We start from the raw sequence: 52,281 nt of genomic DNA on the forward strand, positions 1-52,281 counted from the left end.
AATAACACATTTGTATGGTAATTTCCAAAACACACTGGAAACCTGTTTCTCATGAAGGCTACAGGTAGAGTGACAGGCTGGCAGTTTGCAGAAGTCTGACAGGTGGAATAAATGGGAAATCAGTAAAATACAATCAAGATTCAAGATATTATTTGTCCCAAGGGAAATTTGTCTTGGACATACAGGCTGCTAAATAACCATGGTACAATCAATATGACATATCACTTGATTTTAGTAAAACGTTGGATTGTATCTCAATAACAAATTATAAGTAATGAAATCGCCACATAAAACGCATACTATAGTAAAAAAAGTCAAAAAAAGAAAGAAATACAAGCAGTATGAGTAACAATAGTGTGAATTTGCATGCCGTAGATGCAGTGCAATAATTGAAAAACGTACTACACAAAATGACCAGTAATATACAGAATAGCAACATCTTACCCTACCAAAACATACGTGCCACAGTTGTTAGACGAACCTTGCTTTGTAGGCCCTGTTGTATGAGCAGTAAACAATTATTAATGAAAGATTGATGAACAAGTGGTCAGTTTCCTAAGAATTATTTAAAGAAATACCTGTCATCTGCGCCGAAAGTCCTCCAAGGTCCAGGGACAAGGTTGAGCAACACTTCTGAGAAGACGGTGATTGGAATAGTAAATGTAATGCCGGGCTGCAACTCTCACGCATCGGCCGTGAGACACACGCATTTGACCGGTTCACACGCTCACACCCACCCCCCCCCCCTCGATTTCTCACGCTGAAGTGCCACCCGGTGGGATTTTTTCCTCCTGAAGTGTCAACCCGGTCGGTCAAATTTCTGAAAGATGAGTTTATCTATGTTTTTACCTGTGTTGAGCATCGTGATCGACTAGTTGTGCTTTCAGAGACTGTGAGTGGGTTCAAGAGCGCTCCCTGTCTGTGGAATTTCAAATGGTCGCAAACTGAAAACATTTTTTTTACAAGCCATCCCAGGTGCATTTCCCGGCTTCAGTATGAGCTCTGAGTATCACAGACCCTCCGTCGCTTGGTGTCCACTCTCTCTGTAAACATAGAGGTGAGCAGCGCGGCTAGGGTGTAAGCAACTTCAGTTCATTGTAGTGGACGCGCTCTGCTGTGGGCAGTGGACGCGTTGCATCTGTGCGGAACCTCCGATGAAGAGCAGCGTACGGCCACCTCTAAACTCTGTCAAGACCAGAGACCCAAATGGGCCTCTGTGTCTGTCAGACGGTCTGAATGAGATCCACCATATCAGCGGAGCAAGCAATGACATGCACAGTGACTGTATTATACAACTCTCCAATCTCGGACAACAGAGATGGGAGTTGTTATGGTTTGAATGTGCACAAAGTTGTAGACATGAGCAGAAATCTGATGAAACACATCAGACTATACTTTATTATATATAAATATATGTATATATATGTATATACTATACTATATATACGATACTGCAACGTTGGGCCTATGGTGCTTCTCTAACCTCTGTGCATCTCTAAATGTATCTGTAAATAATTCATTCAATGTTTATAAAATGAACAAATAGTCTTTATTTTCCCAAAAAAGTAAATCCAGTAAGTGTGGGGGGGGGGGGGGGGGGGGGTGGGGGGGGGGGGAGGGGGGAGGATAGGATGAGGGCCAAACGACTGAACCTGGGCACAAAGGATTAGAATTTATGTAACTCAGTGGTTCTCATTCTTTAGAATTTCAGTGGTCTGAGTGATCCCTCAACATTATTTAACTTTGGGTCCCTCCCGGTCCCTACACCAGGGACCCCTGGACCTGTTCACCACAGACCCAGATCTTCTCAGCTGTTGCTGAACTGCTACTGTCTCTTCATGTGGTTCATTATGTTTTGCACATTGTGTGGGTCAGTTTTATATCATAAGAAGTTAATAATGGAAATGCTGAATGCCCTAAAACCTGTTGATGCAACAAACACACAAAGGTTCTTAAACCCAACAGTTTTGCACATATCATGCAAGACTTGATTTCTCCATTTCTTTTGCACAAAACTCTAGAAAGTGCCATTTAATGGTTTATTTTTCAAAACTTTTTCCTGGGGGGGGGGGGGGGGCATACCCCAGACCCCCCTAGGGAGCCCCATCCCCCCACATATAACAAATCCCAATTAAACAGTGGAGTATAATAATCCTGAAAGAGCCAAAGAAATTGCTTTTTACGCGGCAAAATATGGCCCCCCCCAAATCTCACTCAAGGTTTTGGGAAAAGTTGGCAGCTCTGGTAATGTAAAGTTTAAAAACCAACATATACCAATGCTTTGAACATTTAGGAACTGTCCAGAGGTTGGAACTTCGCAATTTCATGTACCCACTTAGTCCTTGTGACAGAGAACTTTTAGCATGGGGGCTAAAATGGGCCAAGTCTGGTGCAGATGGGTAAAATTTGAAATCTATGGCTATGTACTCCAAATTACATTTTAAGATAATGGAAAGCACTTGCTTAAGTTGCAAAAAAAAAAAACAAAAGGACCCCCAACACCCCCCCCCCCCCCCCCCCCCCCCCCCCCCACCCACAGGGCAAAATGGCAGAAAATGTGCCGAGGAAACTCTTAATGGGACTCTTGTCATAAAGGACTCAAACAGAACTGCCCTGCTGTGAAATGTGGGCAATGTTTTGTTTTCGTTGCTTTTAAGCACCAAATAGGAATTGTGTGTCATACACTAATATGCCAAAAATCTAAGTTTATATAAAACAGAACCATAGATTTAAAAAAAAGAAAAAAAGGACAACAAGTGGGGAAAAAAGAACTACCACCATCCAGAAGGCAAAAAAAAACTTATTGCCCTAAAAAAATTGAATGGTACGGTCCAGTCATCTCTCCAGCCAATGCCATAAAGTGGATCTAGGAAGTAAATCTTCCTTTTCTGTGGTTTATTATCAGTTAAAGGGTTAGAATATAAACAGATACACAGTAACGCATTTTGACTTTAAAAGTTGACCTTGTACAGAACACAACAGAAAACTACAGGGAATGCTTAAAGATTTATCTGTGATGCACTGCAATTTTTGCAATGATTAAGATTGCAACGGGAAACTTTGTTTTATAGTAAGTTTAAACAGAAAAAGCCTAAAAAACTACATTTACGTACACGCATAGTCCAGTGTCCAGGTATCCAAACTGGGAGCAGAATGCACTGCAGAGTTGCTGCATTCACCTACACAGGAAAATATGTTAATATAAAATGTGAGTAGTTAAAAAAATAACTTCATTATTTAACTAAAAAGCTAACTTATTGAAGAATCAACACAAAATTACCGGCAGGTGATCCATAGGATTCAAGGACACTGGTGGAAACCAAGTTGCTATAACATGGCTGTTTGCTGCAAACATCCCGCCACTCTCTGTAACAGATATAGTTGATCTCTTAATGTTGAACTGTTGATAAATCCATTCCAATTTGTTTGAATATTTTTTCAAAAATGACCTTTTCTATCATTTCGAGACAGCTGTTCAGGATCTGCCAGAGTATAGACACATCGGTAAAAAAAAAAAAATTTAACAATTGAATTACATCAGCTTGCACAATCAATATGCATCATCTCATTAGCGTACGTTCTCAATTCTTACTGTTCCACTGATGTCCTCAATCAGTCCCAGACTACAAAAGTCCGCTCGAGTGAGGACCACATTGTCCACAAATGCTGGATGTTTATTAGGATCTTTGGTCCTATCCAAAACCTCCATTGACTAAGGGAAAGAAGAAAAAAAGTCAAGACCTGTACCTTGTAATAGTAAGCACAATTCATAGTAGCCTACAGTTGATTTGCATCACCTTTTTTTTTTTTTTTTTTGCATGTTTTGAAACTCTGACCCAGCAGGCCTTATTTGGCTTGACTTTCTGAAGACTGGTGAAGTCTATTGCTCTTTGTCATAGTACACTAATCGAAAGAACACAAAAAAAATCATTCTATTTAAAAGTTGCTTCATTAAAGCAGCTGACTCACACTTCTGTTGTTCCTCACTTCCTCCACTAAAGCAAAAGGACGTGGCGGACATCCCAGGTTGAAGGGAAGGAGCTGTTCAATGAAATTAGGTTACATTTTCCTTTTATACCAGCATAAAAGAAAAAAAACATTCATCTTTGTGCACTAACAAAAGTAGAAATATACCCATTCTAAATAGGAGGCCATGTGCTAAATTGGTACAATTTAAATCTATAATTGTAACTTACAATTAATTAACACAGCAAAAATATACAGGTCCTCGTATTTTTATTGTTTTGAGCTTTGCACAAGTCTTAAAGGAGAAAAAAGCACAAAGGAATAACCCACCCAACATGAGTCTCCCATAGCTGTCCAACTGCATCTCCCCATTTTCTGGAACAATCTTTTGTATTGCTCTTCTGCAATGTTCAAGAAGTAATTGTTCTTCTTCATGCCTGACAACAGCTGCTCCACACACTGGCTGTTGATGTAACCAGCAAGCTCAGGCACGGGTCCTCTCATCCCTGCTGTTCCCCTGGTGGAATACATCACTAAGAACAAAATGCTCTGAAGACCCAGTGAGAGGATGGCCATTATCGTTCGCTGGTACCTTGGGGTGCTTCAACCAGGACATATTCGCTGTTAGTTTCCCCTCTGAAGCCTGCTTAATGTTGTCCACATTAGGCTCCACCGACAGTCCTTGAAAAGGATGGAAAGTCCCTGGTTGTCGGCGGTTGCCATGTAACGCCAGTCCCCTGGCATAGTTGTAGACTTTGATGTTGGGAAAGTGTGTCCATGACAGTAACATGTCCATATAATCACGTGGACTGTCCGCTCGTAGATTAAATTTGACAGAGCACACAATGCCACATGGACAAGTGATTACAGCATTGCCACCTACACAACACGAGTGTTTATTCATACTCATGTACTTGCAGATTTTCAGGGATTAAATTACTTAAAAATGATTGAAATGTCATATTTTATTTCACTCACCAGAGGCACCCAGACCTTCTCAAAAACTCTGTTGTAGGTGACCCTATTAGACATCTTTTCATGCCGTCTTAGGACAAGATCCATCATTGGAGCCTTTGCTGTCCAAACCCCACTGCTCGCACAGCGCTCTCACCTCCTCTACCTGTTGTACAAAAACATTTCTAAGTCAATGTTTATCTTAAGCATATTTTGACAGTGCCAAAACATTTTATTTCAGAAATCTTATTTCACTTTCACAACTAACCTTCCAGTTAAGGAGTTCATCAGCTAGGCGTTCTTTTGTTACCTGCATGTCATCACCTTCAGTAGTCATTTAGATGCTTGTAATTTGTCATGTTCTGTGTCCAGGACTACAGTGGATTGCCTAGTATGTGTTCCAATCCATGGAGCCCAGTTGTGGTTTTTTGGTGGCACAATAAAAGGATTGTTTCAACCACCTTAAGAAACAAAAAGAGGTAATATTAGGGACCACTTTCAGTGAATTCACACACTTATGTACATACCATTTTGTTCTCAAAAACACGTTTCTGCATGACTTTTCATGTCATGAAACCCCGACTGATGATTTCTGTGGCAATAGCATCCCAGAATTTGTTGATGTCCACCTGTCAATCATAGTCTTGAGGGGGCCCCTCGATGTCACTGACTGTTAAAGGAAAAGTTTGTGTTTAGTTGTCTACATGTGGAAACCCTGTGACTGTTCAGCATAATAATTCAGAGAGAGGAGTTATGATAAAACATTTAATTCTATAAATTATGACAACAACAAAAATTGTCTAACTTGCATGGCGTATTGAAAACACCCTTCTTATGTAGGTCCATCACAGCAACAGCTGGGCTGTATCCACATGATACACAAGCAAAGTTGTAGTCATGTTCAGTAAGGGCCTCAAAATGGAGATACCCCTGAAGAACCCTTTCCTTGTTTGGGAAGGACACTCCCTCAGTTGCCTCAATTGTTTCAACAACTCTGCTGACAGCAGTATGTCTCTGTGAAAATGAGCGGAAATGCAACAATAATCTGATTGAAATATACATTATCTTTTGGGAGATTGACATTCTGAAATCTATTTTGAGATTTATTTTTTCAAATTTTTAAGTTCTCACCTGTAATGCATTCCTTATTGTGAGGCATAAGTGCAGAGGCAGGATTATGTGGTCATCAAAGTTGTGGAGACCTTCATCCCACTCCTGATGTCTGTAGAACATGCCACACTTCACGCATGACTTGCTGTAGGTTGAAATCCCTATTAAGAAAATTGAACAAAAAGGTGTTAAAATGCCAAGAATGCCTTTTACATTGTTTCCTTTTCTTTTTTGGGGGGTGAAACCTCACTGTATGATAACAATGTAAAAATGTAGAACCATTTAAACCACTCACCTTCAACTATGCCTGTGGTCATTAGAATCCTCCCTTTTGACGTGATGAGTATAGGGTCAGTGAGTATGTCATCACACTCCTTGCATCTGTACTCCTTTAGTGTCAAGTGCTTCGGCAAGGTACCCAACTGCTTTCCATCTCTTGACTGTTCGATGACAGCCTCGGGGAGTTCAGCAGGTTACGTTTTATGTGAATTAAGGTCATTCAGCAATTTTGCTACCCCTTGGTCATTTGGTGAATAAGACCCTTCCTTCATTTCACTTGTGGCTGTTTGATCTGTGGTGGGATGTGGTGAAATGCTTTCCTGTTCAGCGGATTTAACCCTTTTAAACAGCTCCCTTTGTGTTGCAAAAAGGTGCCATTTCCAACTGATTTGTGGAGACATGAATGCCTAGCTTTTGAACATGGGCAATGCCAGCTGTTCTGCTTCCTGTTGTATGCTACCACAACCCTTCCAAGCCTAGAATAGTAGGACACCTTTGGTCGTAAACAGAAATGTGAAATTTTGTGGCTGGGCCACCAACAGAAAGTTTAAGAGACAGGGGCACACCCGCAGCATCTGCCTCCTGTTGACGCTGAAGGAGAATGGATTTGCGATCTCCAAACCAATTGTTTCCCACCATTTCCACCAAGGCCTCCTGTGGCAAATACACTGCTGGTTTGTCCGCACGTGGGCAGAACATTAAGGACATTATATGCTGACATTCAAAAGGGAGCATGCTTGACCGTACAGTAAAGTAAGCATTGCGACAGCAATGTTCCACCTCGCACATCAATTTTGGTGTGGGGCCTCAAGTATTTTTCACAACGTCGATTGGTATTGCTGGCATACAAAATTACTTCTCAACAGCAAACACTCCATTTTTAGGATCCACAGACTTGCATGCCAATAATCGGTCCCTAGTAACAGTTTCAAAGGCAATTGTATGCTTCCTTGAGACATGTTTTTTAAAAATTTTCACGTTTAATTTTAGTTGACAATGTGGACAACTTACAGTTCTCCGCTTGCCAGTGGAGATTATAGGTTGCTGTTGAGGGTCTTCAGGGGCCAGGGTTGTCTGTTTGGGGGCCTGTGGAGGAGCTGGAGGGGCAAAAGTGGCCTGTGGAGGGTCTGAAGGGTGAGAGTGGCCTGTGAAAGGTCTGGAGGGGCGACAGTGGCCTGTGGAGGATCTGGGGGGCGACAGTGGCCTGTGGAGGATCTGGAGGGGCAACAGTGGCCTGTGGAGGATCTGGAGGGGCGACAGTGGCCTGTGGAGGGTCTGGAGCGGCCATGGTGGGCTGATTAGGAGCCTTCTGCCTGCATTTCCACCAACATTCCAGAACTTAAACCTAACATTCTAGAATGGCAGTTTAACATTCTAGAACTTAAACCTAATATTCTAGAATGGCAGTTTAACATTCTAGAACTTAAACCTAATATTCTAGAATGGCAGTTTAACATTCTAGAACTTAAACTTAACATTCTAGACCTAAAGCATAACATTCTAGAACTGTTTGTAACATTTGTGACAGTAATCTTTAAAATTCTAAATCTTGAACTATTGTTCTAGACCTGTAGCATGCAAATGTAGCAAATGCAATTTAACATTCTAGAACTTAAACCTAGCATTCTAGAACTGCAGCTTACCAATCAAGAACAACATGTAACATTTAGAACCTTAAGTAACATTTTATGTTGTGGTTTGGGGTTTTGTTGGGTTGTTTTCCTGTTTTTGCCTCCCTGTGAATGTCTCAGCGTTTTCCCGGTCCCGTGTGTCTGATCTGTCTCCTGTTCCCGGTAAGCGTCTGTATGTTCTGTTTCCTGTTTTATTTGGTAGTCAGCTTCCTGTCTGGTCTGGTCTTGTCTTGTCTGGCTTTACTTTGTTTGTCTGATTGTCCTGCCCCGCCCTAATGTTGTTCACCTGATGTCTCACCTGTTCCCTGTTACTTTATTACCTCCTGTATTTTACCCCAGTGTTCCTTTGCCTCTTGTTGGATCATTCCAGTTTGTTTGCTTGTATGCCGTCGCCCTGTGTGTCTTCCAGCCTACTTGTTTCCCTGTCGTCCCTGGCCTACCTGTCGGAGCTCCAGCCACCCCCTGTGAGTTTTTCCTTGTGACCTGTTTTTCTGTTTGGATTTTGCCTGTTCCCTGAGCCCTCGTTTGGATTGTTTTTGGACTCCTTCTGTTGCTCCTGTGTTTTGTTGACTTGTGGCACTTATTAAACATCTGTACCTTTTGCCTGCTGCTCTGCGTCTGGGTCCTTCTTCATGCTGTCCCGTAACATTTTTGTACCGCATCTTAAAACTCAAGAAATGCCTGGGTAGCTCAGTCTGTAGAGCACGAGACTCTAGAGCTAAAAGTAACATTTTAATACTAATGGCGGTTTTCCACTGCGTGGTATCGACTCGCCTCGCCTTTTTTGGTTTTCTATTACGCAAAAAAGTCCCTGGGACCTGCTACCAGGTACTTTTTTTAGTACTACCTCAGTCGAGGTTCCAAGCGAGCCGAGGCGATACCAAAAGGTGACGTGAAAACCTGGAGACTGCTGATTGGTCTGAGAGAATCGTCACTTCTGACTGCGTCATCAGCAAACAAGAGCGCGGAGTGTGTGTACAACAAACGCGCCATTTAAAAAACATTCTAGCCAGCCACCAAGTATCTAGCTACTCTCTGCACTATTCGTACTTTTCAAAGTTCAACATGGACAGCCGCAAAACCACGCCGTGGTCAACAGAGGAAGTGAAGACGTTTTTGTTTCTGGTTGCGGATGAGCGGATCCAGCGAGAGCTAGATGGGGCGACGCGTAATGAGAAAGTATACAAACAGGTCGCTGAACTCATGTCCTCATCGCTACAGTCGCACTTTCCAGCAGTGCAGGGAGAAGCTGAAAAAGCTAAAAAGCGACTATCGCGCCATTAAGGATCACAACGGCCGGAGTGGTTCCAATAGAAAAAATTGAAAGTGGTTTGCGCAAATGGATGCGATAAACGGACAAAGACCGTCGAGCAATGGGAGGGAGTGCGGGCTTGACTCGGCCACCACTCTGTTGGAGTCCATGATAGAGGATGGTAAGTGTTTCTAAACTTTAACGTCTGCAGGCACACTGCTTGAAAGTTTGTTTAAGTTAGTTATTGTCAACCATGATAGTTAAGGCTACTCGTAAACTTGTGTAAAACATATAGCAGATAACAATAATGCTATCACTGCTAGCTCTAGCTCGCTGCTAGTGCTAACGTTATTTCCCAATGAGCTTGAGATGAAAACGTTTGTAATAATACAGCCTGCAGTTACACATATGCAACATGAGGGTTAACCGGCAACTGATCTTTCTATTCAAGATTCCTTTTCAACGATCTTGGAGCATTCAGAGACTCCTGTCGATGACTATTGGGCACCGGCAACTCCAGCACAGGCAGGAGAAGCGTCGACCCCGGCGACTCCAGCACGGGCAGCACCATCGTCACCTGCAAGTCCGGCTACCGGTTAGTATATAATGATTTAAAACCTGAGAGGAATGTGACTTTTCGTACACGCTAAATGTAATGTGCAGTCAAATGGACATGGCACATAAAGCACCCAAAGAACGCAATGACCTCACATGTAAAACTGAATGTCGTGAAGATATCCCAGACATGCTGTGAAGATATCCCAGACATGCTGATTTAACTTTCTGTGGGAAAAGGCAACGGTTTAGCAGCATGACAGAAAAAGTCAACTCTTCTAGTCCGTAGTCTGGGAATCTATACACTGTGCTTAAATTAATACACTTAAACATATTTGAGTTGTTGCAAGCTCCATTATGAAAACAAATGTTTTTGTTTTTAATTCAGGCCGGAGGAGGAAACATCCTAGGGAGCAGGAGCATCTGGCTCTCCTGAGGGAGATGCATGAGTCCGATCAGGAGCAATGGGAGCGCCATTTCCAGATGGTGTTTGATGATGCTGCCCAGGCAAGAGTGCAGGAAGCAGCCTTGAGGAGGGAAGAAATGGCAGCAACTGCAGCCTTTAATCAGGCCTTCCTGGGGACACTGAGCCAGCTTGTGCAGGCCCTGCACAGCCAGCGGGACTAGCTGGACTAGACAGTATTCCGTTATTAGGGGTGATCCGAGTATCCGGCTGAAACGAGTATCCGGTACGGATAAAGCACTTTTGCCGAGTACAAGTATTATCCGAGTAATATGAGTCAATATCCGTGCTCGGATTGAATAAAACTCCTCAACTGGCCGCGCAGCGTTCTGTGATAATCACAGCGCCCCCCCCCCCCGCCTACAAACCCGCTCAGATCAATCACACACACACAGAACATGGAGAAATGCGCTCTCTCTCTCTCTCTCTATCTCTCGCTCGCTCGCTCTCGCGCTCCCGCTCCGTCAGGCAGGCAGTCGGTCTGCGGATCTGTTCCGTTAACGTTTAGGGTTTCTTCAGCTTCAGGTTTGTTTTTAACTTTGGTTTGTAGTCCTTACATAGTAACCAGTAGATTTCTGGTGAACGTGGGGTTTGTAGTCCTTACATAGTAACCAGTAGATTTCTGGTGAACGTGGGGTTTGCAGTCCTTACATAGTAACCAGTAGATTTCTGGTGAACGTGGGGTTTGTAGTCCTTACGTAGTAACGAGTAGATTTCTGGTGAACGTGGGGTTTGTAGTCCTTACATAGTAACCAGTGGATTTCTGGTGAACGTGGGTTTCAGACATGCTGCTTGGTTTAAATGCAACTCCAGTTGCGTCTCTTTTTTTTTTACTGTCAGCTGCCCCCCCCCCGCCCCCTCTCTCTCTGTCGCTCTCTTACACACACACACACACACACACACACACACACACACACACACACACACACACACACACACACACACACACACATATACCTGGTGTGGAATTAAAAAAAAAAAAATACACACTGATCATAAAAAAATAAAAAAGTTAAAAAAATAAAGTTATATTGAGTATGAAAACTCATTTCTCTGAAAACTCTGTTCATTACATTTTACTTCATAATTGCAACAGCATGTGTTGTATTCATTGTTGCAAAACGTTCTGTATATAGTTTGTTTGTTACCATGACAACACCATTGATCTGAAGCTCGATGCTGTCATGTAAATAGTTTTCAAATCAGCAATAACTATAACAATTTTTGATCAACTCATATCAATTGCATGCTTAAATAACATACCGGTTAAAGCCCCGCCCATTTCAAGAGAACCCGACCCACTTCGGGTTAAATCTGACCATTTCCGGTTTAGGCCCCGCCCAGTCAGAGTACGGATCCGGATACAGATAATTCATGTGGTAAACAGATACAGATACTGATAATGCTGTACTCACTCATCCCTAGCGGGTGATCAGGCTTTTGCAGTTGCTGCCCCGAGACTCTGGAACAATTTACCCCCTGATATACGTACTATTACAGATGTCACTCTTTTCCGGTCCAAACTCAAAACATATCTGTTCAGTCTGGCTTTTAATACGTAGCAGTGGTGTGATAATTTCATTCTTTTGTTTCTTTGTAACCTTTTCTGATTTTATTGTTTTCTATGTTTACTCTTTCTGTTGTTGTGATTTTACTCATTTTGTTAAAGCACTTTGGATACCTGCTGGTAGTTGTAAAGTGCTATATAAATACATTTTGATTGATTGATTGAATGTTAAGCTACAGTTCTGGAATGTTGAGTTGCATTTCAAGAACAAAGTTTTAGAATTTTAAGAGTTGCAGTCATAAAATATTACTTACAGTTTTATAATGTTAAGTTGAAGTTCTAGAATGTTAGTCTGCAGTTCTAGAATGTTAGGTTTAAGTTCAAGAATGTTAAGCTGCAGTTCTAGAATGTTAAGCTGCCATTCTAAGCTCTGAAGTTCAAAAACAATAGGTTGAAGTTTTAGAATTTTTATAAGTTGTGGCCCTAAAATGTCACTTACAGTTCTAAAATGCTATGTTGTAGTTCTAGAATGTTAAGTTTAATTTCTAGAATGTTAGGCTGTCGATCTAGAATGTTAGGTCAAAGTTCCAGATTGTTAAGCTGCAGGTCTGGAACAATAGAATTTAGAATTTGAACATGCATTGTCACCAGACATGATCTGAGGAACAGGAGGTCAGCACTGGTCGTAAAATACAGGCACATTTACTCTGGAATGGAAGTGCCAATCTTTTGGCTTTGACAGCCGTTCCGCACCAACCACCTATTACTGTGTAGAACTCAGGGATTCCCACTCTCTAATGGCGGTTTTCCACTGCATGGTATATACTCTGCTTTTGTGGTTTTCCATTACGAAAAAAAGTCCCTGGGACCTGCTACCAGGTTCTTTTTTTAGTACTACCTCAGTCGAGGTTCCAAGCGAGCCGAGGCGATACCAAAAGGTGACGTGGAAACCTGCAGACTGCTGGTTGGTCGGATCACCGCGTTCTTAGCAAACAAGAGTGCTGAGTGTGTGTCCAGAACAAACCGGACATTTAAAAAAAAAATCTAGCCAGACACCAGATTATCTACTCTCTGCACTATTCTCACTTTTCAACTGTTTAATATTAAGGGCCATTAGGGGCTTTATGTCGTTTCCAATATTGCACACTGTTATTTAAAAAAAGGGAAAAAAAAGACAATTTATCAAAGAAAAGTTTTTATTTAGCTATTCAAGTAGCGCATCAAACCCTCCCGTACACCCCGGTCTTCTTCCTCTACACCCTGTGACAGTGTCAACACCAGCTCTGCTGTCCCACATGCATCCCAGTTGTCATAAAACTATCCGTGACTCTCATAAAGATTATACGAAGCCCAGTAGGTCAGAGCCAGAGATCTCACCGGTCGGACGTCGGCCACCAGATGGTCTGCGGCGGCAATTTTGCAAAGCGTGAATGCTCTGAAACACAAACAGTAAACAGCATTCATGTTGGTGTGTAATCATGGTTGCTAAAGTTCATGTACTTTATATAACGCTAGCGTATAGTAAATACTGACCAGGGCCCCTAACACATGCAAATGTTAGCTGACGTTACCAGGAAACTTAACTTACCCTTTTGTGTCGGCGAACAACCGTCATGTCGACGTCTGAACTCCGTCGGAATTCCCAAACTCTTGTTTTTTTATAGCGGTGATTTTGTTGCTTCCTTCAGCTTCTTTTGAAACAAAACATTTCTTCTGGCTGTGGCGAGTAGCCGACGTGCTGTTGTGAGTCGCGTTGAAAATTACATCATCAGGCGTAGCTATGGTGACCAGCCACGCTGAGGCGTTACTCATTTTGCAATGGAAAACGGACGCAGAATGAGTTGAGTCGTGTAGAGGCGAGTCAAGTCGAGTCGAGCTGTTACCAGCAGTGGAAAAACGCCATAAAACACCACCGCCCAACATGGAGCTTGAACACATGACCCTAAGATGCCCTAAAATGATATTTACAGTTCTAGAATGCTATGTTGTAATTCCAGAATGTTAGGATTAATTACTAGAATGTTAGGCTGTCGATCTAGAATGTTAGGTCAAAAATCCAGATTGTTAAACTGCAGGTCTGGAATGTTAAATTGCAGTTCTGGAATGCTATGTTGTAGTTCTAGAATGTTAGGTTTAATTTCTAGAATGTTAGCCTGTCGATCTAGAATGTTAGGTCAAAGTTCCAGGTTGTTGAGCTGCAGTTCTGGAATGTTAAGTGTCAGTTCTAACACAATAAAATTTAGAATTTGAACATCACCAGACATGATCTGAGGAACAGGAGGTCAGCACTGGCAGTAAAGTGCAGGCACATTTACTCTTGAATGGAAGTGCCAATCTTGGGGCTTTGACAGCCGTTCTGCACCAATACAACCACCTATTACTGTGTAGAACTCAAGGATTCCCACTCTCTAAAACACCACCGCCCAACATGGGGCTCGAACTCACGACCCTGAGATGGCCTAAAATGATACTTACAGTTATAGAATGCCATGTTGTAGCTCTAGAATCTAGGATCTCAGGTCTGGAATGTTAAATTGCAGTTCTGGAATGCTATGTTGTAGTTCTAGAATGTTAGGTTTAATTTCTAGAATGTTAGGCTGTCGATCTACAATGTTAGGTCAAAATTCCAGATTGTTAAGCTGCAGGTCTGGAATGTTAAATTGCAATTTTGGAAAAATAGAATTTAGAATTTGAACATGCATGGTCCTATAGTGCCATGTATGCATTGATGACTGAAAGACATCTTCTGCCTCCATTTATCTGTTTACTACAGTGTGTTGAATTCATGTTAATGTGTATATAAAGACATTTCAATTAGTGGAAAAAATTGCAGGGGGGGGGGGGGGATATAAAAAAAAGTCTAATCAACCAAAACTTTCGCGACCCCCATGCAGTACCTCCGCGGACCCCCTGTTGAAGACCCCTGCTGTATATTATTGCTGAAGGCATCAGAACTACGATTGACCACAATTGGAATTATGTACTTAACAAAAAAGTGTGAAATAACTGAAAACATGTCTTATATTCTAGTTTCTTCAACGTAGCCACAATAGTTAACATTAACATAGGTTAATTAGTGCTAACTAACATGCTAGTTATGACAACTAGGACAGTGGTTCATACATAATATTGCATGGATCACTTGAGTGTTGTTGGAGCTAAATCCCGCTCCATTCTCAGGATTCAGGCAATTAGTAGTCAAAATTTCAGATGTTGATGTGTGAATCCATTTTATTACATAGGATATCCTAAGACAAAGTTGGATCAAGCTATCACAGATCTCCCCTTCCTTTGTCTGGCTCTTCGGCTCTTGGACTCCTAGTCTTATCCACAAAGGGTGGGGTGGGGGGGGGGGGGTCTCCAGGTCACAGTGATATGTGATGTGTTTGTGTGCTTATTCGTTATCTTTCAGTCGGAATGTGACAGAAAGTTTATGACCCTCAGTTCAGGACTTGCAGAGCAAAAAAGCAGTGGACGTAACAGTGGGACTGGAACCAGATCCAGGAAGGTCCCTAACAATCAATTCTACTTCTGACACATTTAGGAGAGGCTGGATTCTAACGGAATGTATTGCAAAACAACTTAATGCCACAAACAACCAACTATATACTTATAACAACAAACTTAATGCATGACCAACATGTCTTCATTTATATTGAAATAATGCTTTTACCTTTTGGCTTGAATGTATAATGCAAATCACAAACAATGTTTATGCACATAAAACATTTTAAATTCCAACAGTGTATATAGCAGCCAAGTATGTTTTTTATATGCACAGATCACCAAGAAGCTGGCGGGCAGAGCTCGTGGTGCACAAACATCGGCAATGAGCACGGGCAGGTCCTGATGTCCGTGCTGACCGTGGAGGAGGGCCAGAGACTGGAGAGGATGGCTGCTGGGTTGATGCGGCGCTACAGGGACGCTGGAGTGGCCCCGCCAGAGCTGCTCTATGTGGACCGTGGCTGCTGCACAACCCAGGAGAGGACCGCCGTGCAGAGCCTGTTCAGAGAGTGGGACCGCCTCCCGGTTTTGCCTGGACATCTGGCATTTTACGCGGCGGTTCTCTCCGGGCGTCACCACTGAGAGACATCCTCTCTATCCAAGTTTTATGAGGCATCTCTCCCATGCCATATTCAAGTAGAGCCAGGAGGATGTCTCGCAGTTGTAGGATGCCAAGGAGGCAGCGGAGCCTGGGTCCTGGAGCAGGGTCTTCATCAAGGAGCTGGCCCGGCACTGCCGCCGCCACACACGCGGGGCACGGGAGACTGAGGCGGCCATTGAGGAGACCCTGACCAGGTACAGGAATGCCAAAAGAGGCCATAGGCCTTCCTCTTTTGGACCAGGCAAAGATGCAGACAGTGTGGGAGACGAAGCGGAAGCACACTGCCTGCTTTCAGGACGTGCCGGGGTTGGACTTCTATATGAAGAAGGGCCAGATCACCAAGGGAGGGGTGGTCTTGCACATTTATCGACGTGCTTGTGGCACCGCATCCATAGAGTCCTTCCACCTCCATCTGAACCGGTTCATCCCCGGTAAGTGTGTGAGTGTGCTCATTTAGTTACATCTTTCTAAATGTAGTTACTATTCTCACATTGCTGTGTGGGACCTGGTCTTGTTTTAGGGACCAGTGCATGTGGAGCGTACTTCAACTTGTACTTGCTGGAGGGGAGGAGCCGGTGGAATGAGGACAGAGGACGGGAGGCCGTCACTACACTACACCTCCGCTGCTACAGCCAGCAGCAGCAGCAGGTTCTCAACCGACTGACCCAGGAGTTTTATGGGCTCATGCTGGTTGAAACCTACATGGAAGCAAGGGAGTCCACCGGTAAGCACTCAGCATACACGGCGACTACACACTCGTTTTTTCTGTGGGTCTCTCTCATTTATTTTAACTCTGGTTTGTTTGTCTGTTTAAGGCGAGCTGACAGGTATGGATTACCTGTTGGCTCAGTCGGATCACAGGGCTGATCAGGATTTGTGGGGAGATCCTGATGTCCCTGATGACCTCCGGCTGGAGGAGGAGGAAGAAGAGCAGGAGGAAGTTGAGGAGAGCCTCGCAGTCGATGAGGGCTTTGGGGAGGAGCTGCTCTTCAGCATTGAGGCTCTCCTCTGAAACAGAGACACAACCAGGCCAGACCCTGATTATGGAGCGCCAGCGTCTGCTGACAGGGTGGGTGCAAACATACACACACACACACACACACACCCTCTCTTACTTTAATGTTTTAATCCACTGTTCTCTCCCATTCTCTCTGAATGTCACTTAAGATCCTGCCCGCTGACACAGAGGTCCCCCCTCCAGCTGTCTCCCAGGCCGAGGGAGAGCAGCAGGACCATGGCCACAGACAGCCAGCCACTCCTGACAGCGTCTACGTAAGCACTATGGAGGCACAAATTGAATGCCTTTATTTGTGTTATCTGTCACATGACAATACCAAGTGTATTATATATGAGAACTTATTACACTTAACTTACATGACTCTTACTTTACTGATGTCAGTCCTCCCCCTTTAGAGCTGCCCTGGTCCTGAAGAAGCTGGGTAATAAATGTGTGTGTTAAGCTGATTCACAGGAATGATGCTCTATCATAGAACTGCACTTCCCAGAGTGCACCAGCAGCAGCAAACTGGCTGCTTTGCACCTGATCAGTCATTATCACTGATTTGGAGCACCTGTTAAGACACGGAGGTGCTCAGTCATTCAGGCAAACAAACTGCAGAGGGAAGACGCTCCAAGTTAACTCACAAGTTCAGTCCAAAGACGCCAATGGTTGGTGGAGTGTTTGATTTACTTTCATGATGTTTTGAAATACGGCTTCTTATGTTTATTTGTGTAGCTTGGTTAAAGACACACATTGCAGCATTGACCTAATTAATGGATTTGAGTTGAATGGATTTATGCTAAAATAATGATCATTTTGAGTTTGAAAGAAATTAAGAGTAAGATACAAAATAGTAAAATGTTAAGTTCTGTCAAATGCTTTAACTTTATCAACCTTGTAAGATTCATGAAATTGTCTTAATTTATTCAAAGTGTAATGTCTAAGTGGTGGAGGCATTTAAAATGTATTTAAAAATGTCTGAAATGTTAACTTTGGTTCTGTCTTTAAAGGTTTACAACCTAATCTACTACTAATTGACCACTAATCTATTGACAGACCAATAATCTGACAAAGCCAAGATTAAGTTGGAAATTTGAGTTGTACTTGTGTCCTTTTGGAAATTGAACAAGAGGAGAACTTGACAGTTGTAAACCAACGTGGAGCAGCCTGGCCCTGAGGATAAACCGCTTCAGATCCAGAACTTGACACTCACTGGTGAGGCATTAACACTTTGGTTTCCTCCTGAGATTTACACTGAAGCCTGTCTGTCTGCTATCGGTCTGACGTCGTGAAAGAGGGAAGGCCATGGAGCGGAGGATGCTGCAGCAGGCCATTCCCTCCACCTTTGTGCCCATGGTGGCCACGACCCCGTTGCCCCAGGCCATGCAGCTGCTGGAGGCTCCACAGGAGCCTGCCGACCACCTGGTCTACAAGGACCCTGAGGACACAGCTGGCCAGGGGGTCTACAGGAGGAAAGAGGTGCCTCCAGCCTTTCCTCTGTCTGCCCCCGCGTCCAGCAGCAGTCAGCCATCATTCAACCACACCCACCATTTGTGTCTGCTCTATAACCTCTTCCCTCGTGTGTTTCATACGGCCACCGCCGCCTCAACCCCAGCCTGTTTCTGTCCGGCCCAACACAATGGAGGAGCAAGGTGTTAAAATGGGGTGGGGTTAGGGTACAAAGGGAGAATTCTGATTGGTTTGGGGGGGGGGGGGGGGTGACTGGTCCACAATAAAGGTGAAAGCCTCAGAGCTGTCTTTCAATTCACTCTGGAAAACTTTCTTCATTTGAACTTCCAACTGAATCATGTCCTCTGAGAAGACCAGGACGCTATAGCGGGACAAAGTCCAAATTGGCAGCTAGAGAGAGAAAAGGTAAGATTTCAGTCTGGAACAGAGCATCTCTTTCTTTCCTGATTTAATGTTAACTCACACACTCAACCGTAATCCACTCTGGTATCCATTTAATGACACTCACCTCATTCTTTCATCTGTGTCCATGCAGGCTCCCAATCCCACACCCACCCAGGTGGAGCGCTGGACCGCGGAGGCTCTGCAGGACGCCGAGGAGACCAAGGCTGCTCGGGCTTCTCTCCTCCTGTGTCCACGCAGGCCCCTAGTCCTGCTTATTCTCCTGTGAGGACAGTTGTGTCCCCCTCATCAGATTCTGACTCCGATCAGGCTGGTACCACTTTGACAATTAAGAAAGAGGTAAGTTTCATATGCTGATGCTCTCTGGACAGTTGGACCTTCAAACACATAGCAAAGAAACCAAAGTAACTCCCCCTCTTTTTTACATTTGTGTGTGCGCGTGTGTCCAAGCAGAATCCTAGTCCCACACCCAGCCAGATGGACCGCTGAGGCTCTGCAGGATGCCGTGAAGACCAAGGCTGCTCGGGCTTCGCGCCTCCTGGCGCTAATGTCAAAAGAAAGAAAGGTAGAGTTGTAGTATTTCTCAGCAGGACGGCTTCTACAGACAAGTACTTTAATATTCTGTAACCTAAAGTCAATCAAATGTATTTAGATTTGTGTTGTGTCCACGCACGCCCCAAGTCCTGGTGATTCACCTGTGAGGAGGACTAAGAGGATTCTGACTCGGACCAGGCTGGTACCACTATCAGGAAAGAAGAGGTACGTTTCATATGCTGATGCTCTCTGCACAGCTGGACCTTCAAACACATAGCAAAGGGTTCCCATCAATAGAATCCTGGCTAACTTATTCTTTTTTTTTTTTACTCATATGTGTTTCCATGCAGACTCCCGTGCCCAACACAGCCATCGTGATCTCCTCTGGTTTGGAGAGTGAAGATGACTCTGTGGTGGTCATCTCTTCAGACTCTGACCAGCCTGGTCCGAGTCAGACTGGGAAGAATAAAGTTAGGATTGATATGCTGAGATGGTTAATAAAATACATCCATAGTGTCGATGTTAAACGTTCACATGCATTGCAAAGTAACCCCCCCTCTTCTTCGTTGTATGTGTGAACATGCAGAATCTGTGTACCACATCCAGCCAGGAGAAGCACTGGGTCGCTGAAGATCAGGTCAAGAAGTGGAAGAAAACTAAACGTGAGTAGAGAGGAATGTGGGTTAGGGTTCTTCTTCACATTACTCTGCTGTCCGCTCAGTGGCACCTGCTCATCTGATGCACAAACGCTCCTTTTCGTACATTGTCTCGTACAGCTAGGAAACAGAGGCCCAGCACCATGATGCGGGTGAGGGACTACCCTCCTGTCCCTGAGGGAGAGGAGCTCCCCAGGTCCATAGAGTACAGGAGTAAGAAGAGGGTTGAGGCAGTGGCCGTAGCCAAGAGGAAGGGTAAGGACATCCAGAAAATGAGGAAACTTCCAAAGTTTTACCCTGCTCCAAATGCGGAACGCCCAAGCGCCGGTCGTACGGGCATACCAAGGATAATGGTGTAGACCTTTGCGCCACTGCCTCGGGTCGTTCTGTGGAGGACTTCCTCAGGGACATGAAGGAGGAGGCTCAGCCCAGGGTTTCCCGCACAAGAAGAGGTCCCTGGAGGAGGCAAAGGCCAGGAGGAAGGGCTGGCCTTTCCACAAAAAGAAGGCATACACCTGCCAGCTGTGTGGCATGTCCGAAACAAGTGAATATGGGCATGCCAGAAACTGAAAGCACTTCTGCTCAACAGCGGGAAGTACCCAGAGCAGTGGCTATCTGAGCAGAGGGCCACGGCCGACGACTGATTATCTGTTGTAGGTGTCCGTTAGGATGCCCGCTGGGTTTTGTTTTGTAAGGTTTGTTTTTAAATAACATTTCTGTTTTGTTCTTTTTCCAGCCAGCAGCGTGAAGGAGGAAGAGCCACAGACAGCAGCAGCAAAACTTCCCCTCTGGTGGTCCGGCGGGGCACAAGGGACACTTTAGCTACAGAGGAAACTACTTTTGCGAGACGGCGGCCGCAGGACGGATGACTTTGAGGCAGTGGGTGAAGTCCTGTATACCCCGGACCACCATCTGGAAACATCATAAAAAGTGGAAAGTCACACGGGAAGGTCTTGGGCTCCCTCCAAAATGGAGGATGTGTTCCCTGTGTGGCCGACACATGGTCAGAGGCACTGGCCACAGGTTCCACAGGAAGACCAGGGAGATGTGCTCCAGAGCCGACCTGAAGAAAAGGACTATGGAGCAGTGGCTGACGGAGAAGAGAGGGGGTATACTGTTCTCCCTGTGTGTGTGCACTTCCAGTCGTTGACACAGATCAACAGCAAGCCAAACTCGAATTCACGAGCCAGGACGACGAGCGCCTGCTCTTTTTTGTCTTCAGGCGGTGACATTAACGAGTGAAAACTAAACAGACAGAAAAAGACAGAAGCTTAGTCTCCTGTACAACAATAGCTATAGCCTATTAAGCTATATCTGAATATACTACACATGAACAATGTGCTAACTACCCATTCACACACATGGCGCTAGCATCACATCAAAGTAAGCTAATAGCGTTACGTTCACACACACATAGCGCTAGCATAAACATCGAGAGAGCATCGCTAGCAGAGAAGCGCGACAAACATAATGCATTGAATGATGAATGAATGAAACGTTTACTAGCTTACAGCCACAGGAATAATGTAAGTAGTAATAACAGAAATAAATACTAAACTTACAGCCAATGCTTTCGTGGGAAAAATCAATACAGTGTCCAACTCGAGTACCATGTTTTCTCCGGCATAACTCTTCTTCTACTGTTTAAAACACGTAGCGTATCATGTTTTCCAAAATAAAGGTCAATGAAAACTATTCCTGCGTGTACTTTACTACATATAACAGAACACCTAATTAACTTACATAAAACACTTTGAATAAGAATATTCTTAACTCTGAGGCAGAACAGGGGCATTAGCAGTGCTGCAAAAACACTATGATGGAAGAGGGTAGAGAGGCAGTAAAATAATTAAGATTCTACTTTGTATGTAAATGTCTGCTATTTGTTTGTATCTTGTGTTTGCAGAGTCTGTGTTTTTATAAATGTCTGACTGGTTATACCTTTTAGCTGTGTAAACATTGTGTTAGTAAGACTTCATGTTTACAGCTCACATTTCAATCACAAACTTAACTGGGTTAATATCGGCTAAAATTAAGACTTCATAAATATACAAAACCTGCTGCAATGGCAAATGCTTAAAGTCAGTAGTACAGTATTGGTCAGACACTGGGGGGGCTGGGGACCCACTTTTCTGCAGGATTTAGTCATTTCTGCTCTTTTTCACAGTCTGTCAATCTTTTATTTCTATTTTTTTTCAGTTGACCAAGAATAAGCTTTAAGTATATGGCAAAAAGTAGGAGATTACATATTTTTCCTGATTTGAACACAAAAAGAAAAAACCTGAGTCATGTTTGAGCGGAGATTTATTTTTGAAAAAGTGAAACAGAAGTACAAAAGTACATTTTGACTTTTTGTTAATGCATGAGCACTACAGAGAAGAGACTTAGAGTTAAAAGCATGGTCGCACTCATCATGCCACACTAAAGGAACCACAAGACTACACAACCCGGTCAGAGGAGTTGCTACCAAGAAGTTCTTGCAGAAACCGCGATAGTAACCTGCCATGCCTGAAAAAAACTCCTAAGTTCTACTCTAGTGCTGGGCACTGGTAGAGAGACAACCGCAGCCACCCTAGCGTCCAGGACAGACCTGCCCCTGCCCAACCTGCTTGCTGAGGTAAATGACAGTGGCCTCACCAAACTCACTTGGCCAGGTAAAGGGTAAGGGAGGGGTCTGCCATCCGTTGGAATACGGTTTTTAGACTGGACACGCGACTCCTCCACTCACTATCACCGCACCTTCAACCCGGATTCCAGCTTAGAACCCAGAGACGGATCTACTGACATTGGTTCAAACTGCGGTTAAGTGACCGGCAGTGATAGTAACTGGCTGATCTGCAGGGCTGCCAACTCTCACGCATTGGCCGTGAGACACACGCATTTGACTGGTTTCACACGCTCACACGCCACACCCCCGATTTCTCACGCTGAAGTGTCAACCCGGTCGGTCAAATTTCTGATAGATGAGTTTATCTATAGATTTATCTGTTTAGCCACTAGTTGTGCTTTCAGAGACTGTGAGGGGGTTCAAGAGCGCTCCCTGTCTGTGAAAGTTTCGAATTGTCGCAAACTGAGAACATTTTTTTACGATCCATCCCATTTCCCCGGCTTTAGGTATGAGCTCTGAGTATCACAGACCCGTCCGTCGCTTCGTGTCCACTCTCTCTGTAACAATAGAGGTGAGCAGCGCGGCTGGTAGCGTAGCAACTTCAGTTCATGTTAGTGGACCTGCTCTGCTGTGGACAGTGACGCGTTGCATCCGTGTAGTCCTCCGATAATGCGCAGCGTACAGCCTCCTCTAAACTTTGTCAGAGACCAGAGACCCGAATGGGCGTCTGTGTCTGTCAGACGGTCTGAATGAGATCCACCATATCAGCGGAGCAATGACATGCACAGCAGACTATATTACAACTCTCCAAATCTCGGACAACAGAGATGGGAGGAGTTATATTTTGAATGTGCACAAAGTTGTAAACATGGGCAGAAATCTGGTGAAACACATCTGAGCTATACTATATATACTATACTATATATACTATACTATATATACTACATATATACACTATACTATATATACTATACTGCAACATTGGGCCACTATTGTGCTTCTCTAACCTCGGTGCATCTCTAAATGTAACTGTAAATAATTAATTTGATGTTTTATGAAATGAACAAATAGTCTTTTTTCCTCCAAAAAGTAAATCCAGTAAGTGGGGCCCAGAGGATGAGGGCCAAACATTACTGAACCTTGGCACAAAGGTTAAAGGATAAGAATTTATGTAGATCAGTGGTTCTTATTCTTTAGAATTTCAGTGGTCTTAGTTGATCCCTCAACATTAATTTAACTTTGGGTCCCTTGTCCCAACACCAGGGACCCCTGGACCTGTTCCCCACAGACCCAAATCTTCTCAGCTGTTGCTGACATATGCTCCTGTCTCTTCATGTTGTTCATTATGTTTTTGCACGTTGTCTGGGTCAGTTCTTATATCATAAGAAGTTAATAATGTATATAATGTAAATGCTGAATGCCGTAAAACCTGTTGATACTACAACAATGCAAAGGTTCTTAACCCTACAGTTTTGCACATATCATGTAAGACTTGATTTCTCCATTTTTTTGCAAAAAAACTCTCCAGAAAGTGCCCTTTAATGGTTTATTTTTCAATTTTTTTTCCTGGGGGGGCATACCCCCAGACCCCCCTAGGGAGAACCCCACCCCCCCACATATCACAAATCACAATTTAAACCCTGAAGGATAAAGACCCCAAAAAATTGCTTTGTACGTGGCAAAATATGGGTTGCCCCCCCAAATCTCACTCCAAGGTTTGGGGAAAAGTTGGCAGCCCTGTAAGCGCTGTGACTAACATTACTCTTCTGAAGTGATTTTGGAGAGGGACATCAGGTAGAAATACTCTGGTTGACTAGCATGACACCATTGGATTCATATAATAATCAATCCAGGCTAACGTGAATGACAGTGACTGCATGTTGCTTCTTCTAAATTTCAGGTTGTGGTCGACTAGCGAGGCCAGCTCGTCAGTTTGATAAACTGACCAGACCTGCATGCCTCTTGTTACTTTGGGCTAGTTGTATTAGCTTTAGCCTGGCTGGTAGCAGCTTTCTGCTTGTTTCTTTAAGCTAACTATATAAGCTTTAGCCTGGCTGGTAGCAGCTTTCTGCTTGTTTCTTTAAGCTAACTATTTTAGCTTTAGCCTGGCTGGTAGCGCCTTTCTGCTCGTTTCTTTAAGCTAACTATTTTAGCTTTAGCCTGGCTGGTAGCGCCTTTCTGCTCGTTTCTTTAAGCTAACTATATTAGCTTTAGCCTGACTGGTTGCAGCTTTCTGCGGTGGGAAATGGCTGGGAGATGTTGTGATTATGTTGCATTAATCAGGGGGTTTAGTTTGTATTTGAGGAGAACATAAAACCCCAACTACTGTAGCGTCACTCACTACCCATCAAATACTATGACATCACTGTGTCTGAGGCAGCTGTTGCCAACGGTAGGCTACTTTTCTACACACGGAGAGCCTCACTTCCCATACCAAACCCCGTCGGACTAACGTCACATCCACACGTTGCCCACATGGCTACCTGTCTTAAAGGGGAACGGTCGGATGGTAGTAATCATGTAAAGGAGAAACGGTGAAAGGTTACTTTTCTATCAAGCAGCAAAAAAGTATTAACGTCAACATCGTAACGTCCTGCAATGTGACTTTCGCGCATGCGCACATCGCGATGTCAATGCTAAAACACAATATTGTTCAGCCCTAACTGACGGTATACTTCAGTAAGATAGTTTGCCACTTTTATTTTGGGTAATGCCACATGTAAGTATATCTTAGTTTATTTAGATACCCAACATAGGTTATACTACGTACACTGTATAACAATACATTACATGTTTCTTTATTTCATCTTACATTTTTGCTAGCCTGTTGTGTAGTTATATTGTTTACAATTATCTTTGTTTAATATCTGTGACTCATACTATCTAAGTAACTGGTCATTGTGTTTTCTCCCAGTTTCACCCTTTGTTTCTCAAATAAACGTGTTACAAGGATCCCGGTCGCGAGTGCTTGATGGTGGAAGGTGTTTAGCTGCTGGTCAGATTGCACAGCGTTACGTGCGTGAAGGACAAGACATATTTCATGGTAAGTATTTCCAGGTAATCTCTGCACCTCTAATCTCTGCACCTCTGTTATTCTAATATTACCATGTATAAATAGAAACAGGCAGTTTTGCATTTTCCACCACTGATTCATGTTGTTTGACAGTAACTACCAGAAGCATTTCCAGGTAATCACTACACCTCTGTCTTACTACGTAATAAAATAGAAACAGGTAGTTTTGCATTTTCCACCACTGATTCATTGTTTTTATTTCAGAAACTACCAGAAGCATTTCCAAGTAATCACTACACCTCTGTTTTTGTATTATTACCATGTAATTAAATCAAAACAGGCAGTTTTGCATTTTGCACCACTGCCTTCTAAATCTCTAGCCATGCGTCATTTCTTGCCTAAAACAATATAACCAACAATATGTTAAATTAAATTTGATAGATGTAACTCTCTGATGGTCTAATGGCTAGGATTTGGCGCCCTCGCGGCCGGGGTTCAATTCCCGGTCAGGGAATGGTCAGGACTTGACAGATACAGATTTAAAAGAGCAAGTTTTTGGTTGATTTGTCAAATTCTCCCTCATTAGTTTAACGTTTTAAAGAGGACCATTTCCTTTAAAGCAGACCCTCGACAGAGGATGTGTCCTTTTGTCATCATTGATGGGTCATAAACACTTCATCTGCCTCCATCTCAATAACAATTCAAGCAGTAACTAAACCCCTAACCAACATTTTTAACTGAAAACCAATGTATGTGAGTGTCAAGTAATGTTATTGTTGGATTCAGGTCCAAATTTGGACATTTTAGCGCAATGCAAAGGTGCATAACAGATTTTTTTTCTACATACCTGGAGCGACGCAAAGCAGGGGGGGCCAACTAGTCAAGGAACAGCAAGAGACTTGGTATTTAAGAATACAAACTGACTATGTGACAGATGTGTAATCTGTCATGGCCTTCCTTCTGAAGCTCTAGCCAGGCGCCATTCCTCGCCTAAAACAATATGAGTAATTCCAGTAAGTGAAAAGAAAACTCACATCTACAAAGATAAATTTGATAGATGTGACTCCCTGATGGTCTAGTGGCTAGGATTTGGCGCTCTCACCGCCACGGCCTGGGTTCGATTCCCAGTCAGGGAATGGTCATGACTTGAGAGACTCAGGTGTGATGTTTGAAAGAATAAGTTCCTGGACTTGATTTTGATTTGTCAAATTATTCCTCATTAGTTTAAATGAACTGACAACATCAGTTATATGACTTACAGTTCTCAAAGACGCACACAATCTCAACTGGTTATCCTTTAGACAGCTAGTCTCTTTTTCTTTTCTCTCACTTTTTGTCTCTGTCTGGCCTTATGTATTTGCTTGTAAGGCAAGGCAAGGCAAGGCAGCTTTATTTGTATAGCACATTTCAGCAACAGGGCAATTCAAAGTGCTTTACACAAAATCATTAAAACAGATAAAACACAAGTACAAACAGTTAAAAGTCATAAGCATTAAAAATCAATAAGACACATGAATAGACAGTTAAAAACAAAATAGAAACATTAGGACACATAAAACACAAGAATAAAAGTTACAGTGCAGCATAAGAAAGAAATGAGCATTAATTTAAAGAAAGGCAGCATCAAAAAGAAAGGTCTTCAGCCTTGATTTAAAAGAACTGAGAGTAGCAGCGGATCTACAGGTTTCTGGGAGTTTATTCCAGATTGAGGAGCATTGAAACTGAAAGCTGCTTCACCTGTTTAGTTCTGACTCTGGGGACAGAAAGTAGACCTGTCCCAGATGACCTGAGAGGTCTGGGGGGGTCATAGTGTAGTAGCAGATCAGAAATGTATTTTGGACCTAAACCGTTAAGGGATTATAAACTAGCAAGAGTACTTTGAAATCATTCTTTGAGACACAGGAAGCCAGTGTAAAGACTTCAGAACTGGAGTGATGTGATCCAGTCTCTTGGTCTTAGTGAGGACTCGAGCAGCAGCGTTCTGAATCAGCTGCAGCTGTCTGATTGATTTTTTAGGGAGACCTGTAAAGACCCCGTTACAGTAGTCAAGTCTACTGAAGATGAAAGCATGGACCAGTTTTTCAAGTCCTGTTGACACATAAGTCCTTTAACCCTTGATATGTTCTTTAGGTGATAGTAGGCTGACTTTGTAATTGTCTTAATGTGGCTGTTAAAGTTTAGGTCTGAGTCCATGACTACACCCAGATTTCTGGCTTTGTCTGTTTTTTAACATTGTTGTTTGAAGCTGAGCGCAGACTTTTAATCGTTCCTCTTTTTTTCCAAAAACAACTACCTCAGTTTTTCCTTCATTTAATTCAGAAAGTTCTGGCACATCCAGTCGTTAATTTGTTTGATGCAGTTAGTCAGTTTTTGTATTTGACTATAGTCCCCTGGCGATAAGGTTATGTAAATTTGTGTGTCATCCGCATAACTATGGTAACTTATTTTGTTTTTCTCCATAATCTGAGCCAGTGGAAGCATGTAGATGTTAAACAGAAGAGGCCCCAGAATGGAGCCTTGCGGAACTCCGCATGTCATATTTGTACGCTCAGATGTATAATTACCTATTGACACAAAGTAATCCCTATTCTTTAGGTAGGACTCAAACCAGTTTAGTACTAAGCCAGAAAGTCCTACCCAGTTTTCCAATCGGTCTAGTAATATGTCATGGTCGACCGTGTCAAATGCAGCACTGAGATCAAGTAATACTAAGATTGAAATTTTGCCACTATCTGTGTTAAGGTGGATGTCATTAAAGACTTTGACAAGAGCCGTTTCAGTGCTGTGGTGTGGTCGGAAACCCGACTGAAAGGTATCAAAACTGTTGCTTAGTGACAAGAAATGGTTGAGTTGTTGAAAGACTACTTTTTCAATGATTTTACTTAAAAACGGAAGGTTTGATATTGGCCTATAGTTGCTCATTAGTGACTTGTCTTACATCAAGTGACCTGCATACCAATGACCGTAAAGATTAATATGTACAGTACATGGTTTTCAGAACTGTACCTTCAGATAAAGGTAAGGCCACTTGGGTTATCTTTGGGCTGCTCTATATTCACCTGCAGAATGATAAACCCTAGAGTTGGCTTACTCCAGGTTATTTAAGCAACAAACGTCCCTGGGTGGACTTGAACCACCATCCTTTCAGTTAACAGCCAACTGCGGTGACCCATTGCGAACCAAGTGAGGGCCATGTGGGGCCTCTGAGCATCATTTATAGACTAATTAATTATTCTCGAGTCAAATTTTGATTGGAAAACACATACTAACGTGAACATAGAAGGGCCATGTCGGAACTCTGAGCATCACTTATAGACCAAGTAATTATTCTCAAGTCAATCTTTTTATTGGAAAACACAAACTTACATGACCATAGAATATTTTTAGTTTTCTCCTTTTAAGTAATGCATATTAGTATCTCCAAACTTCCAGCCAACAATCTCCTATATTACTGACACATTTCATCTCTCCTCCATCTGTACAGGCTTAGCAATATACTTAAAATATAAAAGTAAAAGTAGCCTTATGAATGACAAAGCTCCCTGGACCAGACACATGTTACTAGAGAGCACACTGAGAAACTACAGTGGACATGGAGACAAGACTCTTTATTCTTTATTCTTTATATGCCATTGCCTACATTTTAAATGGCCGTCTGCCAATAGGCCTAAAACATATATAAACATATAGCCTATTTATATTGACAGAGACTGGGACTCCAGGTTAATAAGATTCTGACCGAGTAGCAAGATATGAATTCAAGTGTGATTTTGTGAGAAGTCTGTGTATGTTCCAATTTAATTAGATTCAATTTTGTAATGGTAACTCCAGGGAAATTATTTGAAATTTAGTGAGGACTAGATTAGAACTGGATTTAAAGCTGATTCTGGTTTCCAACTTCAGCCCAGGTGTGTCTGTTAAAACACAGATGGAGACAACTTCTCTCTGTTGATTTATTACAATCAATCATCAGTATAAACAGGGGGGGGGGGCAGCTCTGCTATGAATGTGTGTGTGGTAATAAAAGAAATAAACAACATTGTAAAGGCTACCATACACAATGTATAGGAATCATATATGCTAGTAAATACTAACAATAAACCAACTACTAATTACATTATCTTAATGAGCAAGGACGTTCAACATTCGCCATTATATCGAATCAACAGCCAGGTGTAACCTAGCCAACAGTAGAAGAACGTAAACAAGCTAACTTTTAAATGTACCAGAACTACAGACCAATACAACAACAGGCTTACATGAACTGACAACATCAGGTATATGACTTACAGTTCTCAAAGACGCACACGATCTCAACTGGTTATCTTTATCTCTTTTTCTTTTCTCTCACTTTTGTCTCCGTGTGCCATGCGCGCTGCTCGTGGTGTGAGGTGCGTGTCCGCGCTATTCTCCGACATGGACTCCAAATCACACCTGATAGAAAACCTTTAGCACAAAACTAAAGTAACAAGCCAATTTTGTAAAATGTAGGGAGTAGAAAGTACCGATATTGTGGTAAAATGTAAGGAGTAAAAGTAAAAAGTCGCCAAAAAAAATAAAGAGGAAAGTAAAAATATCCGCAAAATCTACTTGAGTACAGTAATGAAGTGTTTGTACTTCGTTATTTTGTTAACAAAGTATTTGTACTTCGTTAATTCCCATCTCTGATGACTGTAAAGATTAATATGTACATGGTTTCCAGAACTGTATCTTCTGATAGACATAAGGCCACTTGGGTTATCTTCAGGCTGCTCTATGGTCTCCTGAAGAAGGATAAATCCCAGAGTTGGCTCACTCCAGGTTATTTAAGCAACAAACGTCCCTGGGTGGACTTGAACCACCATCCTTTAGGTTAACAGCCGACTGCGCTGACCTATTGCGCCAAAGAGATTGCATATGTTTGATGTTTTTTTTATTTCTGATTCTGATGTAGCGATGGACAAACGACTCAAAAGCATAATACTTCTTGCCGTGACATAACAAGAAACAGTAAAAAAAAGAGGTCGGCGAGATAGAGTTCAAGACCCTTTTTTCAGGACACCCAAACTTTGTCGCTCAATATGGCAGGAATTCTATGCATCCAGGGCCAAATGTTTTACCATTTCATCCACTACGGGCCCCTAAGGAACTTAACATGTGTTGACATAAGATGCTCACAAAACGCTGCACTTGGAATTGCGTTTCTCATGCACATTCATGTCCTCTTAAATACAAAGAACTGCTAAGTTCTTTATTCCCAATATCAACTCTTAGACATTAGTTCCAAATGAAAATACTAGTTGTCAGAAGTGGGATTTGAACCCACACCTCCAGTAGAGACTGCAACCTGAACGCAGCGCCTTGACCGCTCGGCCATCCTGACTGATCCAACAGATCTTCAGTAGGACCTGTCTCAAAAATTATTATATAGTAAATTAAACGTCATGATATCGTGACATGTCTGACGGGGCGCTACTATACCATCCAAAGACCGAGACTGCAGCAATATGTTTAATGCCCGTATATGTTTATGTATTCATATTTCGTTATTTTCACAATGTTTGTTCTTCTCATCGGGTAGGATTGCATTTTTCTTAGGCGGCATATTCCCCTGGGCCTGGTGGTATCTGGCTGCACCAGAGCACCTGGGATGTCAGGCTTTAAATCCCCACCTCTGAAAAGTGCCGCTTCTTAGCCGGATTATGTCTGGCCATGTCATAAATAATAGAGGCGAGGCCTCAAAACTGAGAATATATTGGGAGTTATTGAGAGTTAGCAGAGGATGGTTTCAATCCATCAACCTCTGGGTCAGAGGCCTCATGACACTTCCATTGTGCCAAACTGCTGAAATTCATCTCAGATGGGACTTGAACCCACAATCCCTTTACACAACCTTTGCACACAGTCTTTTGTCTCCCCTTTTCATGGGGTCATTAAAAAGCATCTAGTGTTGATCTTAGCCTTTGTGTGAGAACATAGGTCTCCACATACATTGTTTTTATTAAGATTGACGACCAAATTGTTAGTTTTTCTGAAATTTGCAAACCATTGCAATACTTTCATAGCCTCGTTGGCGCAGTAGACAGCGCGTCAGTCTCATATCTGAAGGTTGTGAGTTCAACCCTCACATGGGGCAAAAAACACTACTGCTGCTAAGAATACAGTGACAGGTGGTTGAACACAAGCACATGAATGAAATTTGTCATTCTTTGGTTATTTCTGAGATTGATACAATGAAAAGAATTATTTAAGAGTGGTAACAAACCAATGAAAAGGGTTATAGACCATAAATGGTATGTCCTTGGACATGCTATCCAAGCAGGGAGATGAGTACAGAGATTTGGGTGCTAGCAAGATGGATGTAGGTGGCCCATTGTTCATTTAGACTTACCAGCAACATTGTTATGATACAAACCTGCTTGAAAAACAGCCACAATTCTTTTTAAAGACTTCCGCATGGAACACACATGATATGATAGTGTCTGAATTTGTCCATGTCCGTACAAGCATGTCAAATGGACAACTCATCTAGCAGAATATGCAACTCTACACCTGAACAGGGACTTGAACCCTGGACCCTCAGATTAAAAGTCTGATCTAGTTGCTCTACCAACTGAGCTACCCAGGCTTCAAAAGCAAGTGACTGTGGAAAAAACCATCTGCTGAACTACAGATTAAAGTGCAAGTAAATGAAGACCATCGAGCTGTTGCCATGATCACAGTCTTCTGGACAGCAGGAGGGTTGACCATAATTTGCACAATGCAACACCAAATGTTATTGCACAAACTGGTTGAAAATTGGCCAAAAAGGTTAATTAAAAAGCTCAAAGTCACAACTCATCATGGCGACTATCAGACTGTGAACATCCTGCAAACCTGCATGACAGATGATGATAGCGAGCACTTCATACATATCACACAATCAAGCTGTCGCCTTACCAGGGACTTGAGCTGTGGTTTTCTTTTCTCGCTGAAAACGTTGATAACCTAATGCAATTTTATGGCTCCAGACAAATAAACTTTACTGCTAGTGGTACAATAAAACAACTTTCCCTCTTGATCCGCTTCCTCTTGACGGAAAAATCCACCAGATGACTTGCCATCCAAGCAGGGAGATCAGCACAGAGATTTGGGTGCCATCAAGATGGATGTAGGTTGCCCATTGTTCATTTAGAGATAGCACCCGCATTGTTATGATGCAAACCTGCATAAAAAACAGTCACATTTCTTTTTAAAGACTTGTGCATGTTACTTACATGATACAACGTGTCTGAAAGTGTTAAGGATTGCCAAAGTGTACAATTTATCATGGCATCAAGCAAAATGTGCAACTGCACGCCTGAACAGGGACTTGAACCCTGGACCCTCAGATTAAAAGTCTGATGCTCTACCGACTGAGCTACCCACACTTCTGAAAAAGAGGGCTGTGGGAAAAAGAAGTGCAGTTATTGCTTCCTAAACCCAACCGTCCCATTGTTGTCCCGCGTGTCATGGTTAACACAAATATGCCCGTTTCGTGCAAGGGCTAATCCCGAATATTAGTAAAGGAAATTGAATTAACCGGGTATCGGACCCGGTCTCCCGCGTGGCAGGCGAGAATCTACCACTGAACCACCAATGCTTTACTTGCTTTAAATTGCACCACTGGAAAAAATCAGTCTGCATGGCCACATTATGATTCACAAGTGTCAACAAAAGGTAATTTTATCCATTTTCTATCAAACACGGATCACAGTGTCTTGTGCTGCCTAGTGCACCAACAACCAAAATGGAGCTAACATGCATGACTGAAATCTGAAGGTTAACATCACCAGAAATTAGCTGTTTGCCTTCACACAAACATGCCCTTTTTGTGCAAGGACTAATTCCGAATAGTAGTAAAGCAAAGCTGTATTGGTCAGGAATCAGAGCAGGGTCTCAATCTTAGCACTGAATCACCAATGCTTGATTGGGTCTAAATTGTACCACTGAAAACGATCAGTCAGCATGGCCACATTATGTTTTCACAAGTCTCAGCAAAAAGAAATAATTCCGAAAAGTAGAGATTTATCTACCAGCTGCTAATATTTACCAAGGCTACATCGACACTACTACATCTGCCAAAGTAGTTTGGATATGAGGCCTAACCATAGCAAATATATGCATTTTTTAGAAAGTAATAGTGGGGATCAGGTCTGCCTCCTGAACCCAAACTGGAACCTGGATCCACAGGAGAGGAGTTTAATAGCTCAACGTTCTGGCTCCCATTCTACTTTTGAAGACTTTAGGAACCACAAATAACCCTGCATTCTGGGAGCGCAGTTCTCTGGTGGAGTAATAAGGTACTCTGAGCTCTTTAAGATAAGATGGTGCCTGAACATGAAGAGCTTTGTAGGTGAGAAGAAGGATTTTAAATTCTATTCTGGATTTTACAGGAAGCCAGTGCAGAGAAGCTAAAACAGGAGAGATGTGATCTCTTTTCCTGGTTCCTGTCAGAACACGTGTTGCAGCATTCTGGATCAGCTGAAGAGTCTTTATGGACTTTTTCGAGCAGCCTGACAATAAAGAATTGCAGTAATCCAGCTTAAAGTAACAAATGCATGGACTAGTTTTCTGCATCAATTTTAGACAGGATATTCCTGAATTCCTGAATGTGATGACTACTGCACTATGGAAACTTTGGTAGGCCTGGCCATGATTTCACGTTGGGAATATTTTTCCGTGTAGGTTATTTAGAGTTCAACTCAGCAGAGTTTAAATGTGCGAAGTCAACATGAATAAAGAAATGTTTTTCCACCCTGTTTCAAACAGGGACCTTTCGCGTGTGAGGCGAACCACTACACTACAGTAACTGATGAAAAATGATTTTTTGGGCATGTTCTTGGGGAAATGCACCATTCATATTTTATTGTAAACTTGTAAAATGCTGTTAGACATGTTCATTTTTGACACATAGAGATTTTAAACTGAATTCAGTCACAGATGCTTTGTCATGGATTTGAGTGACAGCAAATATATAGTAAACCTGAATATATTTACATGTATTCATTGTGTCATGAATGCTGGAATAGTGCCACCTGTGGATTGATGTGCCAAAAATAGAGGTTGGGCTTTCCTCGTTAGTATAATGGACAGTATCTCCGCCTGTCACGCTGAACATGGGGTTTGATTCCCTGACGGGGAGATTTTTCTACCAGCTTAGGCCTCGAGGAAGTCCCAGCAAACACGTTGGACTACTCATGAAGGGAAAGCGGTCCTTGGCTCAGGCTGTGTTCAGCATGGGAGGAGAAATCCTGACCCTAAATGGGAATATTGTCGAGCAATGTGCACAACTCCTGGACATGAACAACACGTCTCAAGTTGCATCAGGAGGAGGGTGAGTGTCAAGTATGGGCAACTTAGACTTCCTTTTATGTAAACAGTTGAAGGCTCGCCAAAAGCCAGCCCACGCACTGGACTCACTGGTTCCCGCTCCTGCACAACTGAAATGAGATTTGTTAAAACATACACTTCTTATTCTCAACGTGAAAAAGTTTTTAAAAACATCTGGATAAAAGCATGTTATAGGCGAGGAATGACTCCTGGCTAGAGCTTCAGAAGGCAGGACATGACAGCTTACACATCTGTCACATAGTCAGTTTGTAGTCTTAAATACCAAGTCTCTTGCTGTTCCTTGACCAGTTGGTAGGGATGAGCCGAGTACTCGGCTGAAAACGAGTATCCGGTACGGATAAAGCACTTTTGCCGAGTACAAGTATTATCCGAGTAATATGAGTCAATATCCGTACTCGGATTGAATAAAACTCCTCAACTGGCCGCGCAGCGTTCTGTGATAACACAGCGCCCCCCCCGCCTACAAACCTGCTCGGATCAATCACACACACACAGAACATGGAGAACATCTGTCTCTCTCTCTCTCTCTCTCTCTCTCTCTCTCTCTCTCTCTGCTCCGTCAGGCAGTCGGGTCTGCGGATCTGTTCCGTTAACGTTTAGGGTTTCTTCAGCTTCAGGTTTGTTTTTAACTTCGGGTTGTAGTCCTTACATAGTAACCAGTAGATTTCTGGTGAACGTGGTTTCAGACATGCTGCTTGGTTTAAATGCGACTCCTGTTGCGTCTCTGCCATCGGAGATTTGTTTTTTTTTACTGTCAGCTGCCCCCCCCGCCCCCCACTTATCTGTCTTTCTCTCTCTCTCTCTCTGTTTTTCTCTCTCTTACTCACACACACACACACACACACACACACACACACACACCTGGTGTGGAAATAAAAAAAATAAAAAAGAACCAAAACAAAAAAATCACACTGATCATAAAAAAATTAAAGTTAAAAAAAGAAAGTTATACTGAGTATGAAAACTCTTGTTCAGTACATTTTACTTCATAATTGCAACAGCATGTGTTGTATTAATTGTTGCAAAACGTTCTGTATATAGTTTGTTTGTTACCATGACAACACCATTGATCTGAAGCTCGAAGCTGTCATGTAAATAGTTTTCAAATCAGCAATAAATATAACAATTTTTGATCAACTTATATCAATTGCATGCTTAAATAACATACCGGTTAAAGCCCCGCCCATTTCAAGAGAACCCGACCCACTTCCGGGTTAAATCTGACCCCTTCCGGTTTAGGCCCCGCCCAGTCCGAGTACGGATCCGGATACAGATAATTCATGTGGTAAACAGATACAGATACAGATAATGCTGTACTCGCTCATCCCTAATGAACACCGTTCTAGGTAACTGCTTCTGTCAGGCTCCACGTCATCTATTCTTCAAGGAAATGGTGTGGAGTCATAACAAACCCAGTTGTCTCCCATCAAGGAGAAGACACACAGATGACAGATACAGAAGTCATATACTCTAAGAGGCATTGGAGATCTTATTATGAATAATTAATATGAAACTCATTGGTTAAATGTAATTTTCCCATTACACCTCTCAGATCTGGCAGGTTCATAATTATTTGGCTGCTGGCTTTTCCTCCTCTTCCTCATCCCAGTCAGTCGCCGTAGTTCTAGTGCCAGGCTGAGACTTCGCTCCCCAGTGTGACGTCATCGCCGAATTGACTTAATAAACCAGCGAATACTAAAAATTACCAAAAACTAACTTTTAACATTATTTGGAGACATTTAAAAAAATGATATATATACATATCTTGAGTGCTTTTTGTACCCAATAATCAACAGTGGTGGTTAACCTGCAACATTCTGAGACCAATTAATACAAAGAAAGGACTGGAGCATTTATTGGAGAGAATAAGTAAGCTTCTGTCCCTCTGAACCCTGAGTGACAATCACCCTGCAGTGAATGAGATGCAGTTCCCCCCCCCCCAGTCTAACCAAGACTATACTTTCAGGGATCATTTCTAGAGTTTCTGACTTGAGGAATGTGTTTCTAAAGTGTTTGGTCTCGCTAACCACGATGATGATGAGTCATGATATTTCTTTCTGAGCATGAAGCTGACAGAGGGTAATGATTCACTTCATATCCTCTCTGTCATTGATGATTGTTCTTTGCTTCTTTATGGTGCATTGAGGAAGGGAATATGATCAGAGTGGTAGTAGCAGATATATGGAAAACTAAAATGAATGAAGGTGATAAAACATGGTAAGCTTTCTAATTAACTGAAGTTATAGTCAGTCTTGAAGTATGTTTAGTCCATGGTGAACTAGGTTACTTGAAAGGGTTACTGTCTCGCTGATCTGGCGGGGGTGTGGCTGTCTCCCGTCGGCGATCCATTTCCTTCACCTGCTCGCTGTCTCCTCTGCACGCCGCTCCGCAGATGGCTCCTGTGCGCGTCCTGTTCGAGGGCCCGCACGTGACTGCGCGCGCCCGATCGACCAGGTGGATTGAATCAGGCAATCAGACGTGTTACAAATACGCGCATCAGTCATTTGACTGGTGTGCATTGGACTAAGACGGCAGAAGCCAGACACTGTGAGGATATGGGATTTCGGTTGTGACGGGCTATCGGTAAGCTTACATGGACTCTTATTTGGTTGTTTATGTTTGGTGTTTGATAGATTAGGGTATTGTTGTGGGTGAAAAGGTTATCACTGTGTCAAATCTAAGTACCTTTTTGTATAGGTAAAGGAAAAGGAACTAGGTTTACTACTGTACATTTGTTAGTTAAGACATGCTCTGTTTGTTAGTTAATACTGCACCCCGATATTGGTGTATTCTTCTTCTTTATAGAGCTGTGTAGATTGAATTATTACTTTATGTTATCACTATTATTACTTCAACTTCTGATATGCAACTACTTATGTACTTATATGCAACTACTTATGTACTCATAGGTTAAACACTTTATCCACATTGGTTAAAATACCTATTTAATTGTTTTCATTTCTTTTGTGTATAAAGGTTTTTTACCTTCTGCTATACCGGCCTGGTACCTGATGAACTGGTCAGAATTAAAATATACCTTGAGTAAAATCCAAAGTCTGGTCCTTCAAGTGTGGACACCTCACAGCCTAAAGAAACGCTTGACAGTTACATCTACTTTCTTGACTTTGTCATGCCTTATGTCCTGTATAAAAATGTAAACTGTTAAGCCATAACTCCTCTTTATTTCTACCTTTGCTTTTCCTACTTTGACATGTCAAAAATGTGCATTGTTTGAAAGCCCATCTCTACACATCCATGTTCCACTCCCACAGGTGTTTCCACTTAACTAATCACTGTATGGCCTTTACAAGCTCAGCTTGATTGACATGTATTAAAGGGTTGGAACGGTACACTGAAGTCCCGGTGGACGGGATGGCGTGTTGTAACGAGGTTTGAGTACATACAGCAAATACTTGAAGCCTGGTTACTACGAGTGGATACGGGGCGTTGAAGGTGACGTGGAAATCCTGATTGATTCAGTGATTTTTTTTTTGGCCCTATTTGTATTTGGATCTAAAGGCTTGTTAACCACTGTAGGGAGGAGACGTTGGACAGTTTTTTTTGTCTCGTTCCAGTGATTGGCATGTCTGGGTGATGGCGTTGGATATGCGTTAGCATGTTGGATGTATTTCCCACTCACGTACCAACTACGCCGACCCACAGTCCTCGTTTTATCCACCACTTTCTCACCTGTACTACTGGAACTGACTGGGAAACCAAAGTTTCCCCGTGGGTCGCCACCACTCGCCGTAGGAGAGGCTGCTCTTCCTTAGTGCTGCTGGCTCTGACTCATATGAAGGGAATATGGGGCAAAAGGTGAGAGCTTGCAGAACAAAAAAATCTGAACTTATATGTTTAAACTTGCACTTGTAAAATAAAATTTGCACTTGCAAAAATAATCACACACGTGTGATCTTAATTTGATGTCACACAATGAAAAAACACACGAGAGCTTGTAAAAAAAAATCTAAATTTGTAATTTGCACTTGTAGAAAATATTCACACACCAGTATTCTGAACGTGAAGTCACAGAAAAAATATTCACAAATGTGTAGATTGATCATTTCTAGTTATTGCCAATCTTGAAGTATTTGTCTTGTCCATGGTGGACAATGTTACTTGAAAAAGGTTAGGCTTACCTCATTAACCTCCACCAGGGAAATTGACGACAATCCCCCTCATCCTCCACCTCTGCCTCTACCACAGAGGACGTTTCAGCTGGATTTAGGAGTTCCTCAAGTGCTCCTTACACCGCTCTATTACCTCCTCAGTTGAGGTCAACCACATCCCATCCTTACTGTACACAGCTTGGATGATTCCTCGCTTCCCTCTCCTGAGGTGGCGAACAGCTTTCCAGAAGCACCTTGGTGCTGACCGAAAGTCCTTCTCCATATCTTCTCTGAACGTCTCCCTTCTAATATAAATATATCAAAAACAAAATAATAAACAATAGGCAAACAATAAAATATCAGAGGCTCAGTCTCTGTGGCGCAATAGGTCAGCGCAGTTGGCTGTTAACCAAAAGGATGGTGGTTCAAGTCCACCCAGGGACGGTTGTTGCTTAATTTCTTCTATTATTTATATCTTCTTCTAGTATTTGCGTTAATCAAAAAAGAAAGTTTATGTGTATATGTATTAATATAATAGAATGTTGATGTGTTTGTCCATTAATCTAAAACGAAGTTGATGTCATAATGAACGATGATGATATAATGAAAATGAAAGTTGATGTGTATATGCATAAATCAAAAAGAAAGTTGATGTGTATATGTATAATGAAAATGAAAGTTGATGTGTATACGCAAAAAGTTTGTGTATATGCATTAATCTAAAACAAATGTTGATTTGTATATGCATTAATATAAAAGAAAGTTGATGTCATAATGAATTGTGATGATGACATAATGAATAGTGATGATCACATAATGATGTGATGATGAATCAAAAGAAAGTTGATGTGTATATACATTTTTTTTAAAGAAAGTTGATGTGTATATGCATAAATCTAAAAGAAAATTGATGTGTTTATGCATAATTCAAAAAGAAAGTTAATGTGTATATTTATTATGAAAATGACAGTTGATGTGTATATTCATTAATCTAAAAGAAAGTTGATGTGTATAAGCATTAATAAAAAAGAAATTAGATGTGTATATGCATTTATTAAAAGAAAGTTGATGTCATAATGAATAGTGATGATGACATAATGAATGGTGAAGATAAATCAAAAAGAAAGATGATTTGTATATGCATTAATCTAAAAGAAAGTTGATGTGTATATGCATTAATATAAAGAAAGTTGTTGTATATGCATAAATCAAAAACAAAGTTTATATGTATGTTTATTAATGAAAACAAAAGTTGATGTGTATATGCATTAATCAAAAAAAGTTGATGTGTATATGCATTTATTATAAAGAAAGTTGATGTGTGTATGCATAAAACTAACAGAAAGTTGATGTCATAATGAATTGTGATGATCAGATAATGAATAGTAATGATGACATAATGAATGTGCATATGCATAAATCAAAAAGAAAGTTGATGTGTAAATACATTATTGAAAAAGAAAGTTGATGTGTATATGCAGAAATCTAAAAAAAAACTTGACGCGTGTATGCAGAAATCTAAAAGAAAGTTGATGTGTATATGCATTAATGAAAAATAAAGTTGATGTTTATGTGCATTAATGAAAAAGAAAGTTGATGCGTATATGCGTTAATCTAAAAGAAAGTTGATGTGTATATGCGTTAATCTAAAAGAAAGTTGATGTGTATATGCATTTATTAAAAACAAAGTTTATGTGTATGTGCATTAATCAAAACAAAAGCTGATGTGTACATGCATTAATCAAAAAAAAAGTTGATGTGTATATGCATTTATTATAAAGAAAGTTGATGTGTATATGCATTAATCAAAAAGAAAGTTGATGTGTATATGCATAAATCTAAAAGAAAGTTGATGTCATAATGAATTTTGATGATGACATAATGAATGTGTCTATCCATTAATCAAAAAGAAATTTGATGTATATATGCGGTTATTAAAAAGAAAGTTGATGTGTTTATGAATTAATCAAAAGAAGTTGATGTGTATATGCATAAATCTAAAAGAAAGTTGATGTGTATATGTATTAATATAATAGAAAGTTGTTGTATATGCATAAATCAAAAAAAAAGTTGATGTGTATATGCATTCATCTAAAAGAAAGTTGATGTTTATGTGCATTAATGAAAAAGAAATGTATGCGTACATGCATTACTCAAACAAAAGTTGATGTGTATATGCATTAATATAAAAGAAGTTGATGTCATAAGGAATTGTGATGATGAACATAATGAATAGATGATCACATAATGAATGGTGATGATTAATGAAAAGAAGTTAATGCGTATATGCGTAATCTAAAAGAAAGTTGATGTGTATATTTATTAATAAAATGACAGTTGATGTGTATATTCTTAATCTAAAGAAAGTATGTGTATAAGCATTAATAAAAAATAATTAATTTGTTATATGCATTACTATAAAAAAGGTGAAGTCATAATGAATAGTGATGAATAATACATATGATGGTGATGATAATCAAAAAGAAAGTTGATGTGTACATGCATAAATCTAAAAGAAAGTTGATGTGTATATGCATAAATCAAAAAGAAAGTTGATGTGTACATGCATTAATTTCAAAGAAAGTTGATGTGTATATGCATTAATCAAAAGAAAGTTGATGTGTTAATATGGTTGATGATGAAATAATGTAATTGATGTAGGACATATGAATGGTGATGTAAATCAAAGAAAGTTGATGTGTTAATGCATTAATATCAAGAAATTTTTGTGTTTATGCATTAATCGAAAAGAAAGTTGATATGTACATGCATTTATGAAAAAGAAAGTTGATGTGTATATGCATTATATAAAAGAAAGTTGATATGTATATGCAGAAACCGAGCTACAGAGGTTAGAACCCAGAATTTCTATTTCCGTCCAAGTAAATCATCTGAAAAATTAAAAAAAGCACTACTGTAAGCATTACATGGGCTATATACTAAAATAGTACCCTAGCCACATGTCTCAACTTAGAACAGAAAATATCCAGAAAAAATGACTTATAAAATGGATTTTACATGAATGTATTTCTACATATGTCTGTGCATTTGTCTTATTTCTTATTTCTAAAAAAGTGCTAAATACAAAACTTCTGAAATACAAAAACACATCCACATCACTCACACATATACCTAAAAGAAGTACATACATAGATTTATAGGAATAAGTAATCATAATTTGATGAAATGGTGAAATGCCATAAGAAGGTCTTAGTTTGCTTTGAAAGGGCTGGAGCCATCACAGGTATTTTTTTCTGGCCATGTTTGATATCACAACTCGTCTTCTTATTGGCTACACAGGAATGCCAGTTTTATGACCTCTTTCTCTAACTGGTGGGATATGCTGTCAGTTTTTCCCACGTGGGCCCAATGGGGACTGAGAGATTTCATTGGCTTAGCTTGGGAGTATCTTGAGAAATACTGAAGCTATTGGCTGGGACCAAAGTTCAGTGGAATCTGCAGAAGCCACAGAGTCTGGCGGTGTGCGGCGTGAGGTTGTAGCGCGCAGAGGGAAAAAGATACACACAATCAAAACCGAGAATTGATGCACTATCTAGATTTCTCTACGTCGAAACTTGGCCAGAAACTACAAGATTGTGAGGGGACCAGATAATTATGGATTACAAGGCTTGGATATTCTAATAGCTTGGAGTGTTGGCGATGTAGGAAAACAAAGTCTTTGGCGATCTTTCACCGCTGTGATTAAAGACACAAGGAGACAGGTAGGAAAGCACACTCGATTTAGACTCAAATCTTTCTGTCTTTCTTTACTTCAGAACATGATTATAACCGTTGTGAGTCACCTTATTGCTTTGTGTGTGGGCTGGATAGATTTATGAGACTTTAAGCTTTCAAATGATGTATGGCATGAGCGTGTTTATGACTGTTTAATGCTTACAATTTATGAAGGAAGTCAGCACTTCCAAAAAATGGCGAGGATACGTCCCGGTGCCGGGAGCTATACTCCCAACATGTTAAGTCCACACAGAAAGCATAAGATGACTTACAGCGGTTATAATCCTGTTATAAAATAAAGAAACGCAGAAAGAAAAATATTTGGATCAAAAGCATCATGGGATCAAAAGCATCAAAGGATCAAAAGCATCATGGGATCAAAAGCATCAAAGGATCAAAAGCATCATAGGATCTAAAGCATTATAGGATCAAAAGCATCATACGATCAAAAGCATCAAAGGATCAAAAGCATCATAGGATCTAAAGCATATAGGATCAAAAGCGTCATACGATCAAAAGCGTCAAAGGATCAAAAGCATCATAGGATCTAAAGCATCAAAGGCTCAAAAGCATCATGGGATTAAAAGCATCATTGGATCAAAGCTTCAAAGGATCTAAGAATCAAAGGATCAAAAGCATCATAGGATTAAAAGCATCATGGATCAAAAGCATCATAGGATCAAAAGCATCATAGGATCAAAAGTATCAAAGGATCAAAAGCATCAAAGGATCAAAGTATCAAAGGATCAAAAGCATCATAGGATCAAAACATCATAGGATCAAAAGCATCAAAAAAATCAAAAGCATCATAGGATTAAAAGCATCATAGGATCAAACGAATCAATGGATCAAAAGCACAAAGGATCAAATGCATCATAGGATCCAAAGCATCATAGGATCCAAAAACATCATAGGATCAAAAGCTTCAAAAATCAAAAGCATCATAGGATTAAAAGCATATTGGGATCAAAAGCATTAAAGGCATCATAGGATCAAAAGCATCAAAAGAACAAAAGCACCATAGGATCAAAAGCATCATAGGAATAACCTGTTCAGATGTGCAGCACATCATTAGAAAGCTCAAGTCTCATGATTCCATTAAGCCCACACACAAAGCATAAGATGACTTACAGCGGTTATAATCCTGTTATGAAATAAAGACACAGAAAGAAAAATATTGGGATCAAAAGCATCTTAGGATCAAAAGCATCATAGGATCAAATCGTCATAGGATCTAAAGCATTATAGGATCAAAAGCATCATAGGGTCAAAAGCATCATAAAATCAAAAGCATCATAGGATCAAAAGCATCATAGGATCAAAAGCATTAAAGGATCAAAAGCATCACAGGATCAAACGTATCAAAGGATCAAAAGCATCAAAGGATCAAATGCATCATAGGATCAAAAGCATAATAGGATCAAAAACATCATAGGATCAAAAGCATCAAAAATCAAAAGCATCATAGGATTAAAAGCATAAAAGGATCAAAAGCATCAAAGGATCAAATGCATCAAGGATCAATGCATCAAAGGATCAATGCATCATAGGATCAAAAGCATCATAGGATCAAAAACATCATAGGATCAAAAGCATCAAAAATCAAAAGCATCATAGGATTAAAAGCATCAAAGGATCAAAAGCATCAAAGGATCAAATATATCATAGGATCAAAAGATCATAGGATCAAAACATCAAAATCAAAAAATCAAAAGCATCAAAGGATTAAAAGCATCATAGGATTAAAAGCCTCAAAGGATCAAAAGCATAACACTAGCGATCGGGACCAAAACTCAATATGAAGATGTTTACTGAGATAATAAATCAAGTGAGAAGTGGGTAATTTTTCCATAGACGTCTATAAACCCAACCTCCTTTTGCATCCACGCGTGTTGCCCTCTGCAGGATTTCAGATAGAATGCAGGTTTAAATTACTTCCGCAGTTGCAGCACTTTGCCGAACCGGATGCTCTTCCATTTCCATTATCTATACAGTCTATGGTTGGAACAAGTGCAACTTTGAAATAAGCCTTTGAGATACAAGAACAATTCAATGGCATTAACAAAATAAGATCTAATCAACTCACTTTTCCTTTTAAGCACAGTACATTCACATTAATACTTGCTTCTCCTAGTGTTGAAGCTAAATCCTGCTCCATTCTCAGGGTTCAGTCAATTAGTAGTCAAAATCTCAGATGTTGATGTGTGAATCCTTTTTATTACATAAGATATCCTGAGACAAATACAGAGTCAAGCTAACAGCTCTCCCCCAAATTTGTCTGGCTCTTTGGCTCTTGGACCCCTAGTCTTATCCACAAAGGGTGGGGTCCCCAGGTCACAGTGATGTGATGTGTTTGTGTGCTTATTTGTTATCTTTCAGTTGGAATGTGACTGAAAGTTTATGACCTCAGTTAGGAATTGCAGAGCAAAAGAACAGTGGACGTAAAAGTGGGACTGCAACCAGGGACGGATGTGTTTCTAACATAATCAATTCTGCTTCTGACACGTTTGTAGAGCGGGTTGTACAAAATGTACCAGAACATCTTATATATATAATGGGAAAATCCCATTTAACCAATGATTTTCATATTAATTATTCATAATAAGATCTCCAATGCCTCTCAGAGTATATGACTTCTGTATTTGTCATCTGTGTGTTTCTCCTTTATGGGAGACAACTGGGCTTGTTATGACTCCACACCATTTCCTTGAAGAATAGATGACGTGGAGCCTGACAGAAACAGTATTCTAAAGTGGTCACTCTGTAACTCTGTTCATTGTGAAAGCTGTTCTTGTCATCAAATTGTTTTCCTCGAGAAAACAATTAAACCTTTTCACCGAATACCAAAACCTGTAATTCAGTTTTTAAATGTAAATGTAAATGTGCTGTATTTATATAGCGCTTTTCCAGTCTTAACAACTGCTCAAAGCGCTTTTACATCTACAGGTAACATTCACCATTCACACACATTCATACACTGTGGCCGGGGCTGCCATACAAGGTGCCACCTGCTCATCAGATAAACATTCACGCACATTCACACCCGATGCGCAGCACCGGGGCAACTCGGGGTTCAGTGTCTTGCCCAAGGACACTTTGACAATGACTGCAGGGGCAGGGATCGAACCACCAACCTTCCAATTGGCAGGCAACCACTCTACCACTGAGCCACAGCCGCCCGTTTTTTCTTGTTATGTCTCGCCAATAAGTAATATACCATGTCTCAGAAAAACGGTAGCTGTCAGAAGTGGGATTTGAACCCACACCTCCAGTGGAGGCTGCGACCTGAACGCAGCGCCTTGGACGCTCTTGCCATCCTGACTGATCCAGCAGATTTTCAGTAGGACCTGTTTAAAAATTATAATATAGTAAATTAAACATGTCACGATATAGTAGGTTCTCAGTCATCCATGTCATAGTTAACTAGGGAAGTTTTCTCAACTGTCCTATGTCCAAATCCTATGGTGGGAATCAGATCCACCACTGTCACGGTAAACACACGGTAGCAAAGTTTATGCAGTGTTTTTTAATTTTACTCGTGTTTTTTTCGTGAGTCAGTGTAAATATTAGTGCAAATCAGTATTACACTATGTTTCAGGTTGTTGTGGCCGAGTGGTTAAGGCGATGGACTTGAAATCCATTGGGGTCTCCCCTCGCAGGTTCGAATCCTGCCAGCAACGAGAGGCGCTCTTAATTGTGGTCACACATCTCATTATGACAAACGGCAGATGTGCCTTCATGGATAACACTATAATATCAAATAGTTACTGGAAGCCGCTGATGCATCTCTGAGCATTTATTTTCATTCTCAATGCACAGATGTGTTGCAGTTGATATGGCTTTGGTTCCCAGCCAGTAACTTTCTTTGAGTGACGTTACTTGCTTTATTCGTCAAGAAGTAACCAAAAGGTTACTCTCCAAACCCGTTTTGATAAAACATTAGATCACTGTTATATCGCACAAATAAGGGAACATAACAATCAATCAAGCTGCCTCCATGAGGATCCCCAGACATAGACATGTTCCACCACCCGCAATTAAGCCTGTCTCCTCAGCTTCTAGACGCCGCTGCATCACCTCGCATCTGCGTTTGTGACAGTTTCTCACAGTTAGCAAAGCTCACATAACAAATGCTTGTGGCTTAAAGATCAAGTTGTCGCTCATAAAACAACAATAGGTCAGCGCAGTCGGCTATTAACTGAAAGGATGTGGTTCAAGTCCACCCAAGACGATTGTTGCTTAAATAACCTGGAGTTAGCCAACTCTAGGATCTATGAGCTCAAATAACCCAAGTGGCCTTTTATCAGAAGGTACAGTTCTGCAAGCCATGTACATTGATCTTGCAGTCATTGGTATGCAGGTCACTTGATGTAATACAAGCAAATACATAAGGCCCCACCCAACAGTTTAGTGATAGGTGGCGTGCAACTGTATGTAAATGATCAAGCTTCCCCAATTCTGAGTAACAGGAAAATAGCCTGATAAGCATACATAAATAATAATAATACATTTTATTTAAAGACGCCTTTCATGGCACTCAAGGACGCCGCACAGGGAATTCATAAATTAAGAACAGCAAAACAAATACTATACAACAGCAAAACAAATACTATACAACAGCAAACAAATACTATACAGCAAAACAAAAACAAAACTATACAACAGCAAAACAAATACTATACAACAGAAAAACAAATACTATACAGCAAAACAAATACTATACAACAGAAAAGGCGGAGCAACAGACATTTAAGTGGAATAGGCAGTTATAAACATGTGTTTTTAGTTGTGATTTGAAATGGGGGAATGAATCAATGTTTCTGATTTGGGGGGGTAGTGAGTTCCAGAGACGGGAGCAGAGCGGCTAAATGCTCTGCCCCCATGGTGGTGAGACGGGCGGGGGGGACAGACAGGTTTATGGAGGAAGAGGATCTGAGGGAGCGGAAGGGAGTGGGACGCTGGAGGAGATCAGACAAATATGGGGGGCGAGGTTGTGGTGCCTTGAATGCTAATAGAAGGATTTTGAATTTGATACGGAACTGGACCGGGAGCCAGTGGAGCTGTTGGAGGACAGGAGTGATGTGGTGGATGGAGGGGGTTCGAGTTATGATGCGGGCAGCTGAATTCTGGACCAATTGAAGTTTGTGGAGGGATTTGTGAGCGAGACCGAAGAGGAGAGAGTTGCAAAAATCGAGACGGGAAGTGACGAGACTGTGGACAAGAATTGCAGCAGTGTGGGGGTAAGGGAGGGGCGGAGGCGATTGATGTACGTAGGTGGAAGTAGGCAGACCGGGTAATGTTATTGACATGGGGTTGAAAGGAAATGTGCTGTCAAGGATGACACCCAGACTCTTAACCTTGGGGAGGGTGAGACGGAGCGGTTGTCAATTGTGAGAGAAAAACCTCTGTTTTGGAAAGAGTGGCTTTGGTGCCAATGAGGAGAACCTCGGTTTATTACTGTTTATTTGAGGAAGTTTTGGGTGAGCCAGATTTTTATTTCAGAGATGCAATCCGTAAGGGAAGTGGGCGGGAGAGTGGACGAGGGTTTTGGTGGAGAGGTAGAGCTGGGTGTCATCGGCGTAACAGTGGAAGTGAATGTTAAATTTGCGGAAGATATTGCCGAGGGGAAGCAGGTAAATGATGAAGAGTAGGGGCCCCAAAACAGAGCCCTGGGGCACACCTGAAGTGACGGAGGAGGGAATGGATTCACAGGACTTGAGTTGAATGAACTGTGTGCGACCAGAGAGGTAAGATGTGAACCAGTCTAACGGAGTGTGGGTGATGCCAATGGAAGATAGCCTATTGAGAGGGTGGTGTGACAGATGGTGTCAAATGCTGCACTCAGGTCGAGGAGGATGAGGATGGTGAGGAGTCCAGAATCAGCTGCCATGAGGAGGTCGTTGGTGATTTTGATGAGTGCTGTTTCAGTGCTATGGAGGGGGCGGAAACCGGACTGGAACTGTTCATACAGGTTATTGTGGGATAGGTGAGAATGGAGTTGAGAGGCAACTGTTTTTTCAAGAATTTTGGAGAGGAAGGGAAGATTGGAAATAGGACGGAAGTTGTTGAAGTTGGATGGGTCGGCACCAGGTTTTTTTCAAAATAGGGGTGATGGCAGCAGTTTTGAAGGATGTAGGGACGGTTCCAGTGGTAAGGGAGGAGTGGATGATAGCAGAGATGAGGGGGACAAGGGAGGGAAGACAGGCTTTAACAAGTTGGGTGGGGAGGGGATCAAGTTTACAAGTAGATGGCTTGGAATTCCGGTGAGTTCTGTGATTCTGAAATAGTGGGGAGACGGAAGGAGAGAATGAGTGTGTGGATGAATGAAGGTTATCTGAGATGCTGAGGTGAGGGATTGATCCAATTGCTGGTGGATGTTCTTGATTTTTTCTGTGAAAAAGGACATTACCGAGTTGCAGAAGGAGGTAGTGTACAAATGGGGAGGGAGAGAGTCCAGGGGTTGGGTGACATTGTTAAGTAAGGAGAACAGTGACTTGGAGTTTCCTTTGTTGGCCGTGATTATTGTGGAGTATAGTGGGATTTGGTGCTGGCAATAGAGTCCTTGTAACGTAGGATGTGGTTGTTGTACATTTCTTTGTGAATAGTGAGACCAGTTTTTTCTATGGAGACGTTCAAGTTGCCGACCTTTGGCTTTCATGAGACGCAGATCGGGGGTGAACCAAGGGGCGGAGACGGAGAAAGAAACAGATCTGCTTTCAACGGTGCAAGAGAATTGAGAATATTATGGAGTCCAGTGTTGTAATGAGAGACCAGATCATCGGGGGTGGAGAGATTGTGAGTGTCAGGAAGGCGGGAGGAGTGGATAGTTGAAGTGAGGGTGGCGGGTTGATATTCTTTATGTTCCGAAATGAAATAAGCGTGGTATTTTTGAGATGGAGAACTGAGTTTCACTGTAAATGTGAGGAGAAAATGGTCAGTTATGGAGAGTTCATCTGCTGTAAGGTCAGATGGGGTGACACCAGAGCAGCAGATTAAGTCCAGAATATGTCCTTGGAGTGTGTCGGAAAAGTGGTATGTTGCTGACATCCAAACTGTCTAAGCAGGAGGTGAAGTCTTTGGTGAGAGGCAGGTTTATATTGTCCATGTGGATATTGAAATCGCCCAGCAGTATTATATTTGGTGAGAGAGAGGATAAGTGGGTAAGGAAAGCAGCAAAGTCATTTAAAAATCACTATTCGGTTTAGGGGGGCGGTAGACAGTAGCAATGATGGTTGGAGTGGGACCAGCTCAACCTCAAAAAGCATAAAGCAAATGTTTGTGGCTTAAAGATCGAGCTCGCGCTCATAAAACATCAGACAGCGCAGTCTCTGTGGCGCAATAGGTCAGCGCAGTCGGCTATTACCCGAAGGACGGTGGTTCAAGTCCACCCAGGGATGTTGTGTTGCTTAAATAATCTGTAGTGAGCCAACTCTGGGATTTATCCTTCTTCAGGAGACCATAGAGCAGCCTGAAGATAACCCAAGTGGCCTTATGTCTATCAGAAGATACAGTTCTGGAAGCCATGTACATATTAATCTTTACAGTCATCAGAGATGAAGTAACAAGTACAAATACTTCGTTAACAAAATAACAAAGTACAAACGCTTCATTACTCTACTCAAGTAGATTTATCGGATATTTTTACTTTACTCTTTTATTTTTTTGGCGACTTTTTACTTTTACTCCTTACATTTTACCACAATATCGGTACTTTCTACTCCCTACATTTTACAAAATTGGCTTGTTACTTTAGTTTTGTACTAAAGGTCGTCTATCAGTGTGATTGCAGTCCATGTTGGGAATAGCGCGGACACGCGCCTCACACCACGAGCAGCAGGCCGCGCACGGCACACAGAGACACAAAGTGAGAGAAAAGAAAAGAGACTAGCTGTCTGGAGGATAACCAGTTGAGATCGTCGTGTGTGTGTCTTGAGAACTGTAAGTCATATAACTGATGTTGTCAGTTCATGTAAGCCTGTTGTTGTGTTGGTCTGTAGTTCTGGTACATTAAAAGTTAGCTTGTTTACGTTCTTCTACTGTTGTGCTAGGTTACACCTGGCTGTTGATTCGATATAATGGCGATTGTTTGAACGTCCTGGCTCATTAAGATAATGTAATTGTAGTTGGTTTATTGTTATTATTTACTAGCATATATGATTCCTATACATTGTGTATGGTAGCCTTTACAATGTTGTTTATTTCATTTATTACCACACACACATTCATAGCAGAGCTGCCCCCCCCCCATGTTTATACTGATGATTGATTGTAATAAATCACAACAGAGAAGTTGTCTCCATCTGTGTTTTAACAGACACACCTGGGCCGAAGTTGGAAACCCAATCAGCTTTAAATCCAGTTCTAATCTAGTCCTCACTAAATTTCAAATAATTTCCCTGGAGTTACCATTACAAAATTTATCTATTAAATTGGAACATACACAGACTTCTCACAAAATCACACTTGAATTCATATCTTCTACTCGGTCAGATCTTATTAACCTGGAGTCCCAGTCTCTGTCAATATAAATAGGCTATATGTTTTATATATGTTTTAGGCCTATTGGCAGACGGCCATTTAAATGTAGGCAATGGCATATAAAGAATAAAGAATAAAGAGTCTTTTCTTTCCCATGTCTACTGTAGTTTCTCAGTGTGCCTCTAGTAACATGTGTCTGGTCCCGGAGCTTTGTCATTCATAAGGCTACTTTTACTTTTATATTTTAATTAAATTGCTAAGCCTGTACTTTGGTACTTTTACTTGAGTAAGAAGTTAAATCAGTACTTCTACTTTTACCAGAGTATTTGTTAACACAATTATCTCTTCTTCTACTTGAGCACGGCAGTGAGTACTTTTGCCATCTCTGACGGCCCTGTATTGTTCTGTTTAGAGTATGTATATATTGTGTGTATAGACTAGTGTGTATTTTTTTGTTTTTGTTGTTTTGTGTTTTGTGTGTAAGCACAGTGTGAGCAACAATGCTCCAAAGAAAAATTCCTCGTATGTGTCCTCATACCTGGCGAATAAAGCTGATTTCTATTCTGATTCTGATTCTGGTATGCAGGTCACTTGATGTAATCCAAGCAAATACATACCCCCCCCACGTTTTGTGATACATGGCGTGTAACTGTATGTCAATGATCAAGCTTGTTGCTGTGACCAGGACACCACCAGCACAATGATTGATACATCATCAGTTCCCAAATTGTCTTGGATGCTAAATATTTGAATTCAAAGTCAGAATCCAGTTGACATGTAAGAAATACAATGCACGTCCAGCTTCTACATTTCCGCATGAGGCAGCTTCCCCAATTTCTGAGTAACAGGAAAACAGCCTGATAAGCATACATGTGCAGCGCAACCTCAAAAAGCCAAGCAAATGCTTGTGGCTTAAAGATCGAGCTCCCTCCTCTCATACATCAGCAACAGGCGCATCTCTGTGGCGCAATAGGTCAGCGCAGTCGGCTTTTAACTGAAAGGATGGTGGTTCCAGTCCACCAGGGACGTTTGATGCTTAAATAACCTGGAGTAAGCCGACTCTAGGTTTATCATTCTGCAGGTGAATATAGGCAGCCCAAAGA

At 41.5% G+C, this 52,281-nt stretch overlaps 5 non-coding genes and 1 pseudogene across 5 annotated transcripts; 5 read left to right on the plus strand and 1 right to left on the minus strand.

Moving 5' to 3' along the window:
* Positions 1-3,592: 3,592 nt before the first annotated feature.
* On the minus strand, positions 3,593-8,589 carry LOC116683119 (uncharacterized; annotated as a pseudogene).
* Positions 8,590-26,569: 17,980 nt separating this feature from the next.
* On the plus strand, positions 26,570-26,641 carry trnae-cuc (transfer RNA glutamic acid (anticodon CUC)). Its single transcript has one exon. It is a non-coding gene; the product is annotated as a tRNA-Glu (tRNA).
* Positions 26,642-36,806: 10,165 nt separating this feature from the next.
* LOC116683120 (small nucleolar RNA U3) lies at positions 36,807-37,025 on the plus strand. The gene has a single exon (XR_004330526.1). It is a non-coding gene; the product is annotated as a small nucleolar RNA U3 (small nucleolar RNA).
* Positions 37,026-39,335: 2,310 nt separating this feature from the next.
* trnan-guu (transfer RNA asparagine (anticodon GUU)) lies at positions 39,336-39,409 on the plus strand. Its single transcript has one exon. It is a non-coding gene; the product is annotated as a tRNA-Asn (tRNA).
* Positions 39,410-46,298: 6,889 nt separating this feature from the next.
* trnas-uga (transfer RNA serine (anticodon UGA)) lies at positions 46,299-46,380 on the plus strand. Its single transcript has one exon. It is a non-coding gene; the product is annotated as a tRNA-Ser (tRNA).
* Positions 46,381-50,024: 3,644 nt separating this feature from the next.
* On the plus strand, positions 50,025-50,097 carry trnan-auu (transfer RNA asparagine (anticodon AUU)). Its single transcript has one exon. It is a non-coding gene; the product is annotated as a tRNA-Asn (tRNA).
* The last annotated feature ends 2,184 nt before the right edge of the window (positions 50,098-52,281 follow it).

The sequence above is a fragment of the Etheostoma spectabile genome, unplaced genomic scaffold (assembly GCF_008692095.1).
Source record: "Etheostoma spectabile isolate EspeVRDwgs_2016 unplaced genomic scaffold, UIUC_Espe_1.0 scaffold00018897, whole genome shotgun sequence".
NCBI lineage: Eukaryota > Metazoa > Chordata > Actinopteri > Perciformes > Percidae > Etheostoma > Etheostoma spectabile.